Source organism: Lepidochelys olivacea (genome assembly GCF_965140295.1).
Source record: "Lepidochelys olivacea isolate rLepOli2 genome assembly, chromosome: 2".
Classification (NCBI taxonomy): Eukaryota; Metazoa; Chordata; order Testudines; family Cheloniidae; genus Lepidochelys; species Lepidochelys olivacea.
In genome coordinates this window covers 269,111,240-269,182,223 of record NC_140412.1, presented here as the reverse complement: position 1 = coordinate 269,182,223, position 70,984 = coordinate 269,111,240, and the positions used below count along the sequence as shown (strand labels likewise).

Below are 70,984 nucleotides of genomic sequence, written 5' to 3'. Positions count from 1 at the left end.
AGACTTGAAATATATCTTTGTCACCGAGTGCATAGGTTTGGTGATCCAGAACCGCTCTGAATGATGTTCAGACAGGTCTCTCTTGCAGTGTGACAACCCCTCAGGGCTTATGCTCACTAGGGCAAGAAGCCCCCTTGGCTTCAGCGCCTCCCGGGTCTGACCTCAGAACTTTCAGCACCTTGTTTCATACCGTGAGCTCCCCACAGTGAGTCCACCTGGATAGGAAACCTGGGGAAGGCTTACATGCACCCCAAAGGCTCACACAGCCCAGCTCCACATCCAGTAGTGACTCTCAGCCAGCGTGGGACACAGACGGGTTATTAGTCGTCGGGACCCAGCGTAGAACAGAGCCTGTTAGCACAGAAATTAGGAACATTCAGCAAAGTCCATCTTTTGGGGGGGGATCCAGCACTCTCCACCCTAAGACCCAGGAGACTGACTGTCTTTCAGCAGCCCACCCTCAGTCATATCCTGTTGCCCCTTCTCCATCCTTTGTCTCTTTCCCGGGCAAACTGGTCAGCTGACGTCCACCTCTCTTTTTTCTCCAACTCCTCCAGCTGGCTCTTGCAGAGGATGGGCCCCAGCCATTAGCTGCCTGGAAACAGAGTGTCTGGCCATTGTCTGAGCCCAGGCAGCCAGCCGGCAGTCACACCTGCTCTCTAGGGATCTTTGCAAGGATCACACACCCTTGTCCCACCACCTAGATACTTGTGCAACACATCAGTGAAACTGCGGCACACGCAGAGCATTCATACAAAAGATTAAGATAATTCCCACTTTGTCACAGTCTCGTACAGTAGAATTTTATAACTTTACATACAATGATGCCACAGATATTTTACCAGGACAATAATGTTCAGCAGATTATACGTTTGTAAATGTTACTTAACAAGGCACGCTTAGTACAATATTTATCATAGTCTTGTGAAAGGGGTCAACATAGGAATACAGACTGTCACAGTAATGGGTATTTTCTTTGGTTTGTTTCCGAATGGCTGATTCAGAGAGTGAAGTTAGTCCTTTACTGTAACTGTAGTTGGGATGCGTAAATAAAATAAAATAGAGACATATCCTAGGAAAAGAGTGTGGGGTTAGAGTGTTACTGCTGCTGAATCCTGGGGAAGTGTTTGAATTATAAAATCAACTGAGCGTATAGTGCTTAATAGCAGGCCCCAAACAGCAACCCTCAGAGCAAACCAGACAAAAAGGCTCATTAAAGGGAACCCTACTCAGAGAAATAAACGGAAGAGACAGGGCTGTTCTAGCTGCTTCCGGCTTCCCATAAAGGCTGCAGCTTCAGCTGTGTGAGTAACCAGCTGCTTATCCCTTGGGAACAGCAAAAGCGCTGCATAGCGACGGCTGCCAGTGCAGCGTGTGCACTCCAGCTTCTATTCGAAGCCGCGAAAGACACTGACTAACATGAGAGCAGAAGCCTCGGGTGAGAGCCTCAGACGTAAGCGCTGCTCAGGTGCCCCCCGGCAGGACAGAGCTGAAACTGTCATTGGACATCACTGACCGGGCACTTCGGTGCTGGGAGTGACTGAACCAAGCGAGCTGTAGCTCACGAAAGCTTATGCTCTAATAAATTGGTTAGTCTCTAAATTGCCACAAGTCCTCCTGTTCTTTTTGCAAATACAGACTAACCCGGCTGTTACTCTGAAACCTGAACCACGTAAGATCAGCAAAGGAAAGCAGCAAAACCCTTTGGGGGCTCCACGGGGATCCCAGTACGAGTGTCTGCAGGAATGTCTATGAGAGGCCTGGATGATAATCAGACAGCCCTGCTTTTAAAGTGTGGTCCCCACCCCGTCCCCCCAAGAGATGTGTCACGCCTTAAGGAGCAAAGAGGACATAGAAGAAGGGAAAAGTGAGGTGGGGGAAAGGTGCTCCTTTTCTGGTGCAGTGGCAGGGGTGGTGGGGGGGGTGCGGGGGCTATAGCCACCCTAAAATTTGCCTTAGCCCTCCCGTAGCCACCCTTCCCTGCGCAAAGGTCAATGTTACGGGAAAGTGAAGGGGGCACGGTATCGGCATTGCCACCCTTACCTCTGCGCTGCTGCTGGCAACGGCGCTGCCTTCAGAGCCGAGCCGCCGGGGAGCAGCCGTCGCGGCCGGACCCCAGCTCGGAAGGCAGCGCTGCCGCCAGCAGGGCCGGATTAGCTCTTCTGGGGGCCCGGGGCCATTAGAGTGTGTGGGGGCCCCGGCCAATGGGAGCTGTGGGGGTGGAGCCTGCAGGCGAGGGCAGCGCGGGGACGGACTAGCTTCCCGGCACTCACGGCAACGCGGCTCCAGCCCAGGTGGGGAGGAACAGCAGCCTGCGGGGCCACCTCTCCCCCACCCGCGCCAGGCAGGTCTGAAACCCAGGGTCTTTAGTGGCTGCAGCCCAGGGCCTGGGGTAAGGGGGCCTCACAAAAAGATCCACACTTTGGGCCACCCGGAGGTCTTTCTGCGGTGGGCCCCTTAGCCCAGGCCCTGGGCTGCAGCCCCTGTGTTAATCCCGCCCTGGCCGCCAGCAGCGGTGCAGAAGTAAGGGTGGCGTACACATCGGACAACTTTGCTCACATTTAGTCGACGGTGCTGAATGCGTCCAGCCTTCGCGATCAGTGGTTTAATGGGATCTATGGGAGTTTTTTCAGCCTTTTGAAGGGAAACGCTTTGGTTTACCAGTGGCGGTGCTTGCATCATCCGGTGGAGCAACTTGACCACAAAGTGACGCAGCGATCCTCTGTGACGATGCTCGCCTAAACCAGATGAGGCTGCCTGCGAGGTCTGGCCGTAAAAAGCTTCCCCTTCTGAACCACCAACTAAAAATGATCTTCATAAGTTGGGGAGGTGGGGAGCATTCGCAATCGCCTGCCCCATAATAAGTTACTGAAAACAAAGCACCTCTGATTAAAGCCCTAATCTCCAGCATAAATCCTCTCAGGCAGTCACCCAGGCAAGGGAACCTGACAACTTACTGAGAAAAGACATAAGGGCAGAGACATTTGCATCATGTGATCAGGGTTATCCACCCATCCCGGCTACTTTGACTCCTGGCTACTGTAATAGCAGAGATGACCGTGTTTGGCAGAACTCAGTAAAGCAGTGTAGTCATTGTTACCTGGGGGGGGCAAACAGTTGTGCATATCTCTCTATCAGGAATACACAGGAAGGTTTTCAGGTAAACAAGGCAATTTGCAGCCAATTGTCCTGGTCAATGGGAGCCATCAAGTTCCTAATGCCCTATTGACAGTCCTCACCTGGTATGACTCCATCAGTAATAAGAAAAGGAGGACTTGTGGCACCTTAGAGACTAACCAATTTATTTGAGCATGAGCTTTCGTGAGCTACAGCTCACTTCATCGGATGCATAAAGTGGAAAATACAGTGGGGAGATTTTATATACACACAGACCATGCAAAAATGGTTGTTTATCATACACATTGCAAGGGGAGGTTTCAGAGTAGCAGCCGTGTTAGTCTGTATTCGCAAAAAGAAAAGGAGGCCTAGTGGCACCTTAGAGACTAACCAATTTATTTGTTAGTCTCTAAGGTGCCACAAGTCCTCCTTTTCTTATTGCAAGGAGAGTGATCACTTAAGATGAGCTGTTACCAGCAGGAGAGTGGGGTGGGGAGAGAGAAAATCTTTTGAAGTGATAATCAAGGTGGGCCATTTCCAGCACATTTCCAGGAGTTAACAAGAACGTCTGAGGAACAGTGGGAGGGAAGGGGAGGAATAAACAAGGGGAAATAGTTTTACTTTGTGTAATGACTCAACCACTCCCAGTCTCTATTCAAGCCTAAGTTAATTGTATCCAATTTGCAAATTAATTCCAATTCAGCAGTCTCTCGTTGGAGTCTGTTTTCAAAGTTTTTTTGTTGAAGAATTGCCACTTTTAGATCAGAAATCGAGTGACCAGAGAGATTGAAGTGTTCTCCGACTGGTTTATGAATGAGAACACTTCAATCTCTCTGGTCACTCGATTTCTGATCTAAAAGTGACCCCATTTTTTCATGGTCTGTGTGTATATAAATCTCCTTACTGTATTTTCCACTTTATGCATCTGATGAAGTGAGCTGTAGCTCACGAAAGCTTATGCTCAAATAAATTGGTTAGTCTCTAAGGTGCCACAAGTCCTCCTTTTCTTTTTGCGAATACAGACTAACACGGCTGCTACTCTGAAACCTGTCAAATACATCAGTAATACAAGTTCATATCTTATATTTCTAACTTCAGATATAAAAATGAGACATGCATACAAATAGGATGAACACATGCAGTAGATTCTAAGCTTTCTAATGATACCATACACGGGGTATTTAGCGTAACGAATATTCCAGTTATGTCATATTCATAAGCATATTTTCATAAAGCATATGGAGTGCAAAGTCACAACTACAACTGGTCAAAACTTTTCTGACGGACTCGACAGATCAGCACCTGCCACAGGAACATGTGAGTTTAGTCGAGGGGTCTCCCTCCACCTACTGGGTTGCCGTGTGTGTCTAGGGAATACATTAAAACCACGAGGAGTCTGGTGCCATCTTAAAAATGAACAGATTTATTTGGGCATAATAAATCTGTTAGTCTTTAAGGTGCCACCAGACTCCCCGTTGTTTCTGTGGATACAGACTAACATGGCTACCCCTCTGATACTGGGGAATACATTGTGTTTTAGGGACACTGAAACAGCAGCCCAGGCAGCTGGAACATTTAGATATTTCCAAAACAAAATGTATCAGACTTCTAGTCCCAGTACAAATTTCCAGTTTTTGGCTTTTGGTCCTGAGTCAGGACAGAACATTTTTCAAAAAGTCAAATTTTTTCCTGGGCTGGAAATTCTGTTTCCTGGCCAACTAACAAAACCATCCCAGCTTCCCCCGTGCTACTCACCTACTGGATACGGTGACCATTCTCTGTAGTGAGGGCAGGACTACAGGATTCATTGTGTGAAATGCACAGGCACAGAATTCAATGTATTAAGATTATGACAAATCGTCATTAGTGATTGAAACGCTCAGGGTCCAATTCAGTGTTGCCCTGCACCCGGTGTAGTCACTTACACCAGTGCAAGGTGGGTGTGAAACACGACCATTCTGACCGGCAGCATTTCACACCCACCTTAATTATGCACATTGTAGGGAGAATGGTCACTTTGGATGAGCTATTACCAGCAGGATAGTGAGTTTGTGTGTGTGGTTTTTGGGAGGGGGGTGAGGGGGTGAGAGAACCTGGATTTGTGCAGGAAATGGCCCAACTTTATTATCATGCACATTGTGTAAAGAGTTGTCACTTTGGATGGGCTATCACCAGCAGGAGAGTGAATTTGTGTGGGGGGGTGGAGGGTGAGAAAACCTGGATTTGTGCTGGAAATGGCCCACCTGATGATCACTTTAGATAAGCTATTACCAGCAGGACAGTGGGGTGGGAGGAGGTATTTTTTCATATTCTCTGTGTATAAATAAAGTCTGCTGCAGTTTCCACGACATGCATCCGATGAAGTGAGCTGTAGCTCACGAAAGCTCATGCTCAAATAAATTGGTTAGTCTCTAAGGTGCCACAAGTACTCCTTTTCTTTTTGCGAATACAGACTAACATGGCTGTTTCTCTGACACCCACTCTCAGCTCACTTCGCTCTTGTGTCTCCACAGCGTGCAGAGCTGCAGTGAATCAGGTCCCTTGTCCTCACCCTCCAGGCCCTGCTTGTTCTCTTCCCTGCCTACATCTCTCCTCACACTGTCTCCTAGTCCCCTCTTCTTACCGCTTCCTTCGTTCCTAACGGCTTAGATCCTGACTCTCCCCTGCCTGGTGCCTGCGTCATTTTTGACACCTGTGGGTTTAAAATGCTACCAGACCAGAGCGGAAGCGTTTCATACTCACTTTGTAGGGGTATCAGTGATGACACCACTGGAAAATCAGGCCGTGGTCTCCTACCCCAGTCTGCCTTATCCTGTCCAACCATCTCCTTCTCTCCCCCTTCAACTTTCTCCTTTAAATCCACTTCTTCCAGCAATCCTGCGCTGGCTGAGTTCACCAACAATTTCCCTTCACTGTTGCCCAGTGCTCTGTGTTTACACTAGACAGTGAGATCACTGACGTCCCCCAGTCATGTCAGTAGCATCAAAATGACACACAGAAGAGCGAAACTAGCCCTTTTGCCAGGCTTCTGCACGGACTAGTTACTGTTGGGAATCAGTTTCTGGGCCCTCAGTACGATGCACCTGAGTGTGTGTCAGGAAATGACACAGAACCACGCTCACAAACTCACATTTCCAGTGTGATGAACCAAACTCTCCTGGTTGGAGAGGTGTGAAGTCCGCAGCCAAGGAGAAGCGTTTGACTCTGCACCCTGGAGGATTTCAGTGTAACGCAAGTTATTTCTTGCAGGTGAGACACAGAGGAAAGTGTTTGGACGTTAAATCATGGCCAGGTCAGCTGACACCATTGAGATGTCGGCTCTGGGCCGCCCTTTCCAGCTGGGGATGCTGTACGACTGCCGCAGTGACGCCCTCATCCCAGGTAATTCCCCCCAGCTGTAACCCCTGAACTCAGGAGTGAGAGGAGGAAAGGGTCACAGTCCGAACCCCTTCATACCTGAGAATGAGCCAAGTGCACTGTGAGTGGTCTGGTTATGGGTATTATGGAAATGGCCCTGCACATTCCCCAGGGTCCGGGTCTGAAGTAACTGGATGGGGCAGGAGGTACCTGCGTTGGGCTGGTGACCTGCCATTTGTTCTAGGCCATGTAGAACTAAAACATCTCGTGAGCCTGATTAAATTAAACTACCCGCTGCCCACTTGGGAGGGTTTATTTTCTCCTGATCTTTTATCGTGTGGCTGTGCCTTAATATCTCCACTCACCAACCAAGAGACTCTAAACGTCCCCTCCCTGGCAGTTAGTAACCTAAGAACATAAGAATGGCCGCACTGGGTCAGACCAAAGGTCCACCTAGCCCAGTGTCGTGTCTTCTGACAATGGCCAATGCCAGGTGCCCCAGAGGGAATGAACAGAACTGAGCAATTATCAAGCGATCCATCCCTTGTCATCCAGTCCCAGCTTCTGGCAGTCAGAGGTTTAGGGACACCCAGAGCATGGGGTTGGATCCCTGACCATCTTGCCTAGTAGCCACTGATGGACCTGTCCTCCAGGAACTGATCTAATTCTTTTTTGCACCCAGTTATAACCTGTCTTGGGACGGACTCTTAACTGGTCACCCCCCATCTATCTTGAGGCCACCCCAGTTCCAGCCACCCAACAGCTGCTCTGTGCACAAGGAGGCTAATTTTGGGAGATCACAAATATCTTGGTGGTGTTTGACTCGGATGCCAGGCAGCCACTTTCTCCCTGACTCTTCTCCAGTGCCCCCGTCCCCTGAGGAGCTCTCCCACCCGACGGTGTACCCTACGGGACCTCCAGCAGGGGCGCTGGCTCTGCCCTATGCATGGCCACGTGCCGGCCTCCTCCCCAGTTCCTCGCAGGCCGAGCCTTTAGCAGAGCTCCCTTTGGCACGAGAGGAGTCACTAGTGCGGCTGAACAAACATCCAGCATCCCCGCTCCCACGTGGAACTGCAGTCCCAGTCCCTGGGCGGCTCCCACTCCACGTGGACCCAAGAGTTGAACTTGAGACTTTGGACGGTTCCCTAACTACTGAGTTTCAGCCAGTGTAGAGAACCAGCAGGGCAAGAGAGCAAACTCTTCTCTTCGTGCGCACACAGCATGTCCCTGCTGAAATCTATAACCCGCCTGTTGCTGTACTTGCAAAGTATTTGCACTAACAGAGCAGCGATGTAAGGTCCATGCAAAAGGAGGTTTCCTCTTTACCAGGAATTAATTTCTGCTCATTGTGTCATTTCTGGCTACGGTCCCATGAAGTGCTGTGTACAGGAGCTTAGAGAACCCGACCTTCAGGACGCGCTTGTGGGGAAAGCACAGTCAATGTGGAGGACTGAAGAGAGCCTGAATGTTGCACGCTCTTGGCTCTCTCCCTCTTTATGTTTGATCACTGAACACAGGCTCCAGGGGCCAGATTTTTAAAAGGATGTACCAGGCTTCTGAAAATCCCAGATCACAGAAATCCCCTTGGGAACTGCCAACTGATGTGCAAGACCACTTCTGCTCCTGCTTCCCTGCCCAGTCAGCTTAGGACTTCAGTGCCCTGCCTGGTTTGAGCCAGACCCGCTAGCCTGCTGCAAACCCAGACCCAGGTCTGAACCACGTCCCCTAACAGCTGTAGGCTTAACTGAAAGCAGCTTACAGAAGTGTTCCTGTCCTTGATGCTCAGAAGCCCAACTCCCAATGGGATCCAAACCCTGTTTTACCCTCTATAAAGCTTATCCAGGGTAAAGATAAAGACCTTCAAAAATCCAGCCCTACATGTCTTTGCTGACAGCAAATAGCTGCAAATCCCGCTGGCAGACATGTCTCTCCTTCCCCTCTGTGGCTGGTTCGATTTGCAGAAGTCAGTGGGAGCTGTGCTTTGTACATATGAAGTTCTATAAAACCACTAAAAGCACTGAAGAAAACTCAGGCCCTGGGCTTCTCAAGTCAGACACCCAAATGAGTGGATGTTTTGTCCTTACTCTCTGTGCCTCAGTTCCTCACCTGTAAAATAGGGATATTAACACCTCTCTGCCTCCCAGGGGTGCTGCGAAGAGAAGTGTGGGAATGTTTTTGAAGCACTTGGATATTATGGTGATGGGCACCCAGGAGGAAACAAACAGTTCTGTAGTCAGTGCAGAGTTTGAGGAGTGTCCAGTAACTAAAGCCTGGAGTCACACTTTGAAAACCTACCACAAAACAGATTTTTAATCTGAGTTATTTGCTTTCCTGACGTTTGACTGCTTGGCTTTGCAACCTTCACATTCTTAATGTAAAAGGTTTTTAAAAAGGGAGCTAGTCCAGCGGTTCTCAAACTGTGGGCTGGGACCCCAAAGTGGGGTCGCCAGGGCTGGCTTAGACTTGCTGGGGCCCAGGGAGGAAGCCCTGGGCACGGGGCTCAGGTTACAAGCCCCTGCCTGGACTTTGGCCCCCCTATCCGGTGCAGTGTGCCTCGGGCTTTGGCTTTGGCCCCTCCACCCAGGGCAGTGGGGCTCAGGCTTTGGTCCCCCCTTCCTGGGGGCATGTAGTAATTTTTATTGTCTTAAGGGGGTTGTGGTGCAATGAAGTTTGAGAACCCCTGAGCTAGTACAATCTGTTAGATACTTTGGGATCCATGAGGATGATGATATTGATCCAAGAATAAGTGCCCAGTCCAGAGCCTAAACCTCCTTTAAGGCCCCAGCTCAGGAAGGTCCTTACACATGCATGTGACCTTAAGCCTCACTGAAGTCAGTTACGACTTGTGCTGTGACTGAATGTGAACATGGTGACCCAGATGGGGATGCATCTTGCAGTCCCCAGCTCCAAAGGAGCCCTTTCTCCTTTAGGCACAGGGTCCTGTTATTTGTGTATCAGACTCTTCCAGACCGTGTATTTTTTGATACCTCATTTTATAAAATAACAAAGTTTGGTAGACAGAGCTACCAGAATGTAACTGTTGGTTCCTCGTGCAGGTTCTCTGCTGTCTGAGACACACCACAAAGGGGTGAGAGTTCTAGCATGTGTGTGTATTTCTCTGTGAGTTCATCAGGAAGAGAGAAAGGGATTGGTGATAAACAAAGCTAATGCCAAGTGCATCGCATGCCACACAGAACTAGCTGTCTGCAGAAATCTTACTGCATGTTACAGCAATAGGCAGACAAAAGAAGTGAGAGCGTGGGCATGTCTAGCTACAACGTAACCAAAACTAAGCTCAATTACAAACACAATTTAGTTTACCATAAACTTTTGAAATCTACAGTCAATCTGTGGAACTCTTTGCCAGAGGATGTTGTGAAGCCCAAGACTATAACAGGGTTCAAAAAAGAACTAGATAAATTCATGGAGGATAGATCCCTTAATGGCTGTTAGCCAGGATGGGCAGGGATGGTGTCCCTCGCCTCCGTTTGCCAGAAGCTGGGAATAAGCAACAGGGAAAGGATCACTTGATGATTCCTTGTTCTGCTCATTCCCTCTGGGGCACCTGGCACTGGCCACTGTCGGAAGACAGGACACTGGGCTCGATGGACCTTTGATCTGACCCAGTATGGCCGTTCTTATAAGTGCATGTACACGTAACAATCTCATTATCAGCTGCTGAAACTGCCCTAGGTGCAGCAGGCTAACATAAAAATGTCATTTTAATCATAACTTTGCATAGTCAGGGTGTGGGCGTTTATGTTAGACTTATCAATGAATGAATGCTAATCTATGTTTATTCTCACACAGACCCAGTGAGTGAAGCATGTTACCAGATCAGACACTTTGTTCGGGGCCATTCCGCTCTTATTTTAATGTGAGAAAATGTCTGGCAGTTACAGAACAGAAAGGTTTCTTACCCTCTCTGCCATTGACCATGTGTCTGTCTGTACTATTCTAGGCATCACTTTATGGGACCTGGAGACACTTCAAAATGATGTAGACGCAAAACCACAATCCAAGACTGAATTTCAGATTGTTGCATCTGACACCACGGAAGACAAGGCCTCTGCCCTCAGTGTCACAGCATCGCTGAAGGCCAGTTTCCTGCTTGGCCTGGTGGAAGTGGGTGGATCTGCAGAATATTTAAGTGATACCAAGACATCAAAACATCAAGCCCGTGTTTCTCTCCAGTACTCAACTACAACACAGTTTAAGCAGCTGACTATGAGCCATTTAGGGTACCATAATATCTCCTACCCTGACGTGTTTGACCAAGCCACGGCCACCCACGTGGTCACGGCTGTGCTGTACGGGGCACAGGCTTTCTTTGTCTTTGATCAGGACATTTCTTCATCTGAAAACATACAAGAGATACAGGGAAAACTCCAGGTTATCATAAAAAAGATACCCCAGGTTTCCATCGAAGGGGAAGGAGCTCTCAAAATGGATGACACAGAAAAAAAACAAGCTGAAAAACTTAGTTGTAAGTTTTATGGTGACTTTGCTCTTGAGAACAATCCATCTACTTACCAAGATGCCATGAAAACATACTCCACCCTCCCCAAGCTGCTGGGTGCCCAGGGGGAGAAGGCCGTGCCAGTGAGAGTCTGGCTGTACCCGCTGACCAAGCTGGATTCCAAAGCTGCTCAGCTGGTGCGTGAGATCAGCACAGAACTGATCTTTGACGTTCAAACCGCCCTGGAGCAACTGACAGAATTAGAGATGCGATGTAATGATGGGGGGAAGAATCCAATTGCCTCAACCTTCCCTGAAATCAAGAGGAAAATCCAGCAATTCAAAGATCTGTGTAAGCAACACAGACAGACTTTCCAGAAACAGCTAGCAGGAATCTTACCCTCCATCCGTGGAGGAGGAAAAGAGGAAGGGGCCCTGGTGGACATTTTAACCTACAAAAACCAATCACCATTCAACGCCCAGCAACTCAATGAATTTCTGGATAAAAAGGAACGAGAAATGACTTTCATCAATTCCTATCTTTCTGTCCTAGAGGATGTGGAAGTGGTGTCCTCCCGGAATAAACTGGATGAAATAGTACTTGACCCCATGAATGACTTTGTCGTCGCCTTTATGTTCACTTCATTACACGAAGAGGAGCCATATTTATCAGATTTAAAACTCTGCCTTCAGACCCAGTTTATGAAGAATACCCAAGATCCTGCATCAGCCAGTTCTGTCAGCGAGAAATCCAAACTGTGGTTTGAGGACAAAGAGAGAAACCAAAAAGCCCGAAAATCTGCAAAATCCATTTCAGACTTTGCCCGGGTCAATAAATCTCATGGGAAAACTCGATTCATTGTGGCCTCAGTCCCAGATGAGGACAATCCTGGAGCTTCAATTTACCTCTATGAAAATGGAGACCTGGTCAGCACTAACTATGAACTTCCATCGAAGCCTCTTTCTCTCCTGACAGATGGAGTCAGACATGACCATGTGCAGCTCACATTTAAACCAGCAGCCTTTGGGAGAAAGGAGATAACCGGCTATCGGGTGGAGCACAGAATGGTAGGGCAGGAGAACTGGATGGCTGTGGATACAAATGATAAAGAAGAGACATTCACAGTAACGGGACTCCGTCCAAACACCGAGTACCAGTTCCGATACGCTGCAGTGAGCAAACCAGGGCTCAGCGAGAGCAGTGACATGAGTGATCCTGTGAAGACTCTTCCCCCTACCAACCCCCCTGGAAAGCCAGTAACAGATACTTTAGAATCATCTGCCATCACCCTCACCTGGGAGTGTCCAAATATTACTGGAGATGGAGTTGTTATAAAGGAGTATAAGGTGGAATATAAAGAGCAGGCTGGCCGTACAAATCATAAGGAGAAAGTCAAATGGCTGGAACGAAGGACTGGAGAGAGAACAGAGTTCTGTACCATTGATGGATTGAGGCCTCAGACGCCCTACAGATTTCGAGTGTCGGCTGTGTGTGCAGATGGGGCTGTGAGCGACCCAAGTGAGGAGATGCTGATTTCAACACCAAAGGGGAAGGTATCAAAGAAGCAGCCACATCATTCCCTTAAGGAAAGTCCTGTGACAAGAGACAAGCAACCTCCAACATCACCAACAAAATCACAGACAATAACACACAATTTTGTGAAACGAGGGTCTCTGATAACAGAAGGGCCCCTGTCAATTTATACCCTTCCATTAGAGACGACACCATTAGGTCCTAATGCATCTTACATAAAGAACAGGATGGGAAAAGAAAACCTACAGATCACTAACAAAGTCATTATGGTTCTGGGAGCAACTGGGTCAGGAAAAACTACACTCATCAATGGAATGATCAACTATGTCCTGGGTGTGCAATGGGAAGAGGAATTCAGGTTCAAACTAATTCATGAAATTACAAACAGAAGCCAAGCCCAGAGCCAGACAACTGAAGTGACAGCCTACGAGATCAATTGCAAAGAGGACTTACGGGTCCCCTACTGCCTGACTATAATAGACACCCCGGGATTTGGCGACACCAGAGGGATAGATCAAGACAAAGAAATAACAAGGCAGATCCGAGAGTTTTTCTCCACCCCCGGGGCCATTGATCACATAGACGCCGTCTGCGTCATAGTTCAGGCCTCACTAGCTTGTTTGACACGTGCCCAGAGGTACGTGTTTGACTCCGTGCTCTCTATTTTTGGGAAGGATATAAAAGACAATATACAAATCCTGATCACCTTCGCGGACGGACAGACGCCCCCTGTTCTGGAGGCCATTAAGGAGTCTGATGTGCCATGTTCCCAAAATGCTGAGGGCATGCCCATTTATTTCAAATTCAATAACTCTGCTCTGTTTGCGAGCAATACTGGAGCTGATGAGGGCAGGTGTAATGTCGATGCAATGTTCTGGCACATGGGAGCCATGAGCATGAAGACATTTTTTGAGTCTCTAGGTAATTTAGAAACAAAAAGTTTAACATTGACAAAGGAAGTTCTCAGAGAGCGGAAGGAGCTGGAGACGGCCGTGCAAGGGCTGCAGCCGCAAATCAAAGCTGGCCTGACAAAGCTAGAAGAGCTAAGACAGACTGAGCGATCTCTGGAACAGCATCAGGGGGATATGGAGGCCAAAAAAGACTTTGAGTATGAGGTAGGGAAAACAGTGCCAGTGAAACTAGAGGTTGTTAAAGATTATTTAACAAACTGTCAGACTTGTCATTACACGTGCCACTATCCCTGTGGTCTTGCTGATGACAAACAGAAGAATAGGTGTTCTGCGATGGACAGGTCTGGACACTGCACTGTTTGCCCAGGTAAATGTCAGTGGAATGTTCACTTCAATCAAAAGTACAGGTGGGATTATAAGGTAGTAAAAGAGAAAGAGACCTATACACAACTGAAGGAAAAGTACGAGAAGGCATCGGGTGAGGTGATGACGACTGAAAAGATATTTGAGCAGCTTTTTCTGGACTACACAGAAGTAGAAGATATAGTGCTAGAGCTTATTGAGAGATCATCTCTCAGCCTCCAACGCCTGCAAGAAATTGCCTTAAAACCAAACCCACTGTCCACTCCGGACTACATTGACCGGATGATCATGTCAGAAGAACAGGAAGCAAAGCCTGGGTACCAGGAACGCATAAAATCACTGAGTAAAGTGAGAGAAACAGCTGTGATAAAAACCAAGACCGCCAATAACGAGGAATTGCTGCCCATAGAGTTGGAAATATATAGGAAGCGTAGTCAAAAGCGATCTAGATTTCAACGAATGTTTGATGCAGTAAAACACTTGTTTAAATAATAACGATGATAATATTTAGAGCTTATTACATTTTTCAGGCCTGATTCTCCATTGCATTGCACCTTGTGTTGTCACTTACAGATCTGCATAGTGGGTTCAAATTGTATGTCAACTGCAGCCAGGTCAGAATGGGATCCACTCTGCTCACATGTAAACACCACAAGGTGCAGGGTAAGGAGGAAATCAATCATTTCATCTTTAAATTGATACACAAACAGGAACTTTAAGAAACCTCAACCCAACCTTTAAATCTGAAATTCATATCTGAACCAGAAAGTGGATGCATTTTTTGGCCAAGGCCACAGAGCCAAGTTCATCCTTAGTGAATCTCCACTAAGTTAGGTTTCAGAGTAGCAGCCGTGTTAGTCTGTATTTGCAAAAAGAAAAGGACTTGTGGCACCTTAGAGACTAACTCATTGGTTAGTCTCTAAGGTGCCACAAGTCCTCCTTTTCTTTCCACTAAGTTAGAACAAGATCCATTTTCAGTTCTCCACTCATTCCCAGGATGAGTTCCAGCAGATCGAAGTCTCTTTTAAATGCTTGAAAAATGCAGCACTTCCAACAGCACCCATAGACGTTAATGGGAATAGCTGCCTCTCCCAACTTGAAAATCAGGCCACTCATTTTAAAACACTAGTCTGGGACTTGGGAGAACTGGGTTCAATTCCCAGCTCTGCAACAGATACCCTGTGTGACCTTGGGCAAGTTCCTTAGGCCCAGATCCTCAAAGGTATTTAGACTCCTAACTTCCATTGATTTCATGGTGACCATTGATTTCAGTGGAACTTAGGACCCAAATACTTTTGAGGATCTGAGCTTTAGTCTCTCTGTGCCTCAGTTCCCCACCTGTATAACAGAGATAATAGCACTTCTCTGCTTCACAGAGGTGTATTTATCCTCACCACATTAAAAACTGGGTGCTCAGATACTCTGGTGCTTAACTTTAGGCACCTACCTGTTTCAAAATCTTGGCCAATCTCTGTAACACAGATAGGCCCCCCACTTCTGACTTTGATGAGGGTTCCTTTGTTCCCTACAGAGTCCAGGCTTCCCTCTGGGTAAAGAAACAGGTTTTTATTTTCAAAAACTGTACGATAAGAGAAAGGTTTCTACGCAGAGGAAAATATTCGTGAACTGTCTTTGATTTAGCAAACCTGAAATATAGTTTGAGAGTTTTTCAGAATCTCAGAATATGTGACGGTCATTCCAGTGCAAGGCTCTGCCCCTCCAAGGCCCTGCTGGTTTCTCCCAATAGGTACCACTTTTTTTTTTAAACTACACACCTGCTCTCGTTCACCTTCTTTTTAGGATTTACCTTCCCTGACACTCCAAATCTTTCCTTATTTTTTGCTGGCTTCCTTTCTCTCTGTATCCTATGTCCTCCTGAATTTTGCAACATGTTCTTTTGTTTTCTCTTTCTCCTTTTTCTCACTTGTTTTCAGTTCCTCAGATCTGCTCCCTCCAACCTTGGCGTAGCCCAAAAAGATTTTTTAGGGGCCTCAAAGTTCTCTCCTGCTTCTAGTTCTTCCCTTCCAGCTGCCCCTGCAAAATCACTTCTGCTGTATTTGCGTCCCCAGTCTACATTTCTCCTCCCACCCACTCCCGTACAACTCTTTTGCCCTACTCCAGTCTAGGTCTCTTCCAGGGCCGGATTAACGCAGGGGCTTTAGGGGCTGCAGCCCAGGCCCTCAGGCTAAGGGTTTGGCCCACAAAAATAAAGGGCAGGCTGCCTGCATGCTGCGGCCACAAGCCGCACCTGGAAGCGACCGGCTGCTGGCACTTCTCAGTCTGCGCCCCCTGGCGGGGGGTAGGCGGCTCCACGTTCTGCCCCCACCCCCACCCCCAACACCATCCCCACAGCTCCCATTGGCTGGGAAGGGGGAAGGGGGCGGTGCTTGCCGGAACTGGCAATGCATGGAGACACACTGTCCCCCTTCCCCCAGGGACGCACACAGACGTGCCAGCAGCCGGCCACTTCCGGGAGTCGTGTGGGGCCATGGCATGCAGGCAGCCTGCCTGAGCCCTGCTGCACCGCCGGCCGGGAGCTGCCTGTGGTAAGCGCCCCCAGTCAGAGCCTGCACCTTGCACTCCCTCCCGCACCCCAACCCCCTGCCCCAGATCAGAACCCCCTCCTGCAGCCAAACTCCCTCCCAGACCCCACATGAGGGGATGAGTTGCTGCTGCCTTCTGGTGGCATGAAGAAGGTGCTGCAGTGTTTGTAAGGTGGCAATGCTAGACCTGGCAGCTGAGAAGGTGAACAGATGTCCAGAGCTTCTCTGGAAACCATGGAGAAAAACCTAGTGTCCTTAGGCACTTCAAACCAGGAAGGGCCTGGCAAGCCAGGGCACCTAGATGTGTCAGTCCTTCCTGTGCAGATGTGAACAGTGATTAATGTTTTTAATGTTTGCCCCAAAATAATCCCTAGAGCAGATCCTTTAGAAAAACATCCAACCTTGATTTAAAAATTGTCAGTGATGGAGAATCCACCACAACCCTTGGTAAATTGCTCCAGTGGTTAATTATCCTCACCATGAAACATTTACACCTTACTTCCAGTCTGAATTTGTCTCGCTTCAAATTCCAGCCATTGAATGTTAGACCTTTCTCTGCTTGATTGAAAAGCCTGTTGTCAAACATTTGTTCCCCATGTAGGTACTTACAGACTTTCGTTAAGTCACCCCTTCATCTTCTCTGTTAAACTGAATAGTTCTGAGTGTTGCTGCAGCCGTGTTGGTCCCAGGATATAGAGAGACAAGGTGGGGGAGGTGATGTCTTTTACTGGACCAACTTCTGTTGGTGAGAGACGAGCTTTCGAGCTTACACAGAGCTCTTCTTCTGGTCTCTCCAAAGAATGAACAGAGGCAGTGAAAGAAGATGTCAGTGGCACAGGTCTGTTTCTAACAAATGGCCGGAAGTGTCACTTCACATGTCAGAGGACTGGTGCATATGCTGATGATAACAACAAGTACCATTGTTCGGCTGTGAGCGGTTCTGGAAATTGCAGGGTTTGCCCTGGTAAATGTGTGTGTGGAACACTCGCTTCAACCAGAAGTACAAATTCAGATGTGAAGTCAGAAAAGAGCCGATGCAGAGCTGCAGGGAAAGTACAAAAAGGCCCTCTGGTGAGGGGAGGACGAGAGAGAAGGGTCTCGAGGGGCTGTGAGAGGAACACGCTGAAGTAGAAGTGACAATGCTAGAGCTTATTGAGAGACCAACTCTCAGCCTCCAACGCCTGCGAGAAATTGCCTTAAACCCAACCTGCTGCCCACTCCGGACTACACTGCCCTGCTGATCATGTCAGAAGAGCAGAAAGTGAAGCCTGGGTACCAGGAACGCGTAAAATCGCTGAAGGAGGAGACAGATCAGGCTGTGATGATAACCAAGATTGCCAATAAAGAGGACTTGCTGCCCGCAGAGATGGAAAAGCACAGGGAGCATGAAACACAAGAGACGGGAATTAGGAAAGGAAACGGGCACCTTAAAGAAGGGTGCGATGCGATAGCAAACTGGTGGCCTGATGGAAAATAGCCTACAGTGAATCCCCTCACACCTGAAACATGAAAGCCTGTAAAACAAACACACTTTTCAGCTTTTCTTCAGGAATGGGGACTTCTGCTATTTTTACAGTCCAGCTGTATAAATCTTTGGAAAATGGATCTTTATGTCATCGATTTTAAAGCCAGAAGTGCCCATTAGATCAGGGGTTCTCAAACTTTTTTTTTTTTTTAAACTGGGCCGCCCTTTGAAAATATTTCAGGCTGTGATGACTCCTCCCCCCGGCAACCGGCCGGCGCCACTCTCCGGCCACCCAGCTCCGAAGGCAGCCCTGCCTCCAGCAGCAGCACCGAAGGAAGGGTGGCCTGGTCTGGGACAACCTTCCGAGCAAGGTGCCCGGCCAGCAGCCACCGCTCTCACAGCCTCCCCCACGATAGCCTTGCAACCCCCACCCCCAGTCTGAGAAATGCTGCATTAGATCATCTACTCTGATTTCTGTATAAGATAGGCAGGAGAATCCCCCGCCCAGTTACTCTTGTACTGAGCCCAATAATTCGCATTTGACTAAAACATCTTCCAGAAAGGCGCCAGTCTGGACTTGGAGATGTCAAGAGATGGAGACTCCACCACTTCCCTAGGCAGCCTGTTCCCATGGTTAATCACCCTCCCTGTTGAACATTTGTGCCTTAATTGTAATGTGAATTGGTCTCACTTTAACTTCCACCCATTGATTCCTTTTCTGCCTTTCTCTGTTAGATTAAAGAGCCTTTAGCACCCCGTATTTTCCCTGTGAAGGTCCTTATATGCTGCAAACATCTCCCAGTTTTCTTTTTGGTAAACTAAACAGATCAGTCTCCTTAAGTGTCTCACTGTAATAAGGCATTTTTGAAATTCCTTTTGCAAAGCCCATGGCTTGGTCTACACTTAAAAGTTATGTCAGCATAGCTCTGTCGATGGGGGGAGGGGTGAAAAAACTCACACCCCTGACTAATATAGCCATGCTGACAAAACCCCCCATGCCGACGCAGTGATGTTGACAGAAGAGCACTTCTGTCGACCTAGCTAATGTTGATCGGAGAGGTGATGCTCCCACACTGACAGAAAAGCTCCCTCTCCTGGTGTAAGCTGTGTCTACACTAGAGGGCTATGCCAGAAGAGGCTCTGTAGTGTAGACATAGCCTGTGTCGTTTGCTTCAATTATCACGTCTCCCTTGAGGGGTACCTGTAAACCAGGGTACCTAGGAGGCTGGAGCTCTGGAAAAGAGTGTGCTTACACTCCTGGGAGTCTGGAGGAGCCAGTACAGTCCTAGTCTAAGGGCCTATGTCGTTGGATTGCCGAGTCTCAGCTCTCAGAAGAGGGCATTAGACAGAAACCCACAGCTAGAATCAGTGCTTGGACCTTGTTCAGACTCAGGAAGCTTAAAAACCCAGGAGTCCAGTGTGCAGGATCCAAATGAAGAACCTGGTGAGCGTCCAGCAGGGGCAGCTTGACCAGGGCTGTTACAACACCCAAATCCATTTCAGGGTCACAACCTTCCAGGATACAGTCCCCCTTTCTGTCGGTAGACACTGCATTATCTGTGCCTAGTAACATAGCTTTGCTTTTGGCTGTACGAAAACACATTTTGTTTGATTGGGCCCAGCTCTCCAAGAAATTCAGATCTCTCTGTACAACTTCCCTGTCCTCAGCATTATGTACCCCTTTGCCAATGTTTGTCATGGGCAGATTTTATCAGCAGTGATTTTATATTTGCTTCCAGATCATTGCTAAAAATATTAAATGGTGTCAGGCCTAAAACCAATCCCCTTTGGGACCTCACTAGAAACACCTCTCTTCAATAAAGATTCCACATTGACAACTTGCTTTTGTGGAGCTTGGAGTCTCCCACATCCTGAGTGGGTCCCCTAACCACTGGGCTAAATGATATAAGGAAGTCTTCCCCATTACCCCTGCTCCCTCCCCTGGCAGTTTTGTGCAGAATGTAGCACATACCTAACTCATTCTCACAAAACGTGGCTTAGGCACCAAGCCACCTTACTCTAGGAGAGGAGCTCCCAGGTTTGAATTGCTGGCCGAGATAGAGGTCTCCATGCAGCCTGGACTTAGCTGCCTATCTCTGTGAGAAGGGCAGGGCTCTTATCAGTGTAGCCAATTAGTTCATTTTATCATTCATTTATTGTGTGCTATGATTAACTCATATGTTATGTCATATACAATCACTGTATTCGAAATAGAGTTCAGTTGTCGGATCACAGAGGTATAAGACTGATAACTATTTAGACATAATAAATATGCATTAGGTATATAAGTAAAGCAAGGCTGAAATGCAAGACCTACAGGCTGAGGCTTGTAAGATATCAGCTTAGCCGTACTAGGCCATAGGCTTAAGAGATGCTTCACGTAAGCACATGATCAAAGAGTGACCCTGTGATGGGTTATCACCCCTGGGATGCAGTCTGGGAGCTGTGAGGACTGCGCCCCTCTAAGACACACAACAGGGTGGGGAACACAGCCAGCCGTACACAGGCCTTGTTATCACCCAATATAACAGCCAGTGGCACCACTCACCCAAACTGGGGTATCTGAGTGCAACCAGCAGACACCTGCCAATCTCCCAGCTCCACAGGCATGCGCACCCCCTTTGGGGTATAAACCCCAAACTGTACTGTCTTGCACTGCACAGAAATCTGAACAAAGTAAGCTCATAAAGTTCGCCCCTCCCTCAATGTGGAGAGGAAATGCCACAGCCTTGAGCCAAGATTTCCAAGCACTTCACTCCAGATTTGCTGGTTTAGATAAAGCGTAAAACAAGTTTATTAACTACAAAAAGATAGATTTTAAGTGATTATAAGTGATAGCAAACGGATCAAAGCAGATTACCTAGCAAATAAACAAACATGCAAACTAAGCCTAACATACTAGAAGGATGGGATTTGAATGAGCAATTCCTCACCCTGGCTGATGATACAGGCAGGCTTGCAGCTTCTCAAGGCACAAGTTGCATTTGTTTTGCAGCTTGGGATCCCTCCCCCCTTTCCAAGTCCTTTTTCTCTGGAGCTTCTCGCAAGTGTTTAGTTGTGGAGGAGTGAAGAACAACAGATGATGTTACTCCCTGCTTTATAGAGCCTTAGCCTATAGTGGGAACCCTTTGTTCTCTAAACAGTTCCCAGCCCAGTCTCTGGAAAACTACAGGCATTCAAGATGGAGTTTCGTGTCATGTGGCCTGGTCACATGCCCTTGCAGACCTTACTGAGTCATAGCAGCCATTACCCACAGGCTGTCTGAGCGTCCTCAGGAAGGCTCACTGGGTGGGGGCTAAGCTTCTCCTAAGTCCTACTGTTTTTCCTAATGGGCCATTACCCTGCATGAGCCCTTCACCACCAGCTATTTAGACTGGAAGCATCTTGCCTAGTGGGTGTCACCCAGCTGTGGCTACATGTGAAATACAGATACATAGTCAATATTCATGTCTTCAGATTCAAAAATGATACATGCATACAAATAGTATAATTATATTCAGCAAATCATAACTTTTCCAGTGACACCCTACATGTCCCATCTTATACAGACTGCATCATAATTATGTCATAATCATATTACTATGACAAATATGGGGTGTAGTGTCACAGACCCTAGGCCACAAGACTACTGGAGAGATGTGCCTACAGGTGATGTTGTGAAAAATTGATCGCAACGTACTGTTTGAGATCATGAGATACCTTGTTGTAACATCTTTTCAAACACAGGTCCTGACCGTAGGGTACGTGTTATGTGTAGATGCTAATGAAAATAAGAACTACAAACAACCTATGAAAAACAAAGCACCCCAATATTCATGGGGTGCAGAAATACAAAGAAGGAAAAAGAGGGTTGACATGTTTATGCACATGTGTTGAGTGTTAACTGTAGTCCAAATTACAATATAGAAGAGGGCTCCCAATTGGGTAAAATGGGTTACCTTATGGGAAAACTCCAGCAGCAACCATTCTTCTATTGATGTTCAATGGGTGAGGAATCCATCAGATGCTAAGACTAGCTTTAAGGATGTGACTGTGACTGTATTTATAACTTGGGCATGGGTACACTTGGGATTTATATATGCTTGAATAATTGTAACCTTGCTTGTGACTCTAAGAAAACGTGTGATACAGACTAAACATGGTGCTTGTGTGTGTGTGTGTCACTCTCCATGGTCTTCCTGTGCTCCGAGAGGCTCTAAATCTGAAGCAGGTAGCAGAGGTGACTGTCCCTCTGTTCAGCTTGACACTGTGGCAACCAGAGCCGGACCCAGGGTGATGTAATACCCCATTACTAAATTCAATTTAAATAAAATAAAAGGCTACATCAGCATCTCCCATTGGTTAGCTCAGGGGGCTCCCCGCCTAGCACACTGGCTTTTGTAGCTCTCACTCTTGGGCAGCTCTCTCTCGCTCTCCCCACCCATTATACAGTGCAATACTTTTTGTATTAGAAAATGATAATCTATAAATAGAAACTGATGATGTTTTACTCTGGCTGAATGAACCCTCTCAGGCAGCTCCTCTTTGGACAGGACCAGTTCCCCAGAGCAGTGTGACACAAAGCTTTGGAAAAACTTCCTTTCCTGGAGACTCAGGGGGCTGCAGTTTGTGTCCTGACACACTGGGTCCATGTGCTCTTAAGCATCCCATGGTCTGGGTAGGCTGCAGCTCTCTCTTTCTTTGCCTCTCTGGCACATTGTCTGTTACCTCTTCACAGAAATGGGGCCACATGGCCCAGCTGTCCAGGCACCCCACCCCCATCTTCCCAGTAACTTCAGCGCACCCTTTCCCAGAGCTCCAGCCTGGTGGGTGCTCAGTGTTCACAAGTCACCTCTCCAAAGACAGATGATAGTTGAAAGCAAAGAGACGCAGGCTTTGTGAGGGTTCCCAAAACACTCTCACTCTTTACTGTATCTAGCACAAGAACTACACAGATCTAGACAAAGTAATAAACACGTCTATACACACTTCCCTGCCTCAGCTTCCTCACCACTCTGGAGCAATTTTGAGCTTAGACCAGAGTCCTCTAAGGAGTCCAGGATCCTTCCTCTCCTCCTGCACATGGCTTCCCCTCTGGAGCAGGGAGTCTCTCAAGTCTCTTCTCTCTTTCAAATGGCCAGTGAGAGAGACTTTCTTTCATAACCTCCAGCCCCATTTGCCAGGTGACTCTCTGATCACCATAATTAGGTGATCAAAGCACCCCCCCACACACACACACACACTAAGTGATCTCTTGCTTAGGTTACCACCCTCCCCCGTCACACAGATAGCTACCACCCAGGGCAAGGCAGTCTTTCTAGTCTGAAGTTCGCACTTGAAAGACTGGCTTGCCCTGGGTGGTAGCTATCTGTGTAATGGGTCGAGACTCCTGGCATGTCATTTGAGCTGCTTAGACACCACTGAGCCTCCCTTCTCTGCCAGCCTGGGCCCCCCTATTACCTGGTCTTGCTGAGCCAGGCTCTCCAGCTTCCTCCAGCCAAGGACACAGGCAGGGCTGCATCCAGCTGCAGAAGTACAGACACTGAGAACAGATCTGGGATTTACTCCAGCACCTAGGCGTTTACCCCCCTTGGGGTACGAACCCAAATTTAAATGAAGTTTGCCTCTTTCCTCAATGTGAAAGAAGATCTACACGGCCTCTTGCCAGCCTCTAGGAAATTCACAGCTACAGTGCAGGCCGGCAGAGTTCACCCTGGCACGTCCTTCTTAAGGGGAGACTCTTTCACAGCATCACAGAAACATGGGGCTGGAAGGGCCCTCGAGGGGTCATCAGTCCTGCCCCTACGCTGAGGCAGGGCCAAGGTAACCCAAACCAGGCCTGACCAGGGTTTGTCCAACCTGTTCTTAAGCCCCTGCAGTGACAGGTGATGCTCTGGGGTTCACCCAGCCCAGTGAGGGGTTGTCACCCCGCCCTGTAACCCTGAGTGCGTCTGCACTGTGCAGCTTTGGCTCAGCGCCCTGGCACCAACAACCTGTTCACAGCACAGTGCCCTCACCCTGGCGTCTGCCAGCCTGGTTACTCCTGTCAGGGCGACACCGGCCGCCCTTCCAGCCCTGAGTCTCCCCAGCACGGTCTCTCCCGCAGAGTCCAAACCCCCTGCCTGGACCTCCCAGCAGTTCTCAGGCTGTCTGCCTCCAGAGAGAGCTGCTCCCCCACGCCGGCTGGCTGCGTTGGGGCTGGGGGGTTAACCCTGTAGTGTTTGCAATGAAACAAGGGCACCTGTATGAACAAAGAACAGACCCGTGAGCAATTTCAAGTGAGAGAGAAAGGGAGAGGAAAGATTACAAAGAAAACAAACCAAACACACTCTCTAGTGGCTAAAACTGCATTCTAGCAAGTTACAATCTTTGCCTCAGGAGGCTCACAGAGGTGTGAGCTGCTCCATTCCTATCCATGGATGTTCCCATCCCCTCCCCCGTATCAGTGCCGGAGTGCCTGTGCCATGCATCGAGTATGCCTGTTCTCAGCTCCCCACTCCCATCTCAGGGCTCAGTGCCTGGGGGATGCATCAGCCATACCTGTTCTTTGTGCCCAGTAAAGATCAGATCCATCATGCCTTCTGATGCTGGGCAGGAACTCAGTGAGTCTCTCCCAGTGGAGAACTGATTCATCAGTGCTGGGACACTGGTGTCTCTCTGGTGTCATTTTCAGTTTGGCAGCCAGTCCTTCCCAGGTCAGCCCAGCACCACACCATACCCCAGACAAAGCACTGCCCAGGAAAGGGTGCCAGGGTAGGAATTGGGAGGGGGGCTGCTGAATGGCTTTGGGGTACACATGTGGGGTGTTGAACTTCCTCAATATTGCACACGCGACTCCACTTTTTACTTTCAGCCTAAATCAGGATAAAGAGTTGAAATATCAAAACTTTTCACTGAATGAAAAGTTCAGCAAAGAAAGATAACAATCATCAGCTATGTTAAGGGTTGTTACAAAGAGCATGGTGATCAATTTTTCTCTTTCTACACTAAAGGTAGGAGAAGAAGCAAAGGGCTTAATCTCCAGCAACAGAGATTTAGGTTGGATATTAGGAAAAACTTTCTAACTATAAGGGTAGTTAAACTCTGGAACAGGCTTACAGGAGGCTGGAACAGGCTTTCACAGGAGGTTGTGAAATTCTGATCACTGGAGGCTTTTAAGAACAGCTCGGATAAACACCTGTTGGGGATGGTCTAGGTTTTCTTGGCCCTGCCTCAGCACAGGGGTGGGCTAGATGACCTCTCGAGGCCCCTTCCAGCTCTACATGTGTATGATTCTATAGCAATATCCCCAAGCTGAAATATTTTGGTTTGTTGAACTGATTCAAAAATGTGTCATTCTGAATCAGTTCCACATTAAATCACATTTGCCCCTGGAACTGCATGGGAGTTGTAGTCTGGATACCTCATGCCCCCATTCTCCCCAATGGATTGGTCTCCCTGGCCAGATTACATCATGGGAGATGTAGTCCGACTGTCTGCCCAGGAAGCCTGGCCATGGGTGCATGAAACACCAAAATGACAACTCCTATAAGGCAATATGGCCCCACAGGGATATGCCGCTTAATGGTGAACTGATTCACACAGCCAGGCCGAACAGCGACATCTACTTCCTGAGCAGATGGAAGACACAAAACATCATCTCCATGGACACACCATCTATAACCCCCTAGGCACTACAAACAGCTCTAAATATGCTGAATATCTCTGCAGGAGGACCTCAGAAAACCTGAGCAACCATCTAACTCTCAATTGCCCACTTCATTTTAAGTGGTCTCCTACTGCATGTGTGAACCTTTTATGCTTAACAATTAGGGCTGTCGATTAATCGCAGTTAACTCACACGATTAACTCAAAATATTAATCACAATTTTAAAAATTAATTGCAGTTAATCACAGTTTTAATCGCACTGTTAAATGATAGACTACCAATTGAAATTTATTAAATATTTGTGGATGTTTTTCTACATTTTCAAATATATTGATTTCAATTACAACAAACAATACAAAGTGTACAGTGCTCACTTTATATTATTATATTCTATTACAAATATTTACACTGTAAAAATGATAAAAGAAATAGTTTTTTTCAATTCACCTCATACAAGTACTATAGTGCAATCTTTTTATTGTGAAAGTGCAACTTACAAATGTAGATTTTTTTTGTTACATAACTGCACTCAAAAAAAAAAAACAATGTAAAACTTTAGAGCCCACAAGTCCACTCAGTCCTACTTCTTATTCAGCCAATTGCTCAGACAAACAAGTTTGTTTACATTTACAGGTCATAATGGCGCCCGCTTTTTATTTACAATGACAGGTTTCAGAGTAACAGCCGTGTTAATCTGTATTTGCAAAAAGAAAAGGAGTACTTGTGGCACCTTAGAGACTAACCAATTTATTTGAGCATAAGCTTTCGTGAGCTACAGCTCACTTCATCGGATGCATACCGTGAGCTGTAGCTCACAAAGCTCATGCTCAAATAAATTGATTAGTCTCTAAGGTGCCACAAGTACTCCTTTTCTTTTTATTTACAATGTCACCTGAAAGTGAGAACAGGTGTTCGCATGGCACTTTTGTAGCCAGCATTGCCAGGTATTTGTGTGCCAGATATGCTAAACATTCGTATGCCCCTTCATGCTTCGGCCACCATTCCAGAGAACATGCTTCCATGTTGATGATGCTTGTTAAGAGAATAATGTGTTAATTAAATTTATGACTGAACTCCTTGTGGGGAGAGTTGTATGTCTCCAGCTCTGTTTTACTTGCATTCTGCAATATATTTCATGTTATAGCAGTCTCAGATGATGACCCAGTATATGTTGTTCATTTTAACAACACTTTCATTGCAGATTTGACAAAACATAAAGAAGGTACCAATGTGAAATTTCTAAAGATAGCTACAGCAGTTGACCCAAGGTTTAAGAATATGAAGTGCCTTCCAAAATCTGAGTGGGACAAGATGTGGAGCATGCTTCCAGAAGTCTTAAAAGGGTAACACTCCAATGCGGAAACTACAGAACCCGAACAACCCAAAAAGCAAATCAAACTTCTGTTGGTGGCATCTGACTCAGATAATGAAAATGAACATGCGTCGGTTTGCACTGCTTTGGATCATTATCAAGCAGAACCCGTCATCAGCATGGACACTGGAATGGTGGCTGAAGAATGAATCATAAAATCATAGAACTGGAAGGGACCTTGAGAGATCATCTAGTCCAGTCCCCTGCACTTAAGGCAGGACTAAGTATTGTCTAGACCATCCCTGACAGGTGTTTGTCCAACCTGCTCTTAAAAATCTTCAGTGATGGAAATTCCACAACCTCCCTGGGCAATTCATTCCCGTGCTTAACCACTCTGACAGTTAGGAAGTTTTTCCTAATGTCAAACCTAAACCGCCCTGGCTGCAATTTAAGCCCATTGCTTCTTGTCCTGTCCTCAGAGGTTAAGAAGAACTATTTTTCTCCCTCCTCCTTGTAACAACCTTTTATGTACTTGAAAACTGTTATCATGTCCCCCCCTCAGTCTTCTCTTCTCCAGACTAAACAAACCCAATTTTTTCAATCTTCCCTCATAGGTCATGTTTTCTAGACCTTTAATCATTTTTGTTGCTCTTCTCTGGACTTTCTCCCAACTGTCCACATCTTTACTGAAATGTGGTGCCCAGAACTGGACACAGTACTCCAGGTGAGGCCTAATCAGTGCAGAGTAGAGCGAAAGAATTACTTCTCGTGTCTTGCTTACAATACTCATGCTAATGCATCCCAGAATTATGTTCCCTTTTTTTGCAACAGTGTTACACTGTTCACTCATATTTAACTTGTGATCCACTATGACCCCTAGATCCCTTTCCACAGTACTGCTTCCTAGGCAGTCATTTCCCATTTTGTATGTGTGCAACTGATCGTTCCTTCCTAAGTAGAGTACTTTGCATTTGTTCTTATTGAATTTCATCCTATTTACTTCAGAGCATTTCTCCAGTTTGTCCAGATCATTTTGAATTTTAATCCTATCCTTCAAAGCACTTGCAGCCCCTCCCAGCTTGGTATTGTCCACAAACTTTATAAGTGTACTCTCTATGCCATTATCTAAATCATTGATGAAGATATTGAACGGAACCGGACCCAGAACCAATCCCTCCGGGATCCCATTCATTATGCCCTTCCAACATGACTGTGAACCACTGATAACTACTCCCTGGGAACGATTTTCCAACCAGTTTTGCACCCACCTTATAGTAGCTCCATCTAGGTTGTATTTCCCTAGTTTGTTTATGAGAAGGTCATGAGAGACAGTATCAAAAGCCTTACTAAAGTCAAGATATACCACATCTACTGCTTCCCACCCCTCCATCCACAAGGCTTGTTACCCTGTAAAAGAAAGGTATCAGGTTGGTTTGACACGATTTGTTCTTGACAAATCCATGCTACTGTTGCTTATCACCTTATTATCTTCTAGGTGTTTGCAAATTGATTTCTTAATTATTTGCTCCATTATCTTTCCGGGTACAGAAGTTAAGCTGACTGGTCTGCAATTCCACGGGTTGTCCTTATTTCCCTTTTTATAGATGGGCACTATACTTGCCCTTTTCCTGTCTTCTGGAATGTCTCCCATCTTTCATGACTTTTCAAGGATAATTGCTAATGGCTTAGATATCTCCTCAGTCAGCTCCTTGAGTAGTCTAGGATGCATTTCATCAGGCCGTGGTGATTTGAAGACATCTAACTTGTCTAAGTAATTTTTGACTTGTTCTTTCCCTATTTTAGGGCATGGCTACACTGAAAACTTCAAAGCATTCCCAGCCTGTCCACACTAGCACTTTAAAGCACTCTGACTTGCTGTGCTCAGGGGGATGATTTTTCACCCCCCTGAGCCAGCAAGTTAGAGCGCTATAAAATGTAAGTGTAGCCAAGCCCTTAGACTCTAATCCTACCTCATTTTCACTGGCATTCACTATGTTAGATGTCCAATCACCACCAACCTTCTTGGTGAAAACCAAAACAAAGAAGTTATTAAGCACCTCTGCCATTTCCACATTTTTTGTTATTGTCTTTTCCCCCTCATTGAGTAACGAGTCTACTCTGTCCTTGGTGTTCCTCTTGCTTCTAATGTATTTGTAGAATGTTTTCTTGTTTCCTTTTATGTCCCTAGCTAGTTTGATTTTGATTTGTGCCTTGGCTTTTCTAATTTTGTCCCTACATGAAGGAACATATGAATCTTTAGTGCATCTGGCATGTAAATATCTTGTGACGCTGGCTACAACATTGCCATGCAAATGCCTGTTCTCACTTTCAGGTGATATTGTAAACAAGAAGTGGGCAACATCATCTCCTGCAAATATAAACAAACTTGTTTGTCTGAGTGATTGGCTGAACAAGAAGTAGGACTGAGTGGACTTGTAGGCTCTAAAGATTTACATTGTTTTATTTTTAGTGCAGTTATATTTTGTACGTAATTCTACATTTGTAAGTTCAACTTTCATGATAAAGAGGTTGCACTACTGTACTTCTATCAGGTGAACTGAAAAATACCATTTCTTTTGTTTTTTACAGTGCAAATATTTGTAATAAAAATAAATATGAAGTGAGCACTGAACACTTTGTATTCTGTGTTGTAATTGAAATCAGTATATTTGAAAATTTAGAAAACATCCAAAAATATTTAAATACATGGTATTCTATTATTGTTTAACAGCACGATTAATTTTTTTAATCACTTGACAGCCCTATTAACAATCTGTCCCTACTTGTATTTAGCTTAGACACTCTTGTTACTTTCCCCAGACAGGAAGTAGAGCTCTGTGAAGCCTGAAAGCTGCTCTCTTTCACCAACTTCCAATAAAAGATATTACCTCACCACGGTGTCTCTCTAATCTCCTCGGACTGACACAGCTCCATCTACACTGCATACAACTATGGTAAGTATTTTGGATCAGTTCAACACAAGTTATTTTAGGGGGGCCTATGTCTTAGGAACAACTTGCTCAAATGACCGCAAATCTGGCTCATTAAATCTACCCCAGTGAATCACACACATTTTCAAGGCTTTATGGGTTTCCATATGGATTGTAGAACACTTAGAAAAAATCAATTGTTAAACAATAAGCTTGTCTCAACCTTAATTACTGTGGTGCACCACACCACTGTCATAATGATAGTTTTATAGATGCCAGGATAGAGTATGCAAATGAGTCTTTTATGATATATTTACATAACATTGTTATAAACTTTGTTTAGTGACAGATAAGATTGCATTCGCTCCAGCAGCATAGATGTGGAGAAGAGTGTTAAACCAGCAGGTCGGCAGGGTAAAGGACGGGAAGGGAGATGGGAAAGGGCCTTGGTGTGGATTTGTGTGGCCCAAACCAAAGGTTTATGGCATCGTATCAAAGAGGGGAATCATGTGACCATTTCTATACTGTATGATCCTCTTAGACACAGGGCCCTGCGGGGGAGGCTGCCCCACTATAGCAAGGTCCCTTTGTCCGTATCTGAGCACGCGATGTCTCTGCACACTCAGGCCATGCCTCCACTCCAAACTCTGGTTGAGGCAAGTTACGTCAGTGTGCAGCCAGCCAAGTTTGTATATTGCTTGGGCGCGTATGTAACCCACACATCTCCTGGGTTCTGTCCCAGCTCGTGGCACTGAGACCACTTAGAGAGAGAGAGAAAATGAGTCTGCTCTCCAGCCTGAGCTAGCAGCCAGCTGGCTTTTAGCTCATGCTGTAGAGGCTCATGCACCAAGGTCACCAGTTCGATCCCGCCCAACGATGACCGGGGTCTGTCGGAGTTATACGTACGTACTTGGCTGCTTGCGTCAGCGCTGTGCGCATTCAGCAGGGGTGCTTTTGTCACTAAGAAGTGAGATGCACCACGGTATCCCAATGTGCCCCATGGTGCCATCCGGCACAACGATTTTGGGGAAATGTTTGCAATGTGTTGTGGGTAGAAATGACTCGCACGGAGATCTCTGGGATCTAGGCATCATCTTCCCAGCATGCAACTTTCTCCATCCCATAATTTTTGTGCTTTTTAAAAAAGAAATCCCACAAATCTGTGTGGCACTTTGCAGTGCCTGCCGTCTCGGACGGAAGCGTGGAGCGTACTGTCATGCGCACTGCAAGCTCAGGGTGCACCATCCACCAGTATTTTCAGACTTGCAGGAAGAAGAGCAACAACTGGGGACATAGTGATTTCCTGGAGGACGGTTTGCCGAGGGTCACGGCGAGAACCAATTCAAGGTTGTTAGTGGCATTCACAGAGCAGCTGCAGACATTCGAGTGCTGCTTCTGGGCCCATGAAACAAGCACTGACTGGTGGGGTCACGTCGTAATGCAGGATTGGGAAGACTAGCAGGGGCTGCAGGACTTTTGGATGCACAAGGTGAAGACCACACTCCCGGATCCGTGCACTGAGCTCCCCCCAGCCCTCCAGGCAGGGACACCAGAGTGAAAGCTGCACTGACAACGGAGAAGTGAGCAGCGATCACACTGGAAGCTTGCAATGCCAAATTGCTACTGCTCAGTGGGACATCAGTTTGGAGTTGGAAAATCCACAGTGGGGGCTGTTGTCATGCCAGTGTGCAGGGCCATTAACCATCTCCTGCTAGGCAGGACAGTGACTCTCGGCAATGAGCAGGAGTTGCAGCAATGGAGTTCCTGAACTGTGGTGGGGCAGCAGATGGCACGTATATCCCCATTTTGGCCTCAGTCCACCTTGCCAAAGTGCACATCAACAGCAAGGGCTGCTTCTCCAGGGTTATGCAAGCACTGGTGGATCACCAGGGACACTTCACTGACATCAGTGCGGGCTGGTCAGGGAAAGTGAATGACACTCACATCTCTAAGAACACAGGACTGTTCAGAAAGCTGCAAGCAGGGACTTTCTTTCTCGAATGGCGGGTTACCACTGGCGATGTTGAAATGCCAGTAGTGATCCAGCCTTCCCCGCCCCTGGCTCATGAAGCCGTACACCGGCCACCTCAACAGTGCCAAGGGAAGATTCAGCTCCTGGCTCAGCAGGTGCAGCAGGACGCTTGAATGCGCCTTTGTAGCGTGACAGGCACCTGAGGGTGTTTACTCGCAGACGATGCAAGGCATGCCTTTTACAAACCACACCGTACTCCTGTAACAGTGATGAATATGTGCGTACAGGGTGTAACATGGGATACAGTATGTCACAGTGTCACATTAGCTACCCTCCAGTCATCTGCTACAGAACCTGATTTAAGTGATCGGTTACATACCCCAGTTAGTAGTTCTGCAATTTCACATTTGAGTTCCTGCAGAACTCTCGGGTGAATCCCATCTGGTCCTGGTGACTTATTATGGTTTAATTTATCAATTTGTTCTAAAACCTCCACTATCAATACCTCAATCTGGGACAGTTCCTCAGATTTGTCACCTGAAAAGAATGGCTTAAGTGTAGGACCTTTCCTCACATCCTCTGCAGTGAAGACCAATGCAAAGAATTCATTCAGCTTCTCCTCAAAGACCTTGTCTTCCATGAGCGCTTCTTTCACACCTTGATTGTCCAGTGGCCCCACAGATTGTTTGCCAGGCTTCCTGCTTCTGATGTACTGAAAACAAAACTTCGCTGTTAGTTTTTGAGCCTTTGGCTGGCTGCTCTTCAAATTCTTTTTGCAGAGCAGCACAACGCCATTCAGGGAGGCGATTTTACTGTGTCACTATAATAAGGCACTTGTGTTGCCCAAAGACCAGACTGAGTATAGACACATGCACATATAGGTCGATGGAAGGCAACTTAACTCGACCTACCTTTGTAGTGCAGACCAGCCCTGAAGCAACATCATGTCGTGGAACAGAGAAATGTTTCAGTGTATTTGTCCATAGGGTCGGAGAGAAGCAGCCTCCAGGCGCTGTACCAGCCATATCACCCTTTGATTGGAGCGGCAGGCAGGTAGATAGCACACGCATACAGAGCTCTTTTTGCCTTAATAACCTGTCAACAGCAGCCTCAAGGGCTCGTCGTTCTGTGACACTTGGGGCGAGTGGCCACCCTGAGGGGGAAGCGCAGGAAGGGGAGTGAAGACGGCAGCCATTGATAAAGAGGGCGGTTCCACGGGGAATCCTCGAGTAGAACATTTTGCATCCTTACCTGCTGAAGGCAGAACTTTCTGTCCTGAAGAATAACAGCCAAAAATAACTATTAATTCCAACAAACTGTCTTCAGACACAGCCTCCGCCCAGGATTTCACTGAGTTTTAAGGATAAGGGGAGTTTGAAACATCCATGTTATTCTGTTACTGAGATCATTTTTAAGTAATTTTATTTCAATTTTTAACTTTTATGGCCACAGTCACTGGTGTGCCATGCCGGAGCAGTGCAAAACAGTGCACGCAGGCTGCCCGGTTACCTGCTTTGCAACACAGGAGCAATGCAAGGCAACCGGAGTGTACACCCCAGTTACCCTCTGCCCCCTTCCTCCACATTCCCACCTGCCTCTTCTACCTCTCTGCATTCCTCTGTGCACGCTCCCCAAATCCCGTCTCCCTTCTGTGCTTCACTTTCCTCTGCATCCATCCCCGGAGATCCCCCTCCCTTCTGCACCCCCGACAATCCCCTATACTCTTTCCACCTCCCACCCGTCCCCTCGTTTCCCACCTCCCTGCTCTTTGGAGTAGATCTCACTCAACGAGTTGCTTTGGAAAGGGAATATTGAGGGCCAGCGGTCAGGCAGCCTCAAGGCACTTGGGGAGCGTGGCTGCCCGCATGGGGCAGTGCAGGAAGGGGAGTGAGCTCCAGAGTGAACTGTACCTCCGCCCTGCTGAGAACAGGGGAAGACGGCAGCCATTGGTAAAGAGGGCAGTTCTATGGCGAATCTTAAGTCCGGGGGCCAGGTTCAATTTTCTAGGGGCTCCTTCTGAAAACTGAAATAGCACCAGTGCGAGACCCCACCTGGCAATCTGGGAAACTATAGACCCCACCCTGAGTGCCCTGGCTGGCCAAAATTTCCCCATTTGCAGGTACCAAGTCAAGGGGTTTAAACAAAGAGAATATGATTGGGGAGCAGAATGGGGTGGGGGAGAACAGAATAAATTTGGGGAAACCAGCAATTAATGAATTCACAATATTAGGTCAGACTTTCACCCCCCGGGGCATCTTAACAATAGTTCCAGCTTCCGGCCTCCTCTGGGAGTTGTGAGCGGCTGGTGCATCCTGGCCCCTTCCCCTCCCACAGCTCCCCCACTCACAGCTTGTCGTCCTGCAGTGGGGAAGCCCCAGGGCTCTGGCAGGTCCCTGTTGCCTGGGCAGCTCCAGGGGCTTTACCACCCGACCCAGCTGGGGTAGTTTCAGCTTTAATGACTGGGTGGGGGGGCCTGGACGGGAGTCCTTTGGGTAGGCTGCTGCTCTGTGCAGCTTCAGCCCAAGCTACCTCCCCACCAGGGCTTGTGTTCATGCCACTCGGTGCTGTCACCTCAAAGCCACCGCCTCAGCTCTGCACTGCCCACTCTTTGTCATCCTCAGCTCAGCTCTTTGGAGAGGAACCAGCAGGATACAGGGCCTTTAACAGAGTCCTCACCACCACACAGGCCCTGCCAGCAGAAGGTAAGAGCCTCTTTCTGAAACCACGACCTACCATATCTACTGCGTCCCCGCAGCCGCGTGGCCAGTAACACTGTCACAGAAGGAAATTCGGTTGGTCTGGCATGATTTGTTCTTGACAGATCCATGCTGGCTATTCTGTGTAACCCTGTTATCTTCCAGATGCTCACAAGCTGATTGGTTAACCATTTGTTCCAGTATCTTTCCAGATATTGAAGTTAGGCTGCCTGGTTTATAATTCCCCAGGTCCTCTTTGTTCCCCCTTTTAACAAGAGAGACTATGTTTGCCCTTCTCCAGTTGAACCCAGTTCTCTAGGACCTCACCTGTCCTCCATGAGTTGTCAAAGATAATCGCTAATGGTTCCAAGACGGCTTCAGCTAGTTCCTGAAATACCCTAGGGTGAATTTCATCAGGCCCTGCTGACTTGAATACATCTAATTTAGCTAAATATTCTTTCATCTGTTCTTTCGCTATTTTGGTTTTCATTCCTTCCCCCTCCTTGTTAATATTAATTGTGTTAAGTATCTGGCCACACTTTACCTTTTTAGTGATGACTGAAACAAAATAGGCATTAAACAGTTCAGCCTTCTTGGTGTCATCCATTACTAGCTCTCCCCATGGCTGGATTACCCAATAGGCAGACTAAGCACGTGCTTAGGGCACGAGCAAAGCAGGGGGCACCAAAAAAAAGGAGATTTTTTTTTTAAATTGATATTTGGAGAATGGAAATTTCTTGGGATTGTTGGAGCTTGTGGCTCAGTTTGACCCATTTTTAGCAGGCCATATCTCAGAATACGGGAATGCTGTCAAAGGTCACCCATCATACTTATCCAAGACAATATGTGATGAACTCATTGGTCTAATGAGTGACAAAGTTCGTTCAGCTATTGTGGATGAAATAAGTACTGCTGGGTACTTCAGTTTATCTGTCGACTCTACACCTGATCTTTCACATATTGATCAATTTAGTACTGTACTAAGATATGTGTTTCCCACAGATGGAAAACCAGTTGAACGATTTATAACATTCCTCAATTTGAAAAGCCACACTGGTGGAGAAATGGCAAATCAAGTACTGCATTATCTATGCCAAGTTTGCAAAATAGATTTCTCAAAGTGCAGAGGTCAATCTTACGTCAACGCTGCCAACATGTCAGGGCGTTAGCAAGGAATGCAGAAGAAGCTTTTAGAACCGAACAAATATATCATATTCACACCACGTGCTGCACACTCGCTCAGTCTTGTTGGCCGCGGCGCTGTTGATCGCTGTCCGGTGGCTGTAAGGTTTTTCTCAACAGTCCAGTTACTTTATACATTTTTCTCTGCCTCAACACACCGATGGGCAGTTCTTAAAACATATGTGGGCCATGATCGTGTGCTGAAATCTCTTTCTAATACTCGCTGGCAGGCACAAGCATTGGCAACAAGTGCAATTCTGGAGTCCTCCTCAAAGACTGTGGATGCATTAGAAAGTCGAGCTGAAGACCAACCACAAAAGGGAGAAACTATACGAGAGGCAGCAAACATTGCAAACAAGATGCAAGAACTAGAGTTTGTATTCATGTTGACCATGTGGAATGACATTTTACAACACTTTTACCACACAAGTCAAGCTCTCCAAGAACAAGAATTGGATTTGAAAACATGTGCAGGCCTCTGTCAATCATTAGCAGACCACTTACACACTTTGAGGAATGATTTCAAAAGATTTGAAGACATATCAAAAGATATCTTGCCTGATGCTAACTACAAAAAGCCCAGTCCTGCAAGTGAATCAGGAAAAAGCAAGCAAATGATAGCAGTGCAAGGCAGAAACAGCATTGAATCCTAGAGACAAATTTCGTGTATCTACTTACTACGCTATAATTGATACACGTGAAGCTCATATGAAGAGGAGAGGTGAAGTGTACAAAGAAGTATCAAGTAGATTTTCTTTTCTAAATGATATGGACTTATCTGATGAACAGTATTCACTAGGTTCCCAAAAGCTCGTTGGCTCATACCCTGTTGACTTGAACATGAATCTCTGTGGAGAAGTCCGGCAGTTCCACTGTTATAGGTGCGCAACGTTTAATGCAACAGGAAAAATGAAATTCAGTCACACTGATCTTCATGACACAATACTGAAAAGCGGAATACGACGTGTATTTCCAAATGTGGAGATCGCACGACGGATTTTTCTAACACTGATGATTACTAAGTGCTCCACAGAATGCTCTTTTTCTCAGCTGAAAATAATAAAAAACCCGCAGAGAACAACAATGTGTCAGGACAGACTTGATTCACTTTCCCGATTGTGTATGGAAGCGGACCTGCTTCGTCGAGTCAGCTTTGATGAACTTATCCAGAATTTTGCAATCAGAAAATCTAGAAAGAAGCTATTTTAATTTCAGTATGCATGTCAGTTTTGTGTCATTTCAAAAAATAAAATTTTATTTTACAGTATAGTGTTGTTTTTATAATCTCTTCAGTGCTTAGGGCCTCTAAAGGTCTTAATCCGGCCCTGGCTCTCCCTCCCCACTAAATAGTGGGTCTAAACTTTCCTTTATCTTTCTCTTGCTGCGAATGTACTTATAGAACCTCTTCGAGTTCCTTTCATCTCCCCTGCTAGGTGTAACTCATTTTGTGCCTTTGCTTTTCTGATTTTGTCCCTACCTGCTTGCACTATTCTTTTGTACTCCTCCTTCGCAATTTGTCCATTTCCACTTTTTGCAGGAGGCCTTTTTGATTTTCAGGTAATTAAAGAGCTAATTAAATTCCTCTCTTTCGGCATAGAATAGGTGCTGCATAGGCAGCGACATTGCAAATCACCCCCCACCCCCGCCGAACCCGCACCAGATAACAGCAGGTCTCAGCCCTGACCACAGAGCCAGCATCAGAGCAGAGGGCAGTCCCCATGGCACAGCCAGGCCCTGGAGCCAGCTGTCATGGCGGCTCTGTGAGACCAAATCTCCCGCTGTGTATGGCGCTGTGGGGCCACCCGAAGGGTGATGCTGAGTGCCAGGGTGCTCAGCTAGGCCATGCGGCTCAAGGAGGAGCATTGCATGCTGGGAGCTGTAGTCTCCACAGCAGGTACCTGTAAATTAAAGTTACTATGTGAACCCCCCCCGCCCCCCCCGCCATTGGCTCATGCACCATGGGGCTCTCTGGCCCCCCACTCCTCAGCAGACAACACCAGGAGTAAATGAGATGGAGAAAAGGAGCCAGCGAAGCGCTGGGCAGAGTCGTGCGGCTGTAGCTTGGGAGTCCCAACAGGAACAGGTCACACAGAGCGAGTGTATTTGTGTTTATTTGCACTCTTGGCTCACGTTCCCCTCAGGTATACACGGGCGCAGTTCCACACAGTGCAGCAGAGCTGGACCCACGAACACCCCAGGGAATTCAGCCCTTTATCTGTAGCTTTAATTTCGTTTAAATCTATCTGCCTCTGCACCGCGCCTTGGGAGGCCGGAGGGCCCCACGGGACAGGCCGTTCTGGTTCCCGTGCGGCCCGCGCTCCCCTTGTCTATTCCTGGGAACGAGGCAGGGGAGGGTGGGGATTGTGGGTTTGCAGGACTCAGAGAAAGGGGCCTTGGTTCCATCCCAGCTCCGCAGCAGGAGAAGCAGGGTGCATTTGTGCCAGCTGGAGGGGGGAGGGGGGTTGGGATCCAGATTCTGTGTAACTGATCTCAGGGGTGTGGAGGGGAGGGGTGGGCTGCTGTCTAGCTACACAAGGGATGTGAGGCCTGGAAGGACTCCACCTCAGGTGGGTGCGGTAGCTAATCTCTGCTTGATCCTCCGTCCGCCTCCTCTCTCACGGGGGCAGGCTGGTCCCGCAGCGTGAGGCTGGAATAGCAGCCAGCACAGTAGAGCCCGTCTCTTGCTCTCTGCTTGGCTTTACGCTTTGCCGCCATGGGCCTTTCGTCTTCTCTCCTGGGCCTGGGGCTCAGGATCCCCTCAGCAGAGCGCCCCTCCTGCACGAGACAGACATGGGTCACCTACAGCTTCCTCTCCGTCCGCTGCTCCTTGCCACCGTAGGACAGGGTGGCGAGGGATCCCAGAGGAGCTAGGCAGGGCCTGGCACACGCAACCACCGCCCTTCAGGCAGATGAGCAGAGTGGGGGGCGGGGTGCTCTGACAAGCAACCGATGGCTGAGGAACCAGGCACTCCTGACTTCTAATCTTGGCTCCATCATGGACTCACCATGTGATCGTTAACCTCTCCATGCCTCAGTTTCCCCAGCCGTCTAACGGTGATAATACTGACCCACCTCCTGCAGGGGGGCTGGGAGGATTCACTATAAGGATGCACTATAAGGTGGGTAGAAAGCTGGCTAGATTGTCGGGCTCAACGGGTAGTGATCAATGGCTCCATGTCTAGTTGGCAGCCGGTATCAAGTGGAGTGCCCCAAGGGTCGGTCCTGGGGCCGGTTTTGTTCAATATCTTCATAAATGATCTGGAGGATGGTGTGGATTGCACTCTCAGCAAATTTGCGGATGATACTAAACTGGGAGGAGTGGTAGATACGCTGGAGGGGAGGGATAGGATACAGAAGGACCTAGACAAATTGGAGGATTGGGCCAAAAGAAATCTGATGAGGTTCAATAGGGATAAGTGCAGGGTCCTGCACTTAGGACGGAAGAACCCAATGCACCGCTACAGACTAGGGACCGAATGGCTCGGCAGCAGTTCTGCGGAAAAGGACCTAGGGGTGACAGTGGACGAGAAGCTGGATATGAGTCAGCAGTGTGCCCTTGTTGCCAAGAAGGCCAATGGCATTTTGGGATGTATAAGTAGGGGCATAGCCAGCAGATCGAGGGATGTGATCGTTCCCCTCTATTCGACATTGGTGAGGCCTCATCTGGAGTACTGTGTCCAGTTTTGGGCCCCACACTTCAAGAAGGATGTGGATAAATTGGAGAGAGTCCAGTGAAGGGCAACAAAAATGATTAGGGGTCTGGAACACATGACTTATGAGGAGAGGCTGAGGGAGCTGGGATTGTTTAGCCTGCAGAAGAGAAGAATGAGGGGGGATTTGATAGCTGCTTTCAACTACCTGAAAGGGGGTTCCAAAGAGGATGGCTCTAGACTGTTCTCAATGGTAGCAGATGACAGAACGAGGAGTAATGGTCTAAAGTTGCAGTGGGGGAGGTTTAGGTTGGATATTAGGAAAAACTTTTTCACTAGGAGGGTGGTGAAGCACTGGAATGCGTTACCTAGGGAGGTGGTAGAATCTCCTTCCTTAGAGGTTTTTAAGGTCAGGCTTGACAAAGCCCTGGCTGGGATGATTTAACTGGGAATTGGTCCTGCTTCGAGCAGGGGGTTGGACTAGATGACCTTCTGGGGTCCCTTCCAACCCTGATATTCTATGATTCCATGATTCTATGATTCATCCATTACTGTCTGTAACGTGCTTAGAGCCCAGACAGCACCAGCAGCTATTGGGCAGGGAAGCATTCCCTTCAGCCCTGACTGAGCAGGGCAGGACTGAGCCAAGCTCTGCTTGCCATCCAGGGATTCGGTCGCTGTCTCTCAGCAGCAGGTGATTCTGTGATAGGTGGCCAGGGAGAGCAGAGCAATCTCGGCTCTGCCGCATATTTCCCCAGAGCCCTCCCACCAGGGCATCTCCCCGAGAGTCCCAGCCGGAGGTGGGGGCTGTGACGGGACTTTCAGAGCCTCTATGGAGAGAGGCATCAGCAGGTACCGTCTCCCCCTTCACTATGCCCTCCCACTCCTGTCCCATCATTCCCTGACCCAACTGTGGCAGGTTTCACTGTGTTTGACAGGAAGAGGAACAGAGCTGGAAGGCGTCCCCGGCTCAGACTCCTGCCCTCTCTGGAGCCCCTGGGTTGCCTCGTGCTGTTCCCCCCTGAGGCTACCTCTCACCTGGCCGGGGGCTACAGAGCCATGGCAGCTGGGACAGGGGAGCTTGGGGGCGGCGAGCTTGTCTTTGACTTCCTCAGGAGGGCTCTGCAGGAGGAGAGGAGAGGGTTAGGGACGAGTCACTGGGAGGCTGGGGCTTATGGGGTGAGGCCGGGGGGATGCATGCAAGCGGTTAGCGCCCTGCTGCCCCTGCAGCAACGGTGAGCCATCGTCCCTGGGCTGCACTGGGGCCGGCCCGCGAGGGCCCTGGTGGATTCGCTGGGGATCTAAGGGTCTGTCCATGCTACAGCTGGGGAGACAGACTCACGCTAGCTCCGCTCAGGAAAATGCACTAAAAATAGCAGCGTGGCCGTTGCAGCGAGGGTGGCAGCTCAGGCCCGGGGGCTGGGGGTGGGCTTGGATGCGGAGGGCTAGCCTGAGCCGCCATCCAGCGGAGACACACCCCTGGGGGGAGGCTTCTCCCCCTGCTGCCACAGCCACGCAGAGGTCTCAGCACCGGGCCCAGCTCCTGCAGCTTCCATTCCGCCATGAAGGATCAGGAGGAGGCGGGTTTGCTCCATGGCTGTGGAGCATGGAGTTCTCCCCGGCCCGTTCTTTCTGGGCCAGCATTTCCCCTCCTTCAGTCCCCTCCCCTCTCCCGGAGCATGCGCTCTGGCTGCGCCCTGGCTGATGCGGCCTCCCAAGAGCAGCCAGCACATCGGCCCCCCTTGTGCCCCATTGATTAAAGGACAGGCTTTTGTTGCCCATTAGTTAATCTGGAGTTCATGGCTTCCACCCTCTTCGCCTCTTACTGTACCCAGCCTATGATGGACCCAGAGCCAGGTCTCCAAGTTGGTTTCCTTGTGGGTCTGGCTTGCTGCGGTTTCCTGCCTTCCCTCTTAACTCTCCCTTGTTGATGGTTGTCCTGCAGGAGAGAGCAGCGCATCAGGGACTGCTGCAAGGCAGGAGCTGGGCGGGAGAGGGGTGAATGTCAACCTCTGCTGGCTGGGCACAGTCTACAGAGGGGATAAAGCTCCTACGACTGCAGACAGCCACTGAAGGTCTCCTTTAGCTCACGTGGGAGAGCAGGGATTTCCCCAGACCTCCTCTGGGGGGGTGTACACCTCCCCCCACGCCCCGAATTTCCCCAGCACCTCTGCAGTTACATGCAGTGTTGCCAATTTAGTCGTCGATTGGAAATTAAATTGAAATTGAAACATGAATACACACTTTAAAAGAATATACAGTGTCTGATAAAATACTTGTACCTGAGAAAGGAGAATGGGTTTGAAAAGTCTGAACAGAGACTAGCTTCCTCAGAGAGCTGCTGTTATTTATGACAATGTCGGCGCATTGGTGTCGGCGATGTTGGCCTACCTTATCCTTTCAAATTATGATTTGTAGGCCAGGTCTGACTGAGCTCTGCTCTGGCAGCTCGTGATGAGCCGGGGTGGGGGGAAAGGCTTCAGGACCAGACTGTATTGACATGAACTCACCTACTCTGCCGAGGTATCCAGCAGACAGAGCTGCGTTGCCCAAGGGATCGATTTTGGCTGGTGTTAGGTTACAAATCACTGAAGTATTAAATGTGGGGGTCATGAAATGTTGTTGTCCTCATTGTAGGAGTAAAGGGCAGCAGAACTGGGCTTAGCCTGACTGAATGAGGGGGTCTCCCTCCGTGCTTAATTTGTGCCAGGGCTGTGCCCCGGCACCTCCAGGCTCGGCCATTCAGAGCCCGGGGACCTCTGGGCTTGTCACATCAGTTGTGAAAGTAACAAACTTGCGTGAGCCTGGAACTTCTTTCCTTACAAACTAAGCCCCAGTCACCCTCAGCGGAACGGCACTCCCCAAGCAGGGGGGTTGGATGCCAGATCCCAGTGGAGAGACAGAGGGTGGGGACAGGGGTTTTGGTTGGTGGGGTGGGCCCTGCCTAAGAGTCACAGGCACTATCTGACCTGCCCCCCTCTCCTGTTTAGAGACAGAGCTGATTAGGCTCCACAGAGAGTCTTTTGGTTTGTTAAGTGACCACTAGAGCTGAAATCGCTGAGAATCAGGTCTAAGTGCTCAGACCGGCTGCGGGACAGCATTTCTGTGGAAGCGACGGCCCAGCCTGCACAGCAGCGAGGTTCCCCCACTGAGAGCTGAAATCACCGAGGGCTGGAGGAACCTCCAGAGACCGACTCGCAGAGGTCACAGTGGCAGGTGGCAGCAGAAGGTGACAGTGCAGGGCCATTGGGGACGGAGCGATAGAGTGAACGGTGGCACGACAAACAACAGCAGCCAGAGCATTTGTTTATTGGACTATGTGTTAGTGATTTCACTCCAGAATGCTAGATTTGTGACTGGGAAACTTATAAAAATATACGTTTCCTAGTAGGCCAAGATTTTTAAAATGCATTATTTGCCCAGGTCGTTATCTCACATCATCGCTATCTCAAGAGGTCATTATCTTGGGGAGTTTCTGTACTAAACTTTTTTATTATAATAATTAATTTTTATATAAGAACGGCCATATTGGGTCAGACCAATGGTCCATCTACCCCAGTATCCTGTCTTCCAGAGGTAGCTATTTCAGGTGTGTCAGAGGGAATGAACAGAACAGGGAATCATCAAATGATCCATCCCCTGTCATCCACTCCCAGCTTCTGGCAAACAGAGGCTAGGGACACTAGGATCATGGTATTGCAAGCCAGCCCATCCTGGCTAATAGCCATTGATGGACCTATCCTCCATGAACTTATCTAGTTCTTTTTTTAACCCTGTTATAATTCTGGCCTTCACAACATCCTCTGGCAAGGAGTACCATGGGTGACTGTGTGTTGTGTGAAGAAATACTTCCTTTTGTTTGTTTTAAACTTGCTGCCTATTAATTTCATTGGGTGACCCCTGGTTCTTGTGTTACGTGAAGGGGTAAATAACACTTCCTCATTCACTTTCTCCACACCAGTCAAGATTTTATACGCCTCTATCATATCCCCTCTTAGTCGTCTCTTTTCCAAGCTGAACAGTTCCAGTCTTTTTAATCTCTCCTCATATGGAATCTGTTCCATACCCCTGTTCGTTTTTGTTGCCCTTCTCTGAACCTTTTCCAATTCCAATATATCTTTTTTGAGATGGGGTGACCAGAACTGCATGTAGTATTCAAGATGTGGGCATATCGTGTATTTATATAATAAAAGTGGAGGAGCTTGGTTTGCCAGACTGATCAGCTAAGCCAATACTGACAACCTATGTGAAAAGGCTGCAAAACACCAAGCCTCTGGACTGCACCAACATGCAGAAAGCCTTATAAGTCCGTCACTGTCAAAGCCAATTTTAGAAGAATTTAATGGAGGCTGTTAAGAATACTGGAAACACAACTCAGTTTATGTGAACCAACACGGCTATTGCATCATACTTTCTCTTTAAGCAAGAGATACCACACACTACAAACTGGAGGCCAATGTTAAGTGCATTGTCACTTGTTAATCCTGAAGTTGGACACTAGTTTCGAACAAGACCAGCAAATGCTCACTGTCTTTCTGGGGGAAAAACTCAGCTGACTCTCTTGAAGCATGTGGTGCTACAGTGAAAGACTCAGCAGCTGAAAAAGTGAAGAACTCTCTCACCGCATTCAAAATATGTGCATGCATGGCTGATGAAGGCACCAATGCAACTAGGCACCAAGTATTAAGTCAGTGTGTATGTTATCCTGATGCCCATGATAGGCCACGAGGTGCATTCTAGATGTTCAGGTTATAGAAGACACATCAGCTGCATCTGTGACATCTTAGAAGGGTTAAATGCTTGTAAATTGAACCCCAAACAGGTGGCTGCTTGTGCATTTGATGGAGCTGCAAACGTCTCTGGAAGACATAGTGGAGTACAAGCTTTTCTCAGAGAAAAGTGTAACTCTTATCTCTCCTATACACACTGCAGAGGCCATCTACTCCAGCTAGCGCTAGTACAAGCTGAAGAATCTTCAAAAGACATTAAAAAGCCATAAATTTAATGGCTTTGTTATACTCTTTTTTCAGCAAGAGTCCAAAAGGACTGAACATCTTGGAAACAGAAGATACACTGGGTCTGAAGTTCAAATTAGTCCAACCTGGGAAAACCTGCTGGCTTTCTCATGAGTGATTCTTGGCTGTTGTCTTAAAATTACTGTAACTATTATTACTGGCTTTGGAAAGTATCCAACAAGATGGGACAGATCTAAGTAGTGAGGCTGGTGGACTACTTTTGTTTCTAAGTCCAGAGAAGACTATCGCCATTCTCTCTCTTGTAAGTCTACTGTTGAAACCACTTGTCATTCAAAATGTCATCCAGGCATCGGCTACAACAGTAGTAGATCTTTGTCCAGCAACAAAAGCTACCCTTGGATCAATCAGAGAGACATCCATTGAAAATGTACTGGAAGAAACAAAGACTTCAGTCCAGAAGCTGACTAATGAAGGCACTTATACTGACTTCTTAAGTGAAGAGGACAAGAAGTGTTTGTTGAGACAGCTGAAAAAGTACACAGACTTGATTCTTACAAATCTACAGTAACAATTTCTGGATTCTACTCAACCTCCACGTAACTTTTACAGGCGCCTGTCTTATAAAACACCGACAGTTGAGTGGAGTGAGGCACTACCAGCAATAGGGCTGCCATGTGATCAGGACAGAATAGAAAATTTTGAAAACAGTGGAATATCATACGATGAACTAATGAAGATTTAACTTTAACTTCTTCTTTATCATCACTAATGGTTCGACCCAATTTTTGTGCTAAGTTTCCTGGGCTGAAAGAAGTAGGAATTCATCTCTTGCTACTCCCAGTCACAAGAGCTACAGTTAAGCATTCTTTTTCCTCATTGAATAGAATTTTGTGTTCTGAAAGAAGTCGCCTTCTGCCTGATCATGAGCATATCATGAAGGACTGGAAGTAACAGACACATGAGAAGCTACCAAAAATGAATGCACTGCATTTGAGAAGTTCATTAACAGTGTTGTGCAAAATAACAACCAGAAAGATGTAGATATAGTAGGCTTGTATAGCCAACTTTAATTTGTGTGATGATTTAAAAACATGAGTTAAATCTAACAAAATTGTCATGAAACATTTTTCAGTTTTTATTATGGTGCCTGTGGTGGGGCGGTGCCCCACCCCCTGAGAAAAAGGGCTGAACCAGGCCTGAAAGGCTGTGCAGACCTGCAGCCAATCAGAGAAGGCCTGGGGAGAGCCAATCAGAGCAGGGAAAGAGTCAGCCAATCAGGGCCAGGCTAGGCCCTATATAAAGGCTGCCCAGGACCAAAGCACTCAGTCTATCCCAGACCTTCAGAGGGGAAGGGCTGTCTCCTGAGCTAAGGAGCAGAGGAGAGCTCCAGCCTGATACCTGTCAGATTGCGGGCCCTGACCAGAAGGGCCTAGATGGTGCAAGGGGTCAGAGGGGAAGTGACCCAGGGAGGACGGATAGACGAGGGGAGAGAAGGAGGGTGGAGAGGCTGCCACTAGAGGGTCCCTGGGTTGAGACCTAGAGTAGTGGGTGGGCCTGGGTCCCCCCCCCCATGCTGCCACTTTGCCCTTGTACAGCACCTGGCTGTGGAAGAGTGGCTGTGATAGACTGCAGCCAGCCCTAGACATTTGGGGGTTGTGGTTGGCCACTGCGGCAGGAGCGAACTGGAAAGACTGCTGTTAACCACACACACACACCCCGGAAGGGGGGTGAGGATGGATTAAGGGGCACTGTCGGAAGGTGGTGACTAGAAGCAGACATCTTGAGCAGGGAGCAATGCGGGTCTGGATACCAAAGGGGAAGCAGATGACAAATGGGACACCACCGGCAGAGGGTGCCCCACAGAGGATAGAGCTAATTCCCAGATTTGGCAGTGGGAGGCGCTGCGGTGGTGAGTCCCAACCCCTTTACAGTGCCATACAGCCCACCATCGACCTCACGGTCTCACTCCACGTCAGCCTTTCCCCTCCCCCCCGTATATTCGAATACCACCATCCCCATTTCAATTCCTGGAGAAAACACTGTGGGAGAGGCTTCACAAAGGTCCAAATGGGCACAGGGAGAGAAGCTAATGGGGAAGGTGGAGAGAGGTAGTTGGAGGAGGAGTGAAGAAACAGCAGCTGGTGGGGCCGGATGCAATGCACCCAAGGGTGCTGAGGGAATTGGCTCATGTAATTGCAGAGCTATTGGCCACTATCTTTGAAAACTCATGGTGATCGGGGAAGGTCCCGGATGATTGGAAAAAGGCAAATATAGTGCCCATCTTTAAAAAAGGGAAGAAGGAGAACCTGGGGAACTACAGACCAATCAGCCTCACCTCAGTCCCCGGCAAAATCATGCAGCAGGTCCTCAAGGAAACCATTCTGAAGCACTTGGAGGAGAGGAAGATGATCAGGAACAGACAACATGGATTCACCAAGGGCAAGTCATGCCTGACCAACCTGATTGCCTTCAATGATGAGATAACTGGCTCTATGGATATGGGGAAAGCGGTGGATGTGATATCTTGACTTTAGCAAAGCTTTTGATATGGTCTCCCACAGTATTCTTGCCAGCAAGGTAAAGAAGTATGGATTGAATGAAGGGACTATAAGTTGGATAGAAAGCTGGCTACATCATCAGGCTCAATGGGTAGTGATCAACCTCTCGATGTCTAGTTGGCAGCCGGTATCAAGCGGAGTGCCCCAGGGGTCGGTTTTCTTCAACATATTCATTAATGATCTGGAGGATGGCGTGGATTGCACCCTCAGCAAGTTCGCGGATGACACTAAACTGAGGGGAGAGGTAGATACGCTGGAGGGTAGGGATAGGGTCCAGAGTGACCTCGACAAATTGGAAGATTGGGCCAAAAGAAATCTGATGAGGTTCAACAAGGACAAGTGCAGAGTTCTGCACTGAGGATGGAAGGATCCCATGCACCGCTACAGGCTGGGGACCGACTGGCTAAGCGACAGTTCTGCAGAAAAGGACCTGGGGATTACAGTGGACGAGAAGCTGGATATGATTCAACAATGTGCCCTTGTTGCCAAGAAGGCTAACGGCATATTGGGCTGCATTAGCAGGAGCATTGCCAGCAGTTCAAGGGAAGTGATTATTCCCCTCTATTCAGCACTGTTAAGGCCACATCTGGAGTATTGCGTCCAGTTTTGGGCCCCCCAGTACAAAAAGGATGTGGACAAATTGGAGAGAGTCCAGAGGAGGGCAACAAAAATGGTCAGGTGGCTGGGGCCCAGGATTTATGAGGAGAGGCTGAGGGAACTGGGGTTATTTAGTCTGCAGAAGTGAAGAGTGAGGGGGGATTTGATAGCAGCCTTCAACTACCTGAAAGGGGGTTCCAAAGAGGATGGCTCTAGACTGTTCTCAGTGGTAGCAGATGACAGAACAAGGAGTAATGGTCTCAAGTTGCAGTGGGGGAGGTTTAGGTTGGATATTAGGAAAAACTTTTTCACTAGGAGGGTGGTGAAACACTGGAATGCGTTACCTAGGGAGGTGATGGAATCTCCTTCCTTAGAAGTTTTTAAGGTCAGGCTTGACAAAGCCCTGGCTGGGATGATTTAATTGGGGATCGGTCCTGCTTTGAGCAGGGGGTTGGACTAGATGACCTCCTGAGGTCACTTCCAACCCTAATATTCTATGATTGTATGGTGAGGGAGAAGAAAAATAAAATATCAGACAGGCTTACACTGCCCCTCCCCATCAAAGTGCCCTCTCAGCAGCACTTTGAGGGCCTCCGGGGTGTCCAAACCCAAGACTGGCACCTCAGGAACTGGGCACTGTTAGTTTTTATGCTTGAGTGAATTGAAACTGTCAGGTCACAACCTGCTGCTAACAGAGCCAGCAACGGGGAGGCTGCTGGAAAAGGGACTGTGTAGTCTGAGAGGATTTTGAAAGAAGGAAAAAGTTAGGAATAAATATCTGTTCCAAACAGAAAGGTGATGACAACCTTTCCCCTACTACCTGTGTGAGCAGGGTCTGAATGACTTCTCCCCCGACATCCAGTGAGGAGCTGGCGGGGAAAGACTTCAGGAGCCGACTGTGTTTGCAGAGACACGCCCACTCTGCCAAAGTGAGCAGCATGATGGAGCTGCTTTGCCAAAGTGATCACTTTTGGCTGGTGCTGGGTTACAAATCCCGCTTAGTATAATCTCTTACGAGTGATGTGCCTGAATATTTGGATGCTAATATCTAAACTGTATCATTAATTTATTAACCTGAATTTGGGATATTGCAGATTATGTACTATATGTATTGTATGACTTTTAAACCAAACTTTGTATAATTAAGCATTGTACCCAGATGTATAGGCACTCTTTCCTTAACCTGTGTATGAGATAATTTTCACATTAGCTTGAATGCAAGGATAATGAAATGTGGTTATCCTTATTGTATGAGTAAAGGGCAGCAGAACAGTACTTAGCCTGCATGATTGAGGGGTTCCCTTAAATTGAACCTCATTTGCTAAGCAGGGGGTAGAGATGCCAAATCCCAGGTACTATCTGATCTTCTCCTCTCTTCTGTTTGAAGACAGAGCTGATTAGACTCAATCGAGAGTCCTTGTTTTGTCTAATCATGGCTAGAGCTAAAATCCCGGATACCCAGGTGCTGAGCCTTCGGCCTGGTGTGGGACAGTGTTGTCCTGAAAGAGAAGTTTCCTGCTACCCACTGAGGGCTGGGTTATGTGCTGGGACCTCAGAGCATGACCTGGCAGCAGCTAATTGCAGAGGCAGTGCAGCGGCTCGGGTATGGCTTGATGTCCCCTCCCCGGGGTGCGAGGTGAACTCACATAATGGCAGGGCTGAACTCTGGGTCTCCGCTGGCCAAGCCCAGTAGCTGCAAGTGGGGTGCGGTGGAGGGAGAGGGGAGCGATGGGTTAAAGGAGCATGTGTATCACACTGCAAGCAGAGAAACTGAGGCAAAGGACACTGCCCAGCGTACTCTGGGGTGGGTGTTTGCTCGTGGTCACGTGCCTTCAGATTGTGGTTGAGGTGTTTTCCCAAATTAATGCCGGGTTCCTTTCCCCTTTTATTAAAAGTTTTCTTTGCTATCCACAGACTTAGTGCTTGCGAGAGGGGACGTATTGCCTCTCAGAGGCACCCAGGGCAGGGGTTAAATTTTCCCAGGTTACTGGGCAGGGGCTTGAGCCGGTTGTGATTTGTATTGTTAAGAGGAACACCTAGACATTGACCCCAGCCCTTGATGCTGCTGACTCCACCTGGCAGAAGGGGTTACGCTTGCATTTATCTTTCCACTTTGGACTACTTTTTTGTAGTGGAAGTATACACACAAAACAACCAGTGTGCCTAAGCTGTGCCCTGCTAGCAGTGGGCACCGTCAGGGTGTGCATTAGTTGGCTGCTGGGCCACTTATCCGGTGGCCTTTCCAGTACGTATGTCACCACCGCCTGACCCTTTGCTGTCACTTAGCCAAGAGATGCCTACTTAACCCCTTTTGTCTCTCCTCCTAATGCCTCACTAGGGCAAGGCTCAGGGACACTAACCCACCTCAGTCTAGCATCTTCCCCACCCCGGCATTGCTGCTTGTAAGCAGAGGAGACAGAGTATGAAAGGTGAAAAAAGTTTGGTGTCATCACATTCCTCTGGCCTGACCAGAGTGTCTGTCCCCTGGAGCCTGCTCCTGCGATTTCAGGGACGTCAGGGTCTCAGATGCTCTTAGGGTTGGGTTTGCTAGATTGTCAGCTCCCTAGGGCAGGGGCTGCTTTTGCTTGGGTCTTGTACAGCACTGCTCGCCTCGTTGGCACGTAACACTTAGCACCAGAGTCTGGTCCCCTCACTCTCACTGACCAGTTACTCTCACCTCCAGTGGACCCCATAGGGCCACTCCTGGAATGAAGTGCTACCCTACAGAACCCAGCCCATAATGCAGAGCTCTCACACCAACCCCAGTGTTCCCAGCACTCATGTTGTAGCCTATCTGATCACATATGCAAATCTCTGCCTCCCGATTGGATCACGAGAGACAAAGAATAGCTTTTCCTGGACCTCTAACTCCACCCACGTCTCTGGTCTAGACTGTAAATGTTTATTGGGGTGGGCTGGGGGGATGATTTGGGTCTCATAGTCCCGAGTCCCTAGACATACCCAGATACGTGTGTTGGAGACATTAAGGATGATGTAACTGTTGACACGGACTCCAGGGTTCAGCAAACAGCAAGACTTGTTGTGCCTGCAGGTAATTATTAACACTGACTTCATGCTGGTCAATATTTACAGTACGTCTCAGGTCAATGACGTTGATGTTCACCTGGGAAGCCAGTGGGCCAGCTTCAGAGCTTCGGGTCATTGGGCGGGGGCCGTGTTTGCACTACCTTTGGTTTTTAATTAAGTGCCCTGCATTACAAAGCTGTAAAGTTGCAAAGATGTAAATCTAGGGTAACTCCACTTAATCCAATGGTGACTCCAGATTTACCCTGCGGTAACGAAAGTCACTCATACTAATAGAGGTACTCCGGATTGACACCAGTATAACTGGGATTATAGTCTGGCCCCCTATGGGCTTGATATCTGTCGAAATGAAGACTCGCTGAGCTATCTTCCCCTCTGCGGCCCTGCAGTGCTGCCCCAGAGGGAACTGGGGTTTATCTGTTTAGTTAGCTATCTCTTTATTTATTCCCTTCTCTAGAAGGGAAGAAGGCGGGTTCGTGCAGCTCCGTCCGGGGAACCCGGTGCACCTGGAACTGGGACTGAAGCCAGTGGGATCCAGAAAAGGCAGCATTTCTTAGCACTGCACCTAAAGGAGACTCTCCGTCATAAGCTGGGTCTAGGTTGTGCTTACGTGCCCCGAATCAGCCCTCCAGCCCCTGTTCCAGCTGTCTCGCTGGCAGAGGGGACCACAATGCAGCTTGTGCTCTCAGGAGGGACAGCAGGGATGGCCAATAGGAAGCCCCCTGGTAAAATGCAGCCTAGGGCCAATGGAGGCTACAGGTCCCAGCCTGCAATGCTCCGGCGTGATCTGTGCAGCCGTAGCCTAGATCCGTCGGCTGAGTCCTGTAGCTCCTGGGGAGTTCCCGGCCCTCAGTCTGAGTGACGCTGAGTCCGAGAATCACCCGGCTGGTCTCTGCCTCTCCCCTCCCTGCCTCTTACCTTGAGGGACTCTAGAGGGCTGTAGCAGCCCGAGCAGGGCAGCCGGGGTCGCTTGGGTTTTAGTGTGCGCGTCTGAGTTCCTTCAACTGCCCTCCTGCCTCGCCCTGGTAGAGCAGGCCCCTGTGCGAGGAGAGAGTCGGCATGGGGCCTCGTTCTCGCCGCGTCGGGCCCCGCTGCCAGTGAGAAGCGCAGACGGGGCACATCTCCCCCGGGCTGGCCTAGCCACGCAGAGCTCCCAGCTTCCCGGGGGGCATCATGCGCTGCCGTGGGAGACTCACTAACGCCAGTGCTGAGACCGCAGAACAGAAGGGAGCTGTGGGCTGGGAGTGCTGCAGGGAGGTGACGGGCTGTAACGCACCATGGGCGGCAGGTATCCATGGGCAGGGCGGCTAAGCCTCCCCTGTTCTGCCCCAAGGCCCTGCCTCCCTCCCTCTTTCCCCTGAAGCTGGTGGGGGCTCAGCTTCAGCCAGGGGCCTGGAGCTCAGGCCCACCAGCAGCCAGGGCCTGGGGCCGCCCTGGGAAGCTCGGGCCAGCCTGGGGGTCAGGCCAGAGGCCCCGGGGCAGCACTTGGGCCATCCCAGAGGTCAGGCCAGTGGCTTGGCCCGGTGCTCGGGCCAGCGGCTCAGCCCAGGGATCGGGCCAACAGCTCAGCCCGGTGATGGGGAGGGCTGGCACGGCTCGGGCGGGCTGGCCAGCAGCTCAGGGCAGGCAGGGCGTGGGGCTCCTCTGGCGGCAGGGGGGGTTTTGGGGCTCCAGTCGCTGGGGGGTGCTCAAGGCTCCTCCGGCCACAGGGAGGGTGCAGGTGGAAGGGGTGGGGCCAGCAGGTTAGCCTCCCCGAAACGGGGGTTCACCCGCCCATGTAACGCACTAATGAAAACCCGCAGCAGGCAGGGGCACAGGGACCTTGCAAGCCCTGGTTTGTACGGGTGCAGAGGCAGGGGCTGGCTGGTGATCAGCAATGGAGCCTCTGGCATCTAAGGGCATGGCTACCCAGCAGCTAAACACCCATGGCTGGCACGTGCCAGCTGACTCGGGCTTGTAGGACTCGGGCTGCAGGGCTTTTTCACTGCTGTGTAGACGTCTGGGCGGGTTCCCGAGCTTGGGCTGCAGCCTGAGCCCAGATGTCTACACAGCAATGAAACAGCCCAAGCCCCGTGAGCCCAAATCAGCTGGCACGGGCCAGCTGCAGGTGTTTCTTTGCTGTGTAGACATACTCTAAGCTGAGCATGCCCTCTGCAGGGTGTTGTGCCCTTCCTTCCGAACCTCCCTTTCCCCTCAGTAATGCCCTTCCCCTCTCCCTGAGCATGGGCGCTGGCTGCCCCAGCCTCCCAAGGACAACCAATACATCAGCTCCCCCTGGGCCCTCTTGCTCAGGCCGTGGAGTTTCATTGCTTGTTAGCCGGGCCGTGGGTAAATCACAATTCTTTTAGAAAATTCATGACAGCGTAAAAGGCAAAATATTGAATTCCCCCGAGTTTGCACACAATGAATTTCACAACCAAATTCAGAGAGACAAGGTGGGGGAGGTGATATCTTTTCCTGGACCAATTTCTGTCAGTGAGAGATACGAGCTTTCCACCTTAAACAGAGCTCTTAGCGCTTCTCTCTTGTTTACACAGAGCTCACGCAACAGAAGTTGGTCCAGAAAAGATACCACTTCACTCACCTTGTCTCTCTAACACCCAGGTCCAGCATGGCTACAACAGCTGAATTAAGTCAGTCTCAAGGCTGGAGTGAATTTCACAAGTAACGTTGGTCAGTTTTGAGTCCCCTTACTAGTAAAACTAATTCCAGCCTTGAAATTGACTAGCTAAGAGAACTGTTTGTATTAAGGACTCTGTGGTAGACATTTTCTTTAAAAAAAAGTATTGGAAAGATCACTGCCTGGGGACATGGCCACGATTTCTGGGCCCTCCGTGACATGGTGATTTGCACAGGGCCCTGCTCATTAGTTAACATGAAGCTCACAGCTTCCACCCTCCTCTCCTCTTACTGTACCTGGAGGCTCACATTGGAGGGTGAAGCAAGAAGAGTCATATAGCCGTAGTTGTAAGGTGAGTGCCCTGGAGGATTTGATCTGGATCTGGGTCGCGGCTGCGAACGTCTCTCAGCTTCCCTCCTGGTTCTCACTTCTGAATCCTGGTCCTGCAGAAGGACAGTGTTAGCACCACACTGCAGTGTGATCTCCGGGTAACGGGGGGCCCATGGGACAGCACAGGTCTGGGTGGGGCGCTGAGCTCTGCTTCGGGCAGCAGGCCCCCCGCTGAGTTCATTTCAGGCTGCAGAAGTGTCCCACTGGCAGGAACTCAGTTGGTAACACAGAGCTCGGGCCCCATCGCGGGATGGCTAAGGGCTGAGTTTGCCATTAAATCTCCACTGGTGCCTGAATGGGGCTTTCCCTTCCCTGTGCTGACGCTCCCGACCTCTCAGCAGCGCGCCAGGAGCTGAGAGCAGTGATGGAGACACCTCTCCCCTCTGCTCTGGGAGCTCGCCTGGGACCTCAACATCAGCTCCAGCTTCCCACAGTGTCCTGCAGTGGTCCTTTCCGTGGCTTCCCGGTGAGCTGTACCCTTGGCTAACACTGCCAGTGGGGCAGAGAGCAAACAGAAGGAAGTGGGGATGCTGTCTAACAGGTGGCCAGCAGACCAAGGCCCAGTGAAGTGAGCTGTAGCTCACGCAAGCTTATGCTCAGATAAATTGGTTAGTCTCTCAGGTGCCACAAGTACTCCTTTTCTCAAGGCAGCAGGCTAATTCACTCGCGTGTTAATTTAGTTCAAAGGTCACGGAAATGATATTGTCTTCACTTATCTGTAACCTGTCGAATGCTATCAGTTTACATTAGGTTTGACCCTAGATCAAAGGCTGTATTAGCATTTAGATGAGAATGTACTTGGTGTGTCAACTTTCTGAAAAACCAGTGAATGTTACCTGTATGGCTTTCTCATATCTATTTTTATTATAATGTGACAATTTCCTTATGTATATCACTAACCAAATTACTCCTCAAAGGAATCTTTTGAATGCTGAGAAAGGGTTTAAGGACTTTAACAAGCAAATGCTAATGTCAAAGCAAGTGGTCATTGATGTGGCGACCTGAGGTCATAGACTCCATCTGCGTTCTTCATCAAAGGAAGCGCCCACGTGGGTGAAAAGCCAGCGTGTCTTCTGTGAGCAGGATCTATAAATACTGATTCAAGGGCATGATTCGGCATCTCTGGACAAATGGATTCTGATAGAGGGAATCCTGAGTGATTGGACAGAGGTCCCCAAAAACCAATTTGGGTAACCCTGAGAGACTTAAGGTGAACTAGCAGAGATCTCTGCTACCATTTGGACTTACAAACACTGACTCAGCAGTTATGTATTTTACCTGCTTTACCCTCTCAGTAACTCTCATTCCTTTTCTTAGCTAATAAATATTTAATTTACTAGAGAAATTAGCGACAAAATTGTCTTTGGTGTGAGATCCTGAGCATCCATTGACCGGGGTGAGTGACTGGCCTTTGGGATCGGGACGGAAGTGACCTGATGCATGGTGATTTTTGGTTTATGTGACCTTTATCACTAAGTCCAGTTTGTCTGGGTAGTAAGGTTGGCTGGAGAGCCTAAAAGGGCCTGTCTATGGCTCCAAGGGAAGATTAATAGTGTGATCCATGAGCCCATGTCGGTTGCTGGCTTGGTGACTTCTAATTATAGAACACACCACCAGTTTGGGGTGTCTGCCCCGTCTTCTGACAGTCTGACCTGAGACTGGCACTCACAGCTGTGAGCCCCTCCAGACAGCGTGGCAGAAGTGACAGGGCCAGGGTCTGTGGAAGGACAGGATGGGGGCTGTCATGCATGACGGGAACTAGGAGCTTGCAAGGCCTGGTGGAGATGGAGCTGGCTAGCGATCGGCTACGGCGCATCCTGGTGCCTGTGACTAAGCGCTCCCTCCGCATCCTGGCCTGGCCTCAGTCAGGCTGCACCACTAACTTGACTCCGTTTCCCTGTCGCACTCCACGAAATATCAGGATCGTGCTTGGTTTGCTCCATGGTGATGGAGCTGTGCCCTGTGCCCTTCCTGCCGAGCCACCATTTCGCCTCCGTAACTCCCCACCCCTCTCCCGGAGTGCGGGCTGGACAGCTGGGGTTCATCCCTCCTTTCTTAATCTGGTGCTCCTGGGTCCAGCTTCTCCCCCACCAAGGGTTGCCAGGTATCCGGTTTTCGACCAGAACGTCTGGTTGAAAAGGGAAACTGGCAGCCTCCAGTCAGCACAGCAGAGCGGATGCTAAAGGTCTGGTAACCTGCAGGAACGGGCTGCTGCCACCCAGGGACGGGAAGAGCAGCGGCTGCTTCTGGAGCCTGGAGGAGCAGCTCTGCTTAGCAGCCTCTTCCTGCCCCGCCAGCCTGATGGAGAGAACTGGCTGCTCCAGGACCAGGCTCCAAAGTAGGTACCAGAGCTGTCCAGGGGGGCAGGGGAGTAACTTGTCTGGCCCCCACCCCACTGTGCCCCAATTTCCCCACCCCAGCCCCTCACTCCAGGGACCAACCCATCCGCCTCACTGTGCCCCGATTGCCCCACCCCAGCCCCTCACTCCAGGGACCGACCCATCCGCCTCACTGTGCCCCGATTGCCCCAGCCCCTCACTCCAGGGACTGACCCATCCGCCTCACTGTGCCCCAATTGCCCCACCCCAGCCCCTCAGTCCAGGGACCGACCCATCCGCCTCACTGTGCCCTGATTGCCCCACCCCAGCCCCTCAGTCCAGGGACCGACCCATCCGCCTCACTGTGCCCCGATTGCCCCACCATAGCCCCTCACTCCAGGGACCGACCCATCCGCCTCACTGTGCCCCGACTTCCCCACCCCAGCCCCTCAGTCCAGGGACCGACCCATCCGCCTCACTGTGCCCTGATTGCCCCACCCCAGCCCCTCACTCCAGGGACTGACCCATCCGCCTCACTGTGCCCCAATTGCCCCACCCCAGCCCCTCAGTCCAGGGACCGACCCATCCGCCTCACTGTGCCCCGATTGCCCCACCATAGCCCCTCACTCCAGGGACCGACCCATCCACCTCACTGTGCCCCGACTTCCCCACCCCAGCCCCTCACTCCAGGGACCGACCCATCCGCCTCACTGTGCCCCGATTGCCCCAGCCCCTCACTCCAGGGACTGACCCATCCGCCTCACTGTGCCCCAATTGCCCCACCCCAGCCCCTCAGTCCAGGGACCGACCCATCCGCCTCACTGTGCCCTGATTGCCCCACCCCAGCCCCTCACTCCAGGGACCGACCCCTGCCGTGCCTTGCTTGCCCCACCCCAGCCCCTCACTCCAGGGACCGACCCCTGCCGTGCCCTGCTTGCCCCACCCCAGCCCCTCACTCCAGGGACCGACCCCTGCCGTGCCCCGCTGTACCCCAATTGGTCAAACTCCACGTCAGCTCCTCCCAACCCAGCTCTGCAGGTAGCAGGTGAGCCCCAGGGGGTGGGGGAGCAACCGGCGGGGGTGGAGAGCAAGCGAGGGGGGGGGAGACGTGAGACAGGGGGCGGGGCCTCAGAGGAAGAGGCAGACAGGGGTGGGGCCTTGGGGGAAGACGTGGGGCAGGGGCGTTCGGTTTTCAGGGATCAGAAAGTTGGCAACCCTACCTCCCCCTTGACAGGCATTAGAAAAGTCATTTCCTCGTGTAGAGGAACCATGACGCCTGGTCTCCAGGTAGGTCTGGGTCTGGGTCTGGGTCTGGGTCGCCGCTGCTTCTCCACTTGTCTCCTGGCTCTCACTGGTGTATCTGGCTGCAGAGAGAGGATGGGAGCTGAGAGCCGGCTCTGGGCTCGGCGGCAGTATGCATTGCCTCAGCACCAGCGTCAGGACCTGCCTGGGCAGGCCGGGGCCAGGGCTGGGGGCCGGGGCCTGTGGAGGGCAGAGAGGTCCCTGAGCAGCTCAGAGATGAAGGACGTTGAAGCTGAGCGAGCGATGCTGGACACACGCAGGTCAGTTCCCTCGGGGGGCAGCTGGGCTCTCTGCAGCCTGACCGGGGAAGGCCCTTCCCCGTGCTCCCGCTGACACCGGCTAGGAAGGGGCGGGTGGATCAAAGCACCCATGCAGCCAGTCAGTGTGCGGCAGGCTAATGCGCTGTGAATTCACACCCCGGCGTGCCACACACTGGCTCGCCGTGTCGACAAGCCCTGAGTCAAGGGGCAGATGCAGCTTCCCCCTGGTGATGCAGCCGCACTGGGGTTGTGACAATCTATCGCGCTGTCTCCCTGAGTCCTGCCATGGCTTCTGGCCCTTGGTGCTCCGCACGCCGCACGGGCACCCATGGGAGAGCCCCCCGTGACAGTCGGGAATAGAGAAGGTGGGGACGAGCAGCACAGGTGGGAATGGGCAGGGCCGGATTAACGCAGGGGCTTTAGGGGCTACAACCCAGGGCCTCGGGCTAAGGGGGGCCCCACAAAAATAAATCCACAATTATATACAATTCAGTGGTCACCAACCCATCGATTGCGATCAGCTGGTCGATCCTGGAGCCTCTGCCAGTCGATCGCGATCTCCGGGCTGCTAAAAGTCCAGCGGCGCAGCAGGGCTCAGGCAGGCTGCCTGCATGCCGTGGCCCCATGCTGCTCCCGGAAGCAGCCGGCTACTGGTGTGTCTCTGCAGCCCCTGGCGGGTGGGGGAGGCTTCGCGCGCTGCCCCCACCCCCAACACCATCCCCACAGTTCCAGCCAAAGGGAGCTCTGGGGGCCCCTCCCCCAGGGGCGCGCAGAGACATGCCAGAAGCCAGCCGTTTCCGGGAGCGACGTGGGGCTATGGCATGCAGCCGGCCTGCCTGAGTCCTGCTGCACCACAGGCCATGAATTGCCTGTGGTAAGCACCTCCTGGCCAGAGCCTGCACTTCTCACCCCCTTCCTCACACCAACCCCCTGCCCCAGGTCAGAACCCCCTCCTGCACCCAAACTCCCTCCCAGAGCCCACACCCCCTCCTGCAGCCCAACCCCCTGCCCCAGGTCAGAACCCCCTCCTGCATCCAAACTCCCTCCCAGAGCCCACACCCCCTCCTGCAGCCCAACCCCCTGCCCCAGGTCAGAACCCCCTCCTGCATCCAAACTCCCTCCCAGAGCCCACACCCCCTCCTACACTCAACTCCCTCCCAGAGCCCACACCCCCTGCCTCACCCCAACCACCTGCTCCAGATCAGAACCCTCTTCTGCACCCAAACTCCCTCCCAGAGCCCATACCGCTTCCCGCTCCCCAACCCCCTGCCCCAGGTCAGAACCCCCTCCTGCATCCAAACTCCCTCCCAGACCCCACACCCTCTCCTCCACCCCAACCCCCTGCCCCAGCCTGGAGCTCCCTCCAGCACCCAAACTCCCTCCCAGAAAGAAACTAGTATAACAGTGGTTCTAAGGTAAGAAGTAGGCTATTTTGAATTAACTTAACTATATTCTACATGTTTTCAGACTGAAATGTAACCACAGAATGGCTTTATGTTAATTAAAAGGCAAGTTTAGTATAGCATTAATAGCCTCGATGCCAAAATTGTGATCATTTTGTTTTAAATTAGGAAAAAGACTTGTATATAGGGGCCCCACAAAATCCAATAGCCCCAGGCCCACAGGAGAGTTAATCCGGCCCTGGGAATGGGGGATTACAGTCAAGCCTTTCCACCTTAACTCTGACCTTGGGACACTGAACTATGCAGTCCCCTTGTTCTCCATGTAAATTGTGTTTTGTACGGAAATGCTGCAATTACAACAACAATTGCAGCCCGCAAACACTCAACGTCTGCTTGGCCCTTCCTCGAGATGGTCTGGGAAGGGCTGGCTGGGTTGCTGGGCTGGACAGTGGAGACTGGCCATTGCTGGCTGATTCTTCTGTCTTGCACCCCAGGTTCAGGCAGATTCCCCAGCTCATTCTCCTGCTCTGACAGCACCAGGATGCAGTCTGGGCCATTCCCAGTTAGATCCCTGTGTTTTATTACATGACTGTTAATCTGCAGCAGTGCTTCCCCATCCTCATCTGCCTTCTCTGGCCCAGCTGCTGTCTCTTACTAACCCATCTCTGGTGCAGAACCTCTGGGGCACATGTCTCCTGGTGCCACCGTTGTTCCCTGCTCACCTTGGTCAGAGGAGAATAGCAGCCAGGACAGGGTTTGGAAGGTGGGGGTGTGCGTTTTCTGTCCTCCCTCCTGACTCGCAGCAGATCCTGTGGGTGGAGAGAATTCGGCCGTTAGGGCCACGTCTCGTTGCCAGAGTCTGCATTTTGCACCAGCTCCCTGCCCAGTCTCAGGGAACGCTCCGAGCAGGATCAGCTCCGTAGGGGCAGGGCTGGGGTGCATTCGCTGAGCTGGCTGGGCGCCCGAGGCTGGCATTGGCACCGCGGGGAGGTGGCAGAGCAGGAGGAGAGCACAGGGTGCCAGATGGTAGAAATGGAGAGCATGTAGTCCGTCCCCAGACACCAAGGCAGGGGTATTCTCTGCAGTCCCTGGCGCCTGTCTGAGTTACGGCAGCATGCCCGGGCTGCCCCATGGCCCACACGCCACCTGCAATCTTGCCGTGCTGCATACTGAGGCTCTGCCTCTGTGCGTCTCCTAGGCCAGGCTTTGCAAGGGCATCCTCAGAAGACAGCATTATGGCTGTCTCCCACAGGGCCTGCCTGGGGAAATCCTTCCCTGGGTGCACAGGGGCTAGGAGGGCCCCTTTATCGCACCACACGGCGAGCCTCTCACCTCCGCTCTGTACGCTAGGGGGCCTGTTGATCTTGGCCAGGTGACGTGTCCATGTCACTAGCTTTGGGGATTTTAATTTTATTTTCAAGTGTGGAGTTTGGGTTTCTGCTTTTCGGAAGAAATCCTCCCCAGCAGTGACAAAGAACAGGAGAAGGGGCGTGGAGTTCTCGGCCCTCTGGCCACCCACCCAGACCAAGATATTTGCAGAGAGAGGTCTGGGGAGAAGACCCTGTTCTAGCTCCCTGCTAGGGGACAGGAAATTTGTCTACCCACACCGCGGTGCTCACAGGCCTGCCGCACACCGTGAGATACAGGATAGTGGCTGGTTGGCTCAGTGGTTATGGAGCTTGGAGCTCTCTCACTCCCCTTCCTTCTGAGACACCATTTCCCCTCAGTAACTCCCCTCCCCTCTCCCAGAGAATGGGCTGGGGTGCTGGGCATGTGACATCGCCTCTTTCTCTTGCGCTCACGCCTTGCAGCCTCACCACTTCCTTGCTTAGAGCAACCATGAAGCCTGGTCTCCAGGTAGGTCTGGGTCTGGGTCTGGGTCGCCGCTGCTTCTCCACTTGTCTCCTGGCTCTCACTGGTGTATCTGGCTGCAGAGAGAGGATGGGAGCTGAGAGCCGGCTCTGGGCTCGGCGGCAGTATTCATTGCCTCAGCACCAGCGTCAGGACCTGCCCGGGCAGGCCGGGGCCAGGGCTGGGGGCCGGGGCCTGTGGAGGGCAGAGAGGTCCCTGAGCAGCTCGGAGTTGAAGGACAGTGAAGCTGAGCGAGCGATGCTGGACACACGCAGGTCAGTCCCCTCGAGGGGCAGCTGGGCTCTCTGCAGCCTGACCGGGGAAGGCCCTTCCCCGTGCTCCCGCTGACACCGGCTAGGAAGGGGCGGGCGGATCAAAGCACCCACGCAGCCAGTCAGTGTGCGGCAGGCTAATGCGCTGTGAATTCACACCCCGGCGTGCCACACACTGGCTCGCCGTGTGGACAAGCCCTGAGTCAAGGTGTTGGGGAAACTGGGGCATGGCCACTAGGTAACTGGAGGGGATGGAAGACCACGAGTGTCGATGAAGCCCCCTCGCACTAGGCCCAAGTGTCCTTGGCCCCCCCGCCTGGAGGCACACACAGTGGTTATGCTGAGAATCTGCAACAATATGTTGCAGAGTCAGACTGCCTGAAACTAAGCAAGGCCACACAGGGCAGATATGCAAGAACAATGCTGAATAAAGCAGCTTTATGTATAGTTTAACAAATGATACAGAGAATCAGGGAACTAGCTGGGAACTGGATTGGCTGGCTATATGGATACTTGGGGCAGCTTGCTATTGGATAAGTATGCTGGGAAAAAGGATGTATAAAAGCCTGTGTAACTTCCTGCTCTGTGTGCAGGATTTGAGATTTTATTTTCCCTGTACCTTTTCGCAGCTGCAAATAAACTTTTCTGCTTCTCCGTTCTGATTATTGGGTGTAGCACACCGGGTAACGAACCAACTCAAGCTGTTGTTCAGCCTCTCGGCACTGGGTGCCGGCAACAGCGGGGCAGATGCAGCTTCCCCCTGGTGATGCAGCCGCACTGGGGTTGTGACAATCTATTGCGCTGTCTCCCTGAGCCCTGCCGTGGCTTCTGGCCCTTGGCCCTCCGCACGCCGCACGGGCACCCATGGGAGAGCTCCCCATGACAGTCGGGAGAGGCGAGCACAGAGAGAAGGACAAAAAGTGACACCCTAGAGAGCCCTGCAGAAGGGGAGGAGCCCGCAGTGCTCTGCAGGGGAATAGAGGGGATGGGGATGAGCAGCACAGGTGGGAATGGGAGATTAGAGTAAGGCCTTTCCACCTTAACTCTGACCTCGGGTCACTGAACTTTGCGGCCCCCTTGTTCATAGAATCACAGACCATCAGGGTTGGAAGGGAGCTCAGGAGGTCATCTAGTCCAACGCCCTGCTCAAAGCAGGACCAATCCCCAATATTTTCCCCATATCCCTAAATGGCCCCCTCAAGGATTGAACTCACAACCCTGAGTTTAGCAGGCCAAAGCTCAAACCACTGAGCTATCCCTCCCCCCAGTTTACATGTTCTCCATGTAAATTGTGTTTTGTATGGAAACACTGTAAGTACAACAACAATCCCAGCCCGCAAACACCCAACATCCAATGGGCCCTTCCTATGCAGTCTGGGCCGTTCCCAGTTAGATCCCTGTGTTTTATTCCACGATTGTTAACCTGCAGCTGTGGCTTCCCCATCCTCATCTGCCTTCCCTGGCCCAGCTGCTGTCTCTTACTAACCCATCTCTGGTGCAGAACCTCTGGGGCCCATGTCTCCTGGTGCCACGGTTGTTCCCTGCTCACCTTGCTCACAGGAGAATAGCAGCCGGGAGAGGGTTTGGAAGGTGGTGGCGGGGGGTTTTGTCAGTGGTAAGCTGGAGCCGGTTCGCTAGAACCGGTTGTTAAATTTAGAAGCCCTTTTAGCACCGGTTGTTCCGCGAGGGGAAAAGTTTGGTGGGTGCAGAGCCCCCACCGGCAGCCCCAGCTCACCTCCGCCTCTGCCCCTGAACGCGCCGCTCTGCTCCGCTTCTCTCCCCCCCGCCCCCCGGCTTCCCGGGAATCAGCCATTCGCGCGGGAAGCCGGGGGGCTGAGAAGCAGGCGGCAGCTCCGGGCTCAGGCCCAGGGAGGCGGAGCCGAGCTGAGCTGGGGCGCGGGGGTGCGAGGAGGGCCGCTTGCCCGCAGCAGGTAACCAGGGGCGGGCGGGCGCGGAGAAGCAGAGCAAGGCGGGGCGTTCAGGGGAGGAGACGGAGGCAGAGGTGAGGTGAGCTAGGGCCGTGCGCGGGGTGGGGACCTGCTGTGGGTGCTCTGCACCCACCAATTTTCCCCATGGGTGCTCCAGCCCTGGACCACCCAGGGAGTCGGCACCTAAGGTGCCACTTTTGATGTGATCAGTGGGGGGAGCAGCCGCTCCCCCGCTCCCCCCCAGCTGTGCCCCTCCGCCCCTAGGAGCCAGAGGGACCTGCCGGATGCTTCCTGGGAGCTGCCCCAGGTAAGCACCTCCGGGACTTCCCACCTCGCCCCCCAGCAGGTGCCTCTGGCTCTTAGGGGCAGGGTGGGCACCCACTACGGTGGCCCACGAGACCCTCCTGCCCAGTTCTGGGGGCAGTCAGGGGACAGGGGAGGGGGGTGGATGGGGCAGAAGTCCCGGGGGGCAGGGGTGGGCAACAACCCCCTCATGGGATAAGGAGGGAACCCGTTGTTAAGACTTTGGCAGCTCATCACTGGTTATTGTCCTCCCTCCTGACTCGCAGCAGATCCTGTGGGTGGAGAGAATTCGGCCGTTAGGGCCACGTCTCGTTGCCAGAGTCTGCGTTTTGCACCAGCTCCCTGCCCAGTCTCAGGGAGTGCTCCGAGCAGGATCAGCTCCGTAGGGGCAGGGCTGGGGTGCATTCGCTGAGCTGGCCGGGCGCCCGAGGCTGGCCTTGGCACAGCGGGGAGGTGGCAGAGCAGGAGGAGAGCACAGGGTGCCAGATGGTAGAAATGGAGAGCATGTAGTCCATCCCCAGACACCAAGGCAGGGTTAGTCTCTGCAGTCCCTGGCACCTGTCTGAGTTACGGCAGCATGCCTGGGCTTCCCCATGGCCCACACGCCACCTGCAATCTTGCCGTCTTGCATACTGAGGCTCTGCCTCTGTGCGTCTCCTAGGCCAGGCTTTGCAAGGGCATCCTCAGAAGACAGTATTATGGCTGTCTCCCACAGGGCCTGCCTGGGGAAATCCTTCCCTGGGTGCACAGCGGCTAGGAGGGCCCTTCGCACGGCGAGCCTCTCACCTCCGCTCTGTACGCTAGGGGGCCTGTTGATCTTGGCCGAGTGACGTGTCCATGTCACTAGCTTTGGGGATTTTAATTTTATTTTCAAGTGTGGAGTTTGGGTTTCTGCTTTTCGGAAGCAGGAGGAGAGCACAGGGTGACAGACGGTGGGAATGGAGAGCACGTAGTCCGTCCCCAGACACCAAGGCAGGGGTATTCTCTGCAGTGCTTTGTCCAGTCCCCTTTTAAATAGCAACCAGCCCCCCTTAGGGGACAAGTGCACAGTCTGAGAGCCCTCATGGCTAGGAGACCTTTCCTCCTGCTCCGCCGGGATCTACCTCTGTCCACTTTTCTCTCTTTACTCCAGGCTACCCTTGGCCCACTCCATGAGTCCTCTCCCTGCTTGATGTTCTTCCCTCGAAATGGCCACACACGATTAGTCCCCCTTTGATGTCACCTAGACAAGCTAGCCCCGTATGACACTTAACGCTCTCTCGCTGTGGGGGAGGGGAAAGGACTACGTGGCCTCCTGAGGGCCCGTCTAGCCCTACCTTTCTATGAGTCTGTGACATATTTTGTCATTTTCATCATTCCTCATAAACCCGTCCCTGCAGCCCCTCAAGCCCTTCTCTGGCTTTTCGCTGAATTCTTCCCAGTTTGGTGAGGTCCTTTTGGTCCTAAGGGACCCAGAACTGGACTCAGTACCCCTAGGGCCCTCTCACCAGCACTGTACTGACATCGCCTCATTGCTGTATGACACAATGCATCAGTGGACGCAACTCCTAGCCCACATCCTCTATGGTGGCCATCTGACAAGGCAGACCCATAGCCCAGCTGCTCTGCCCTAGTCTCCCCCCTAGGTCTCTGGCTACAGCTGTTTCTCCAGTCTTTCCCGCTATGTTTTGAGTTGTCACACCCCCCCATGTCTTCACTTCCACTTTTCCAGGCTGAATTCCATTGTGTTATTTCTTGCCCTTGTTTTGAATTTCTCTCAGTAACTTTCTGTCATTTCTCTCTCCTCGTTAGTATTTGCGACTCCTTCCAATTTAGTGTCCCATGGCAATGTCGTGAACGGACTGGTCACACACCTTTCCAGGGCACTCAGCTGGCTCTTCAGTCAGACTGGACCTAACCCCGAACCCCGCCATGCCCACGAGATGCCTCTCCAACCCTTAGTACACCCGCCCTATGTCGTTACCCTCGATTTATGGCCTGCTCAGCTGATTTTCTGTCTATCAGATGCGTTACAGAAACTCGGAGAGAATTCATTTGACGCATTCCCTTCGTTCACTAGTGATGGATTTGATCTAGAACAGCAATCATCAGCCTACGTTGCTATGGCTTCTTCAGAAACCCCTCTGGCTCCACTGCCCCCCCCAGATACCTGCTGTCAGGGTTTGCAAGGTCTGGGCTATGCCCCAGCCACTGAGCCGTCCCTGGCAGTACCCCAGCTTAGTGTGCCAGACCCCCCAGGGTCACACTTTCCCACCAGGGCAAGGCCACGCCGCCTCAGCACCTCCTGCAGGGGCCCTCGGGCTCCATCAGCTCCTGTTTCTCCCCACGGCTCTCCACCGCCAGTCCAACCGAGAGCAAAGCCCTGAGAGAGGCTGTTCCTCAGAGGGGAGCAATGCAACCGGGGGCACCTGCAGTGAGGTCAGGCAGCCTTTTCCAAACAAGGTTATTTTTATTAGTTCCCTGGCGCACAGCTGAGGGGAAGGTAAATTCCAGACAAAGTCCATGTGGGTGGGAGCCAGAGCCCAAAACCCGCCCTCTCCTCGGAGCCTGGTTCCCTCTTCTTGGCCCTCTGTGCCTGCTCTCGTAAGACAATGTCCCCTGCCTGCTCTCCAGCCAGGACCGTGCACTCCACTTCCCCGCAGGGAGCTGGGGAGAAGTAACTGGCTCTAGGAGTTCACGTGGGTCATTGAGGCTTCCATTGTCTCTGTAGGGTTTTCCATTCTGCTCAGCTGAGTCCAGGCCAGCCAGCCCTAGAGGCCCTATGTCTCAGACCCCTAGCCCTGATCTCCCACAGCCCAGGGAGAGCAGTAACTCCTTCCCCTGAAGGACGCAACCATGCAAAGCGGCTAGTCCAGAGTCACACCGATAGTTCATAAAAACATTACAGCAAATTCCCACCCTGAGCTCCCTGCCTCGCTTTCCTCTCAGTGGCAGCGCAGTGTGGAGACCCAGGCAGCAGCTGAGGACGGATGTGAATTAGCAGAGCTGGGTGGGGAGACAGGGGGGTCACTCGCCAGCTGGCGTGTGGCCCTGGCCTGGACTAGCAGGGGGGCTGCAGGTGAGGGCTGAGGTATGTGAGCTGTGGGTAAAACCTGGGAGTGTAAAAAGCCATTTGGGGAGCGGGAAAGAAGCTCCCTCAATCTCATTTTCCCCTCCCGCCGCTATCCGCCCTTCGCCAAGTCCCTGATGAAATGTTTGCCCATTGCACAAGCCCTGACCTGAGCAAGGGGGAGCTGCGATCTGCACAGTGCAGACTCCCGCAGTCACAAAAACATGTTTTCAGCAGGGCCTCCCCAGCTCAGCCAAGAGAGGGCGGTGGGGGGGGGCCATCAGCCAGGCAGTGGGTGAAGCACGTGGCTAACCCTTGATCGGGATGTTCTGTCCCACAGACGCTGTCAGCTCCATCCCTCCCCACCCCTGCACACCCGCCCGGCTCCATCCCTCGAGGGCCTGACTCGGTGGGCCCGGGCCGCCAGGGACCAGTCTGCACCCGCACTCGACATGCCGCGGTGGCACAGCGGTAGGGTCGACACTACAATGACGGGAGGGGTTCTTCCCTCGCGGCAGGAAATCCACCGCTCTGGGAGCTGGGAGCGGGGTCAACGCACCAATTCTTCTGTCAGCCTGGTGCTGCCTACCTCGGGGCTGTCCCCTTAATTCTGCCATACGGGGCAGGGCATGTTACACCGCTGTGAGCAATACCGTTCGGTCAAGCTAACTTTGTAGTGGAGACTAGCCCTAAAACCTGCTTCCAAGGCATGGGCAGCGAGTCCCTCCCCTCACAGGGCCGTCTGGACAGATAGGGACCATGTGGGTCTCTCCCAAGGCCCGTGGGCATTACGGTGGTTATTCGTTTAATCTGTGGTGCTTACAGCTCTGCCAGGCACTGCACAGAAAACTCCTAAGACACAGGCCCTGCTCCAAGGAGTGTCCCGTCTATGCCAAGGGCTCCCACACAAGGCCAGAATCCATACAGCTCTCCCACCTTCAGTGAAGCTGGGTCGGTTTACAGCAGCGGAGGATTTGGCCGGTCCTCTCATGGATTTGGCCGGTCCTTTTCAGCTGTGCACTTTCTCAGCTGGAATAGGCAGCAGCCTGTGACCCACACAAAGCCAGGGAGCCGCAAACCACTGCCCGAGAACCACTAAGCCGGGGGGGGGGGGGGGGACAGTGCCTAAGTGAGGGTGTAACAGTGTGAGAAGGGGAAGGGGGTAGGTCCGGGGGTCCTCGGGTGAGGCAGACAGGGCTCCTGCTGGGTCCCACGTTTCTCTTACAGTGCAGGGGGAGCATGCTCCCTCTTTGCAAGGGCTGCTCATGGGAGTGACGCAAGCGAGGAGAAGGGCTTCGCGACCAGGCTGTGGGAGGACACTGGAAGGCCGGGGGAAGCATGGAGTGAGGGGTGAGAGAGGTCTCTGGAGGGCACTGTCACTGGCTGACCGGACAAGACGGGGCAATTCCAGCCAAGACAAGGCCAGAGACACAGGCAGGGCTGTGTGGGGAGCAATGGGACAACCATGGAAGAGACTCACGGCAAGGGGGAGCTGCAGGAGTGTGAGGCTTTGGCCGCCACGTTTTTGGGGAGCTGGAAGGGGCAGGGGTAGCGTCTGAAGGTCTCCAAGAGGAGGTGCCTTATTCTTTTCTTTTATAACTTAAGCAGTTGAGCTGCTCCAATCAAATGCCTCCCAATGTCACCCCCTTCGTCCCTGCTTCTCTCCCCCACGCTGACATCAGCTGCCCCGTTCCTACTTTTACAAACGGCATTTTGCAGCGTGCTCCCTCACCATCCCAGATCCCAGCTTGCACTCAGACCGGGAGCTCAGCAGGAAAGTGATGGACACAACCATCGGACCTTAGAGGATGTTGTCTGCAGTGCTGGGGTAGCCGTGTGGGTCCCAGGCTCAGAGAGAGACAAGGTGGGGCAGGTAACAGCTTTTACTGGGCCAGCTTCTGCTGGTCAGAGACAAGCTTTCGAGCCACACAGAGAGCTGTTCTGCAGGTCTGCACCCAGAGCTCTGAGCGGCTCAAAAGCTTCTCTCACCGACAGAAGCTGGCCCAATAAGAGCCATCACCTCGCCCACCTTGTCTCTCTGAAACCCTACAATAGAGAAGCAAATCACATAGTTAGTGACCAGGAAGGAGAAAGAGACACACAAACACACACACAACAGCACCAAACACACACACACGCACACGAACTGCCAGTGGAATTATGGTGGGAGGTGACGGACGGCTTGATTGCCTTCCTGTGATGCTTCAAGTACTGCCCATTGCCACAGGCAGGACATTGGAGCAGCTGGATTAATTGTCTGAGCTGGTACAGCAAACCCAGTGTTCCTGGGGGGGCAGCATAAAGTCCTTTGGTTCAGGGAGGTCACAGTGCCGGTGAGAAGCGGGTGCCTGCGGGCTCAGGCCTGGGAGCACGGCTGCCTCTCGCTGGTTCCGAAGACAACCAGCACTGCGATCCAGGCCGTGTCTCGCCGCACCCAGAACCGCCACTTCTTTTGAATAATGTCAAACCCAAATCCTCTGCGGGTCAATGGGTGTGGTTCCTGGTCCCCCTCTCCCACTGTCCCCCCGCCGCCCCCGTCTCATTGCTCAGGCCTGCCCCTCCTCCACACTCTAGAAACCCCTTTCTCTCCTACCGCATCTTCCAGCTCCCTCGCGTCCCCCAGGTCGGCCCCAGCCACCGCCACGAGGGCGAGCACAGCCACTAAACCGGCCAGCAGCCAGAGCCTCATCCTGCACCGGGCTTGGTCCGCCTGCAGCTGCGGCTTCTCCTACGGCCTCACAGACTGTCCTGCTGGAGGGCAATGAGCTGTCGCCAATCCCCGCATAGACCTTGACTGTTGGATCCTAGCTCCCAGCAGCCAGCTCCCAGGCAAGCTGCCAAACAGCTTGGGCTCCTGCCTGTCATTACACAATTACCTTCCTGCTCGGATAGGCCGCTGGCTCATCCGGCCAGCTCCCCGGCTAAGGGAGAGCCATTCCTGTGAGCGAGCCAGGGCAGAGCTGACTGAACAAACAGCCCGTTTCGGGAGAGAGGTGGAAACAGAGTCAGCAGCTCCCCCAGGGCAGGGTGCGTGCAGGGAGCTGGCGATGTGGGGAATGGGCAGCCCTTCACTTCAGCCGGAGCTGTCCAGAGCAGAGCTCTGGTAAATATTCCAAACTCGCAGGGCCAAAGTCCCAAGCCCTGGCACCTCCTGCAGGGCTGAAGCCCTGAGACCCCCCTCCCCACAGATGAATCCCAGAGCCCTGAGCTCCGCCACCCCACCTCAAAGCAGAAGCCCTGAGTTCCTCCCTCCAAGCCTAGCAGCTGAAGCCTGGAGCCCCCCCAGCCCCACTGGACTCTGGAGTTTGTATAGTATTGGTGGGAGGGGGCTCTGGGAAATACTCTATGACAGAGGTTCTCAAACTTTTTTTTCCACTGGCCACTTGAAAATTGCTGAGGGTCTCAGCGGACCACTTCATGATCTTTCCAACTATTGTTTGTACCATGAGCTAACTATTGTAAAGCGCTTTGGATAAAAGCGCTATATAAAAAAAAATTAACGTTTTTTTGTTCTACAAATAAAAACACACAACTCATATTTTAATATCAGTAGTCTTACCTTTCTAATGCGATGGATGTGCCCTCTCTTCCCTGCCACGGCAGCTGCTGAGCTGGGGCTGGGAAGGAGGGGGGTCTCTCCCCCACTGCGGCAGCCCCCGAGCTGGGGCGGGAAGGAGGGCTGTCTCTCCTCGGCAACCACAGCCCTGGAGCTGGGGAAAGTCACCTCTTTCTCTGGCTGCCACAGCCCTGCACATCACAAATTGCCCCCACCCCCTCTTCTCACCCCACTGCCCCCTCCCACCTACCCCCTATTCCGCCCAAGGCCACCACCTCACTTTACATCTGCATCTTCTCCAGGGTCCAGGCACCTAACTAGTGGAGCCAAGCCTGCACGCTCCACTAATTAGGGGGGTGGCCCTTCGTTTTCTTGTGTGCAGACGCCCAGACGCGCACCTTCGAGGGAACTATCCGTGGATCACCTGGATGGAGCTCGCGGACCACTGGTGGTCCCCGGACCACAGTTTGAGAACCTCCGCTCTATGAGAATTTGCGCCCTGAGAGTGGGGCTCAGCTAGGCCCACAGCTCTGGGTTCTGGAGAAGGGCATGTGCTGGCCATTGACACTCAGCGAGTGGGGTGGGAGGACAGGTCTGCGACGGGAATGTGGGCGAGAGTGCGGGGGATGAGGAAAGCCCTGCGGCTTTGGAGTGGGGCGCGCAGAGGCGGAAAGGAGGCATGGGGGCTCCACTCTCCAGCAGAGTCGCCTTCATTTCCACAGGCTCTTGCTACAGGTGATGGGACAGTCTGGAGCTTGCCCTTGTCTCTACCGGACAGCGGGTAACTTGGCGTCTTCCCCACAGACGGGCCCCAAGCTCTTTGCAAACAGATGGGCCTGTTACGGTCACACGCTGTCCTGGCAGAGACAACCCAGGGGAGGCTGAATTTCTGCAGCATCTCCTGCTTCTGCTCTCAGAGGGCCGAGCCCTGGGATGCCATGGCAGGGGAGATGCAGCCTCGGGGGGGAGGGGAAGCAGGGCCTGCATCTGTGTGGAGTCAGTGCTCCCTCCTCCCGCAAGACAAACGGCCTCCCCTGTGCTAACCAAGCCAGCAGCATCCTCTGGCTGGGACTGCAGCGGGATGCCGGAGACCCACATCCGGCCCAGAATAGCGCTCAGCTCGGGAGGCCTGAGACTGCACCACGCTGCCCGTGGAACGGGCCCCGGTCTGCTCGGTGTCACGCCGAAGGCAATGGAGTTACAGCAGGCGCGGGGTGGGGGAGGAAGGCAGGGACTCCAGGAGGCCGGGGTTTATGCCAAAAGGAAAGGGCAGGGTTTGAAAAGGAAGGCAAACAGGTAGCCTCGTAACAAGAGGTTTGGCAAAGGTGCTCAGCGAATGTCTGTAAACATGAGGTGCTCTGAAGAGGAAAGCGCAGGTGCCTACACGGAAGGAAGGTCACAGAGGAGGGCACAGAGTCGGGGCCAACTCAGAAAAGTGG

The 70,984-nt window shown here is 51.0% G+C and overlaps 1 protein-coding gene across 6 annotated transcripts; it reads right to left on the bottom strand.

Moving 5' to 3' along the window:
• Positions 1-37,560: 37,560 nt before the first annotated feature.
• Positions 37,561-68,983, bottom strand: LOC311515615 (uncharacterized protein). 6 transcript variants are annotated; one of them, XM_084618833.1, is made up of 9 exons: positions 68,866-68,983; positions 60,404-60,514; positions 59,309-59,395; positions 56,842-56,985; positions 53,210-53,356; positions 51,212-51,331; positions 40,949-41,056; positions 40,156-40,239; positions 37,561-38,242 (listed from the first exon to the last, which is right to left on the bottom strand). In XM_084618833.1, the coding sequence occupies exons 2-9, from the start codon at positions 60,425-60,427 to the stop codon at positions 38,048-38,050; spliced, it is 909 nt and encodes a 302-aa protein (XP_084474959.1). In that variant the 5' UTR covers positions 60,428-60,514; positions 68,866-68,983; the 3' UTR covers positions 37,561-38,047. The 6 variants fall into 6 exon arrangements, with proteins under 6 accessions (XP_084474959.1, XP_084474955.1, XP_084474954.1 ...); XM_084618829.1 differs by lacking the exon at positions 68,866-68,983 and adding an exon at positions 68,583-68,815 and having other exon boundaries at positions 53,222-53,356; XM_084618828.1 differs by lacking the exon at positions 68,866-68,983 and adding an exon at positions 68,583-68,813.
• Between the last annotated feature and the right edge of the window lie 2,001 nt (positions 68,984-70,984).

Excerpts from the sequence above, each read along its gene's own strand:
- LOC311515615 (XM_084618828.1), bottom strand. The coding sequence starts at position 68,678 with ATGAGGCTCTGGCTGCTGGCCGGTTTAGTGGCTGTGCTCGCCCTCGTG. Across the intron at positions 59,396-60,403 it reads TTGCTCTAAGCAAGGAAGTG|GATCTGCTGCGAGTCAGGAG; the intron begins GTGAGGCTGCAA and ends CTCCACCCACAG. Across the intron at positions 56,986-59,308 it reads GCTATTCTCCTCTGACCAAG|CCAGATACACCAGTGAGAGC; the intron begins GTGAGCAGGGAA and ends CTCTCTCTGCAG.